The 72,089-nt window shown below is 34.1% G+C and overlaps 1 protein-coding gene across 3 annotated transcripts; it reads right to left on the minus strand.

Moving 5' to 3' along the window:
• Positions 1 to 17,120: 17,120 nt before the first annotated feature.
• Dcn (decorin) lies at positions 17,121 to 52,660 on the minus strand. 3 transcript variants are annotated; one of them, XM_076854933.1, is made up of 8 exons: positions 52,471 to 52,660; positions 48,380 to 48,626; positions 35,857 to 35,969; positions 30,374 to 30,587; positions 29,485 to 29,598; positions 25,036 to 25,129; positions 21,455 to 21,593; positions 17,121 to 17,847 (listed from the first exon to the last, which is right to left on the minus strand). In XM_076854933.1, exons 2-8 carry the CDS (start codon positions 48,591 to 48,593, stop codon positions 17,653 to 17,655), a joined length of 1,083 nt encoding a protein of 360 aa, XP_076711048.1. In that variant the 5' UTR covers positions 48,594 to 48,626; positions 52,471 to 52,660; the 3' UTR covers positions 17,121 to 17,652. The 3 variants fall into 3 exon arrangements, with proteins under 3 accessions (XP_076711048.1, XP_076711050.1, XP_076711049.1); XM_076854935.1 differs by lacking the exon at positions 52,471 to 52,660 and adding an exon at positions 52,390 to 52,447; XM_076854934.1 differs by lacking the exon at positions 52,471 to 52,660 and adding an exon at positions 49,373 to 49,559.
• Between the last annotated feature and the right edge of the window lie 19,429 nt (positions 52,661 to 72,089).

Consider the following 72,089-nt stretch of genomic DNA (forward strand, 5'->3'; position numbering starts at 1 on the left):
CTGGGTCTGGTTCATGTCCTTTCCGGGAAAAGACTTTGGAATAACCTAAGAAGTACACTGGGAAATTTCTTGTGGGTCTGTGGATTGCTCTTCCCAGAAGTGATGCTGCACAGTAGACACAGCATCCAAAGAGGGAGGCAAAAGTGCCCATTAGTCTGGATTTATTTGTGATCGCCTTGATCATGACTCAGGGTGAAATCTTGAAATGAATCATCATCTCATGTTGTCACCTTGGAAAAAAAGAAAAAAGACAAGTATCTAAACATAAAAACACACTGTAGTTGCACTAGAGATGGATCATAGCCATTGAAAACACTTCCTCCAATTCCCAATGTTAGTTTGGCCATGAACATAAAAGGGATCCATGTTAATCTCAATCCTTCTTCCCTTTCTTGTCTTTTTCTCAAACATATTTCTCTTGAGTACAGTGGTCCCCTGCACCAGTGGGGGATGAAGAGGACAAGAAAGTACAAAAGCAGGGCATGTCCTATTTAATTCACTATCTCAACATTATTGGCCTTTACTTATGATTCCTGGTTACATCCACTATGGTCTGAAGAATGCTGCTAGAACATACAATTTTGGAAGTCCTTAGGAAACATTTTTTTAAGGCAATTTAAATATTCCTCACATACAGTTCATATATGGTTTATTTAAAACTCCATTCCTCCCTTCCTTAATTATATTTGTCATTTTCTTCCAGTGAATATTTTTTAAAAAGTGGAAAGGAAAGAGTACACAGGAAAGGAGAGGGGTCACACATTAATGAAATCCCAAGGTCTCATTTTCCTACCAACACATGTATCTTTCTGAACTAGTTGAATAGACAATACCAAGGACATTACTTAGTATTTGTAGACTGTGACACTAAAAGCTCCAGATTTAATCTGGTTTCTCTAACAGACTTCCTCATTTAAGCAGAGCTCCATAAGTAGTTTATTTTAATCCTTTATTCCTTAAAAGCGTGTTTCATGTTAGTGAAAGAGAGCCAGAGAAATTCACCCACTTATCATTTTCACCAAAGATAATAATAATCATTAACATTTTCTCAGTGATTTACAATATAGAGAGCCCTTTCACGTGCATTATTTCACCAGATTCTTATGAAAACCACACAAAATAAAATGGAAAGATATAGCAAATCAAACCTCAGAAACAGGACTTCTGTCTCCAAATTCCATGATTTTTTGGTTCTATCATGCTTAAGTTGATAGTTTTTCCTCTTATGTGTCTCCTTGCCTTTGAGTACTGGTCATCTTGGGTACTTTCTGCACCACACCAAACTCCATTCAGATTCTTCTACCATACAAGCCCTTGGGTGTCTCAGCCTGCTGGCTACCTATCTCAGTTACTCTGCTGTTTCTGACATAGTATCCAATCACTGATTCTCCTATTATTTAGCTTTCTGCCTATTTTTATTGTACATGTATGTGTGCACTTGTGTCTGTTATCAGAATGCACCATACCTACCTGCTTCAATGTAATTGTGTGCAGGGTGAGACTTCCAACATCAGTCATATTATTCTTTCCCAGGGTAGAAGTTCAAATACTCCTTGAGTGAACAAACACATACATGAAGACCATGGATGAATGTAGTCATGGATCAAAATATTCTATGCACCAAAAGGCTCTGAAATTTATTAGGAATCCCTTAAAATCATTTTAAGAATTAAACCATAATGGAGGCATTCAGTAATGATGCAGGGTCTTTGAAGAATTTGGGAGTAAGAATTCCCCCACATTTTTCAAGCTGTATCATATAAGTGTTTATATTGTAGTCTTTTGCATCACAGTATCCTTAAAACTTATACTTCTTCACCAATTTGTATTTAAAAAACAGTCATGTTCTAATTCTCAAAGATTTAAGAGTTTCTCTTTGTCAGTATAACATATATCATTAACAGGAAAGTTACGTGTGAATGGTAAGAAGACAGGACTAGAATACAGGTGGCAATTTTAGTTTTTCACTAATTTTCTGTTTGGTTTTGATTTTTCCAGGGTGGTCATTTAACTTCTTTGATTTTTGTGATCTTTATCATTTTAATGAAGTAAAAAAAAATTTAACCAGGTAAAGCACAATAGCAAAAATAGTTGCACGGGTAGAAAATGCCTGTTGAAATATGATAGTGTTTTGGACCTATGGAAATAACAAAATTGAATATATGTATTTTATTTTATAATGATGTACATTTAAGAAACATTTTTACTACCATTATGTAACAAAATATTAATTTATTTCATCTGATAATTTCAATATCTAGATATCAAAATATTAAACAGCTTATCATTAGGGCCATATTTAATACTGCATAGTAGCAACATTAAACAATTCTAAATGAGTAATAAGAGCCCAGATAAGTGACTAAATATATTATTTACATAATGAAATATGAGTTGTTAAAAATTGTTCCTGTATTATGTAATGAAGTAGAAACATTTCTATTCAAGGAATATAAATCATTAAATATGCAATATAAAATTTTAATAATTTATATTTGCATTTTATAACAACATGAATAGATAGGACTACTCACCTAACAATAGAGCAAAATGAAAGTAACATTTTTGAAGTAAATATTTTCTTGAACTTTAGGTTTAGCATCATAATTTTATACAAACTTGATGCCAGTCTAATAGGTATATCGACAAGATATTTTTAAAGGCAGATGCAGTTTAAACTTCATGACCCCTTTTTGTGATAATGATTTCATTATCTCATCTTATTTCTACATTCCTATGCCAATAAGAAATAAAGTGAAAAATTCACCCATGAAATTAATTGGGACAATCTGGATGAATTTTCAGAAGCCTTATTTAGTTTTCATCCTTTGACAGCTATGATAATTTTATGAAATAAAATAACATGTTCTGATACCAATTTGGGAAAATATAAAGTAAAAAGTATAAATTGTATATTCTATAAATGCCACCACATTTTCTATTGTGTGATAAATATTATGATGTAAGCCATCAATCACTTTTCCCCTTGTTTTTATACCTATGTCTATGTTTTAAAGGAAATAATCAAGTTACTCAGAATTCATTACCTCATCTCGAAAAAATACTATTTTTAAATATACTTATAGTCCAATGACCAAGAAAGCTTTTCAGACGTGAAGTCTAGGGTAAACACAAGCAAACCTCAGACAAGACCTGGTCTAGTTTGCAAAATGGAATCCTTGAGGTGGCTGTTTTTAAACTTCATTAACTCTCATTTTCCATCTGACCAGAAACGCCACCGTTCCTGAGGGCTATTCCCTGTGGTATCTGCGTAAGTCACCAACCCTCACACAACTTGGGAGTTGCCAGAGTGGCTTCCCTTCATGTTGCTGGCTGAAAACAATGTGGTACTTGACCACAAGTGCAGTTTTCTATGGAACCAAACCCGAGAATTTCATTTCATTTTCTAATTTGGTCCATCTGTTGAAATGGAGGGGTCATGGATGGATGGATAGACGGATTCTCTTCCTCTCCCCCTTCCTTCCTTTTCCCAGTCTTTCCTTACCTTTCCTTCCTTCCTCCCTTCCTCCTCCCTCCCTCCCCTCTATTTCCCTCTTTTCTTTAATCTCTCTTTGGACTCTGGTAGCAACATGGAAGTAATCTTGATGAAAGGACGAATTTTCATTACCAAAAGTGCTAAGTGCTAACCGCACACGGACTCCATGGTGCAAGTATGTGTGGATATTTACAGGAAGTCCAGACCATGCTAAATGTGCTGCTACTGTAACCTTGACCTTGCTCCTCCTCAAGTATCCGGGTCCCTCCCTCCATTTCCTCTTTTGGAACCCAAGTGATAAAATGTTCCTTTAACCCCACTTTAGCCCCCATGACTCCAAAATAAGGGAAAGGAACTAAATAAAAGCAAATGGTTTGCACGGTTTTTAATAATTCCAAATCTTCTGAATAATTATGACAGTGAGTATGGTGATTTATCAAATAGTTTCCTTTGTTCAATCATTCATTTACTTTATCATTCATTCATTTAATAAAGTAATAAATTTGGAATGCCCAGTGGTGTGTCTAGAATCACTCTATGTTGTGGGAATGCAACTAACAAGACAGAAAGTGTCTCTGCTTTTAAGGAGCTTATGCATTTGGGAGAAGAAAGTTAATAAATCAGTAAGTAGGCAGTATGATCTCTGAAACTAATAATTGCTATGAGAAATAAAATATAATAGGATAAAACATTGGAAAGTGACAAGTATCTATGTTGTTTTGTAAATGGCTGCCAGGGAAATGACAGGTGTCCCTGAGAGAGAAAGCAGTAAGTACAAATGTCCTGAGGTATGTCAAACTTGGCATGGTAATAGGATGACTTAAGTGCAAACTTTTGGACACAGAAATGATCCCCTACAGCCACAGCATTTACATTGTCTAAATATCATGGGAAGCCCTTGAGTGTTGGTTCATAGCATGGAGTGATATGATCCATTTTTATAAAAGACCTGAGGCTGCTGTGTGGATAAGTGGGGTTGTATGAGGGGTGTGGAAAAGTCACTACTTATTTCAGAGCCCAGGTGAGAGATCATGGTGTTGGATCCGGTGGTAGAGGCAGAGATGTATTATAAAGACACACGATGAGGATATGTTCTGGGTATTATGTCAATACCATTAGCTGAGGGATTATAAAAAATGCTTCCTAGATTTTGGATGAATGAATAAATGGTGTGCATTACATAGGTAAGTGGGAACTTATGCTCATTTCTACAACTCCAAAACAATTAAAATCTTACAATAATCTCTTATGCAAACAAAGCTAAGAATGTTAACAGTGATTAGAAGTAAATAGAGTTTAAAACCAGGTATATTCATTAGTTTTTAAAAATGCATAAGAAAATATAAATTCATTCCTTCTGTTTAACATTCAGGAGGCTTATTAGCAGCATTATTATTCTATTCCTTGGCGATGTCAAAAGATGTGTTCCCCTCATATTGATATTTATTCCTTCTTTCAGTTAATTCACAGGTATTTAATGATTGTCTACTGCAATCCAGGTCCTGGGAAAAATAGCATAAAGAAGCACATAGATATTGTCAAAAGTTTTTTTCTATTAAATATCATGTATTTTTTCATTGTTCTTTTGAGCTTTAGTGCTGTGAAGAAGATGAAACAGTTGTAATCATTTTTCTTTCGTATAAAGTCCCCTAGTGTTATTTTTTCCACATTATACTTGTGTGGAAAAAGTATTATTTTTAAATAATAAATGTTACTTATTATTAATTTAATAATAAAAATTATTAAACAATATTAAATAGTTTAATAAGCACAATTTATTATTTTAATAATTATTATCATTAAAATAATGTTTTTTTAAAAAATTACTTTCATGTTTGACCTTCAAGTACTTTACCAGGTTTTATTATTATTTTTTTTGCTTTTTCTTTGGCTTGTGTTCAGGTTGCAGATTCAAAATTTCAACTCAAAGAATGTTTCCACCATTTTGCCTTTGATTGATGTGTTCTGTACTTTTTGGAATACTTCCTTTCTAAAGAACACCAATTAGCCATAGCATGGATTCCTCTTCACTTTTATTTGTCATCTCATTGAATTAATCATCTCTTTCTTTTTTACTTTTGGTTGCCTTAGTGGTTAACCAAAAACAAACAAACAAACAAACAAAAAAACCCATCAAAAAACAAAAAAACATCGCTGATTTGAATTTCTCTTCTCATATTCATTTTCATTTAAACAACCTTGTTTCCCTCTTTCTCACTATTTCATACACTACATATTCAGTACTAATTTAAAGTAGAAGGTAAGACTTTCAAAATTTATGCACCCTGAAAAATGCTTTTTAACGCAAAGCTTTCTTTTCACAATTTCAGCCTTTATTTTCTGTTACAGAATTTTTTTTTTCTATACAAAGGTTATTGCTGTTTTTGAAATGTTATCTCTATGTGAGTTCTGTCCAGGTTGGAATTTTGCCCATTAACACAATTTTGACATTCTTTTTGGCTTTCTTTCAGCTTTTAAAGAATAATTGTTTTAGATATTAAGGAGGAGAACAAAGTAGTGTGCAATGTTTGGGGGGTTTTTGTAATATTTTCTTGAATATGTATGTGCTGACTAATGAGGAAGTTTTTATTTTGGCCAACACAGTAAAAGGGATGTTTAAGAAATAGCTCCATAATACACAATTTTTGTGTCTTCTAGGAAATATAAAAACAAGAAGTTTATAGAAGTTGTTCTAGGACAAATTACCTTCCTATATCCAATTTGACATCATTGTATATGGAATACTATCTTCTATCCAATTTTATATGTACTTTTGGAAACTCTGATCCTAAAGTTAGTACCAAAAATGTTAACTGGAAACACAGGAGGAAATTTTAAAATTTTGCTATCCCACAAGTTGATTTTAGCTAAATTATTATTTTTAGCCACATTAATTTAATTTAATTAACTTAGTTTTGGTTTCCTCACTCTAACAAAAGAACAATATTTTAGTAGTAAGATAATTTAGTGGAAAGTATGGATGGGAGACTGTTAAATTCTTTCCATGTCTCTTCCCAATTGCAAGAAAATTCTGTTCCATGGCCTCTCCAGTCCTTTTCTGTGTCTGAGATGTTTAGGGGAATATGCTGGGGAAAATGGCAGGGCATTCATCAATAATTAACTTACTATTCTGCTGAAAACATGTCGCTCTGGGAAGGATCCTCCCACAAATTAATACTACCTCTTTCATATTATATATATATATATAGCTGCACTTCATCTAGGAGTTTGCCTTCTCATTATTTCTTTTTGTAGCCTTCCTCTGGCAAAAGTAGATGTCCTGATTAAAACTCATCAATATAATGTGAGGCAAAGTGAGGAATGTCTTTCGGAGGCTTAGGAGTATATGAGATGGGGTCTTATTATTTTATAACTCTCATCTGCCAGCTGAATTCAAAGAAAGTCAAGACTCTCAAGAGAGTAGAGCCAAAAGTTAAAAACTTCTGGGTCCCTGTCTTATTACAAGAAGGAACCTGTGTATCAACCAGGAATATCTATATTGAAATGTTGCATGACCAAGGAATTTGCTTTTATTATGTTCAATTAAAGGAAGAAAACTTCCTTCCCCACCCCCTCTAAAGCAGCCATTATCATCTTAACTAAAACTAGCATATGTTTGGTGTCTCATTTAGAAGGTGGAGAAGGTCAGATCTAATGTTACCAACTTTACAGTGGCTCTCAAAAATACTTCAGAACAGGATGCAATGAGAAGTTCACTGCCCTTCAATTGTCCAACCATTGTGAGTTGCCATTTCTTTAATGAACACACACACACACACACACACACACACACACACACAATGGATTGAATACCTCATCCTACATGACTGCTAGAATTTTATGAAATCCCCTCACTGTGTGTATCTAAGAATCCATATGAAAGGGAATTTTAAGGACTACTTCCATTTGTGTTGTTTCTTTCAACCTGAAATTCTTCACAAGCTCTCTTTGGTCTTTTGGTAAAAATTATTCAATACTAGTTGAAGAATTAAGTCTACCTTATACACGAGATGGATTCTTTTCTTAAGTCTGCAAAGTACAGAGAATGCTTAGATTTGGTACTAACGATATCATAACATGTGTGTTAGAGTCCATTATCATAAGAAATATCTTAGATAAGTCAACATAAGAAGAGGAAAGGTTTACTTTGGCTCACAGATTTGGAGATTTTGGCTAATAGGTTTGGAAGCCCATTGCTTTGGATCTGGATTAGCACAGTAAATTCTGGTTTGATTACACAGTAGCAGAGGAAACTAATTCAACACATGGCTGGGTGTATAAAGGGAATAAAAGGAAGAAGCAGGGTACCATGATCTCCTTCAAGGTCATGCATGCAATGACTGGAAAACCTTCCTGCTACAGTGCAGGCCTTCATGCATGGTTCCCCCGATACACTTAGACCACCATCACATTCTCCCTCAGGTATTAAACATGACCAGCATAAGCCATACTATCTCATGGCACTATTGACATTTCTAGAAAAATCCCTTTAAAATACTTATTTATTGTCTTTTTCTTAGCCTAATTACAATGGTAGTCATGAAGTAGCAATGAGATTCCACACGTGAATACATTAATAAACCATGTAGAATGCAGGGTAGCAATGGTAGTAGTATTGTTATTATTGATGCTGAAAAACCAAAAGAACAGATATTTTCAAAAACCAAAACCAGACCATCTCCATCAATATTGTCTCAAAGGACAGAATTTCATTCTTTTTATGGCTGAATAGTATTCCATTGCATATATGTAAACAAATAGAATTTGAGATCATAAATAGTATAAGCCAGGCATAGAGAGGCAAGTGCCATATGATTTCACTCAAATGTGGGTTACAAAATGGTTACTGACACAGAAATTGGAAGAATGGTAGTTATCAGAGGCTGGGGCTAGCAGATGGAAGAATGATGGCGAGAGGCTGATGGATGCGCATTAAGTTATAGGTAGACCGGAGAAAAAGTTCTGGTGTGCTATCGCACAACAAGTGTCTATAGATAACAATGATGTACTAAATATTTGAAAAAGCTGAAAGAAATAATTTTGAATGTTTTTAACCATAAGGAAGCACTATTTGAGGAAACAAACAGACATGCTTTACCTGATAAACTTTGCAAAATGGATTTATGTACCAAACTGCACATTAATCCATTAATATGTACAGTTTTCATGTTTCTGTGTATTAGCTAAAAATATATATTAAAATGGACCAAATGTTAAGGTATATTTGCAGTCTACAAAAATACTGTTTTCTGCATTTGTACCAGATTTCCAGCCTTTTTTCCAAATAAGGTCTAAGGCACACTTTATGCAAAGGGATTGAGAAGAAGAAACTAGCATCTGGAGAAATGGAGAAACTGTAGATTCTGTGAGGGTGACAATAGATTTTAAGCTTGGATTAAATCAGACAGCCTACTCAAGCAGAGTTTTCTGCATTAACTTTCCTTCCAGAAAGTGATTAACTCTTTTAACATTCTTTTGAAAATATAACTCTTGTGTATTTATTAATGGGAGTCGATGAAGCTAGAAAGGAATGTCTTTAAAAAATCCACCTAGCAATCTGGATAGTGTGAGAAGAGTCTTGGGCAAAATAACAGCATCCAGAAACATCTGGCCCCCTAAGCTTTGTTTATCATTTCCTGGACCTCAGTAAAAGCTTTGTCCTGTGATTTGTAGGTAGCCTGGTGTTTGTTAAAGTGCTCCAGATGTTTTTCCTAAGTCAGGACAGCAGCAGGAAATTTGTTTGGCATTATAATTTTTAATCATGAACCTGTACTTCATACTTTCGTCTTTCATTTCCTCTCAGAGCCTTCTTAGATATTGTCGTTTATTTGTTGTAAAACTTATGAAGTAAAATCTCACTTTCACATTCCAAAGTTATCTACTAGGAGGAACAAAATATACATATTTCACTTTTAGTTTCTCCAGACCTAACATAATTCTTGTCATATTCTAAGTTCTCAACGAATATATGAATGAATAAAATAAATAAGTGGTCAATCAATGAAGATTTTATTTTCTTTCAGGAAAGTGTAACAGCTTAACCCCATCTTCCACAATGCATACATGCCTGGTTTGTGAAAAGAGGAGGAAAAGTAAATAATTTTACTCCCTTTTTTTTTTTTTATATTTTTCTCAAATCAGTGTCAGCTTCAGTGGTCATGTGGGCTCTTCAGGAACTAATGATTAATGGAGGTTATTAAAGAATTCTTTGGAGTTTTTCTGTGTTAGGAATTCATGGAGAAGGGCCTTAGCTGTAGAATTAATATGTGTTTCCAAGGTTCTTTAGTTCAACATGTTGGTACAGTGCCTGAGGTCTACTGGACCTCATGCAGTTTCAGGACTATGCTTTCTTTATTGTTCAGGACTGTTTATTTATAACTGTCAAACCACTACCACGTTATCAACCCACAGTCAAGGCAGGCACCAAGCAAACTTTTATTAATGTGAACTTTTGAGTGAAGTAGAAATTACAGTATTTTTATACAAGTTTAAACTTGTAAGAGAAAACAAAGGAATGTTTGAAAAAGCAATAAAATCCTCTCTCGAGAGGTTTTTCTTTCTTGGTGTCGTCCAAGCGAGATCTGTTTTGGAAATGCTGACAGAATCACAGCAAAGCATCCAGAGGAAAATATACACTGCGTTTATTTATCTTAGAAACCACGAGAACATTGCAAAAGACCAGAATTGGCCCTGTAAAATGTGTTACTAACATGTACAGTATGACTGCTTAGTTTGGATAAAGTTGAGTCAGTTCTTTGCTGATAAAGACGGACCACAATCTCTATTCTGGCATCTTCAGAATTTGTGTCTGTAGCCACGTCCCAAATCTAAGTTGACCCTGAGAGCTCCACAGAGAAATCGCATGTGTATCTCAAAAGAAAACACATTTGGAACCAAATTTTCAATTTTCCGTCTTTTCAACGCAAACTCCTCAGTCTTCCATCTTATTACGGTGACTTCATCCTTCCAGAGGCTCAGGCCAAAACTCTCGGAGTCACCTCTGCCTCTATTCTTTCTCTGTCATACCCATTATGATAACTCAGCCATCCCTCTCCTATCTTTAAAACGGATCTGTGTTCTGATCCCTTCTCAACACTCTCTACTGCTTCTCCAGGTCAAAGCTACCATCATCTCCCTGCTTGTGTATTTCAGTAACAACATGAACATTGTTTTTTGGCCTATTCCTGTCCCGCTGCAGTTTAGCAGGCAGAGCTTCCTTTCAAAGACAATCAATCCAAGTCATTTCCTCTACTGAATCTTCTTCCAAAGCTTGCTCAGTGTGAAAGCCCATCTTTACAACTGGCTGAGAAGTCCTACAGGATTCAATTCCCTTAACTTCTCTCACCTGGGGTCATATCTTTCTTTATTCACTGTACTTTGCTCACATTTTCCTCTCTGTGTTTTTATTAGAACACGACATGCATTGTCTTAACTTAGACTCCCTTTTCTTGACTTGCTTCCATCTGACCATCATATCTCTGCTGAAATGTTATTGTGATTACAAGGCTCTTTTCCGTATATTATATAAAAGTGGCATGTTTCACCCTCTTGCTTTTATGATTCCTCAGTCCTCCTTTACGTATCTACACTTTCGTTGCTATGCCTTACAAGGCCTCCTCCAGCTGTGATGTGCACTGCAAGAAGGTAAGACGTCATCCATTGCTGCGACTCAGGCTAGTGCAGTGTCAGATACACAGTAGATCTTGAATAAATATCATTGAATACATAAAGTAATAAGTGCTGTCAGACATATCAAACCAGGACAAATGAGATGTATTATTTTAATATTCTTATAGTATTTTCAATTGATTTCTGTTATTATGCTTGCACCTGATGATCTGGAAACATTAACTAGGCCTTTGCTATTCCTAGTGGAATAACTGACCTAGAGAGAAAGTCCTCTGACCACCGAAGTCTAACACCTGATTTGAGTGTCATTTACTTAGGAGGCATCTCAACTTGTTTTTTTTCTGTTTGTCTTACCCTGGGGAACACATGGTCTTTCCTCTTTCTCTAGATTACTTAACCCAGTGATGTGATGCACACTTGTAATCACAGGAGCTCAGGAGGCTGAAGCAGGAAGATCACAAATTCAAAGCCAGTGTCAGCAATTTAGCGAGACCCTGTCTCAAAATATTAAAACAGTCTGGTAATGTAGCTCAGGGTTTAAGTATCTCTGAGTTAAATCACCTGTAGCCTGTACTTAATGTGTGTGTGTGTGTGTGTGTGTGTGTGTGTGTGTGTGTGTGTGTGTGTATGTATAATTTAACCTCATCAGAGCTTGTTTTACTTTACAGGATATTTATAGCTGTATGTGATTTTAATGAGTGTTTTCCCTCTCATGATTTCACTTTGTTTTCCATTTGTGGACTGCCATGGACCTGTGACTTGAAGTATTTGTGACAGATGGTGTGATTTAAGACATACACAGAGCCAATAAAATAAATTCTATACAGATAATTAAATTTTAAAAGGGTGGGAATTAAAATGTGGGCAGCAAAGAGAGAAATCACTGTGACATTAACTCAGTGAACTTAATCCCTGTGGTGCAGAGCAGCATCTGAAGGACAAGGAGGTCTTGTAAAGAGCTCTGTGTGTGTGGAAGCAGCAGTCTTGCACCAGACCTGGGTAGAATGGGAAATGGCTGCATAAGACAATCACACTTACTTGAGGGATTAGGTGTTTCTTCTTTGCTTTAAGATAAGATGATGACATCTTACATCTGCCTCAGCAATAAAACCATGGAATAAAGGAGTTCTTTGGCACAATATTATGAAGAAGGGAGAAGGAAAAATTTTGAAAAAAAAGGATAATTGTGATGAGTCAGTAAAACAAAGGGACTAGAAAGAAAGCAGAGACCCAGGAAATGCCTGATTTATGTGATAAAGAATGACAGAGTAACATTCATTGCCAGATCAAGGTCACTGATGAAGAATGCATTAAAAGAACATAAATATGGTGTTCTGGAATATTTGGTTCACTTGAATATTCTAAGATGACAGGACCTAAGAAAGTGGTGAAGTCTGGATGTAGCAAACATGCATCAAGGACCAAAAAGAGTCAAAGGTAAATTCAGTTTCTAACCTTTGATGTAAATCACACATAGTCACATTAAAGATTTAATTCAAATAAAAAAAGAAGTAAATAAAAAATTTATAAAGAATAAAGAAAGTGGGTGTTATTGTTACTTTGTGTCTCTCCCTAAAAGATGTTCAAAGTCTAACCCCCAGCGAATGTGAATTTATTAGAAATTGTGTCTTTGCAGATATAATCAAGGTAGGATGATCTCATACTAAATTAGAGTCCATGTAGTTGCTTAGAAGAGGAGAAGAGACACAAAAACATAAGAAAAGAAAGTCACAGGAAGATAGAGCCAGAGGTTGGAGTTCTTCTGCCATAAGCCCAGGAAACCACCCAGACCTAAAAGAGGCCTCCAGAATGTAAAGAACAGTATTGTGTTACAGCAGCCCTAGGTATCTCATGTAGCAGGGGTTTCTCACAATGGCCAATGAACAGGAGATGAGAAGGACATAGTTCAACAAGAAAAGAGAAGGCTGTGGCCTTGTTCCTCAAGACATGCACCAAGGAGGAACAACATTTCTGAGCTTATTTGAAATGCAGAATCTCAGACCTGAGTCTGCACCTGAGGCATAGAATTGCCCTTGAGATGACTGACCCCCAAACTACTTGCCTGGGCAATACCAACAGCAATAGAAGCAAATGTATTTTAGCCATTTCCATGTGCAGGAGTCTGATCTAAGAGTTGTACATTATGTTAACTCACTTAATTCATGTTTCAACCTATAAGAGGTGCACTGTTATTATTATTACTATTTTATAGACAGGAAAATAAGGCAGAGAAAGGCTAAATATAGAATGAGGTGTGTTTATCTTTATTTCAAAGGAAATTGTGTTGCTATGTAAAAGAGGGTCACTGGAGAATCAGGCCTCTATGTCTTCTTGGTGTGGTATAAAAAGAGAAATAGCTTTACTCATGGAAAAGATGTACTGAATGATCTGCTCTACAGACAGATGACAATCCAACATGATCTTTCCCTTCTTATGTTTCCACCCTTCTTCTATATATTACACACACACACACACACACACACACACATTCATTCCAGTAATGATCGTGGCTCTCGAATGCCTTCTTATGGAGGACACTTTTTTAACTGCAGACATGAATATAGAATATTTCAGGAGAGAGAAGAGAGAACATAAGAGATATTTCCTTCCCCCTCTTCAAATTCAGAGAAAGAAAGAAAATGGTGACTCCCTCTGATGTTCTCTTTAGCTGTGTATTTATCAAATGGAAATGTAAACTACAGTCTGTACTTGAGAAGAAGGTAAAGAAACTGAGAAAATCCTGTGAAGATGTCCAGGCATTCCCCTGCGTCTCTCAATTCTCCCCCTTTCCACCATATCTCCCTGTTGAATTCTCATGGCACCTACATAAACACACCTAAACTGTAGGCTCCTCTCTGAAGTATTCCCTGTCCCTTTCACTCATTCTACCACCCTTCGCAAAACCCATCACCCTCTTCTGAACCCTCTAACTTGAACATATTTCTAAGATATAATTACCCTCCTCTATTTTAATTATCATTTTTTTTTCTGTTAAATAATTATCATCTTAAATCAAGATGGAATCTTATTCATTTTATATCCCCAGGGTCTACCACAGTCCTAATAAATATTTTTGCTTGGACGAAAGTCCATTCTATGCCGTGAAAGTAATATTTAAATTCAATTGATAGTGAATAGAATTGCCCTTTCAATATGACATCAATTAGTTTCATGTGGTTATTAAAATTCAAATTCATTAAAATTAAACTAATTTAAAATAAGTTTCTCCACTTCATTAATTCATTTCTAGTGCTCAACAGTCATGAGTGCTTTAGTTTATACCATACTGGATACTGTTGATAAGGAACTTTTGCAACATCGAATAATATTGTAAAATATTTTAAATTTTTTGTGAGCAAATTCATCATTTTTCAAATGTAACGGTGCTCATTCAGGCTGGTGGGCTACTCATTATTACAAAGAAGATGGAAAATGCTATAGATATTCTGTAATATATAACTGTCAGACAGGAATGCATTTTTTTATCAAGTACCAACACAATGAAATGATGAAAAGTTTGCCTTTCTTGCTTGTATTATGGGCCATAGGCAAATTATTTGAGCTCTCTGAGACCCAATTTTCTCATCTGAAAAAAAGCATATTAAACATCCACATATAGTCCATAGGGTTACTGTAAATACTAATAAAATTTTGTATGTCAACAGTTAATACATAGTATCAACAGTATAAATGTTATTATTTATATGGCACCTGCATTTCAAAACTCTTCTTTAGTCATAGTCATTTTAAAAACAGCCCGATGTTTCATAAAGAAAACCAAGATTCAGCTAAACATTTGACAACTTTTTATCAAATTAAAAAAAAAACTGATTTGTACCTCAGATCACTGCAGAAAAGTCTGTAAGAGCCTATAATGGGAGTTCATTAATAACCCAATGTCCCCTCCCTTCCTCTCCAACCCTCCAAGTAATGATGTAAGTGTAGTCTTATCTGTGGCTTGAAGAACTCATTGGGCCATCTTAGTTACTGGTTCTTCTCCATATGTCTGCCCAGATCCATTTTTCTCCTTTCTCTCTCTCACCTTACCCCCCTGATTTCCTTTTTTTTTAAGAGAGAGAGAGAGAGAGAGAATTTTTTAATATTTATTTGTCAGTTTTCGGTGGACACACATCTTTATTTTATTTTATGTGGTGCTGAAGATAGAACCCAGCGCCCCGCGCATGCCAGGAGAGCGCGTTACCGCTTGAGCCACATCCTCAGCCCTAACCCCCTGATTTCTTGATGTTCATCTCTTTATTGGATTTGATTAGTGGAAGCACCAGCAGGTGATCTGAAGTGAAACAAAGTACTAAGGTACCCTGCCTTAGTATTACACAAGTGGCAGATGTTGCATGCTGTGCAGAATCAAGGCTGTCTGGGCTTAGAGATCTTCCATTTTCACTTGGTTCCAGGTGGTCTCCTTTGATGTCCATTCTGCCATATGGATGGGAACAGCTTCCCATCATAGCCAATCTCTGGATACCTCACCATCCCTTGTTTGTATAGTAAACTCTGTCTACACTCTAGAACAATTCCTTCATTAAATTTTCTTAATTTGTAACCCTCCAAATTTAATTATGTTTTCCAACACATTCCAACTTGTGCAAGATTATAGCACTAGTGCCAGCTCTAAGTATTTGACTGTGGAAAAGTTATTCAGTTTCTCACCTCAGTTTACCTTTTTGCAAAATAGCATTTGTAATATTTGCTCTATGAAGTTGTGGTGATGGTATATAATAATTTTGAAAAAAACTCAGGGATACTCCTATAAATCTTAAGATAGTAGGATTTTCTGTTCAGAGTGGGGAAATAAGAGATGGGGATTCATGTTATAGAACCATGAGGAAAACCAGTCAGACAACGAAAAGAAGGAGAAAGTTTGAAGGAATGGCAGAAAAATTTGGCTAGAGTTCTGATCTATACTATACTTGAAGGCTCATCTGAAGGCACGACTATTTTGCATTCCCATTTATATTTTAAATCAGTTTGGGTTTCTTTATGGGATCTGCAATGACAAAAAAATCCAGCTTTGTATTAGAATCTGTGTTCACAAATTTGCTTGTTAGATGTTGGTAATATAGATGCATTATTTGATAATTACTCCTAGTAAATCAACCCACCCTCTGGGCTTGTTTAATGGGCTGCTTTGATAGATGTTTCCAGATCCTACTGAAAAAAGTTTCTAAATTCAGGGGTTAACTGAAGGCAATGAATATTTCTACCATAACTGAAGGCAATGAACATAACTGTAGAAATGTTCAGGCAAGCAGCATGATTATACACTTGAGAGTTTTAAAGTTGATTTAGTAAATTAATAACTGGAAATATTACTTCTATAGGCTAGTCAGAAAAATTCTGCTCTATATTTTATAGGCTCAATACTGAATATAGATAATGTAAGGTACTGTTATGGTTTAGATGTGAGGTGGCTCCCAAAAACTCTTGTGTGAGACAATGCAAGAAGGTTTGGAGGAGAAATGATTGGGTTATTGGTTAGTCTAATTGGTGAGTTAATCCCTGATGAGATTAAATAAGGTGGTAGGGTGTGGCTGGAGGAGGTGGAAATTGAGGCATGGCTTTGGTGTATTTATTTCTATCTGGTAAATAGAGTCTCTCTCTCTCTCTCTCTCTCTCTCTCTCTCTCTCTCTCTGCATCTGCATCTTGATCACCATGATGTGAACTGCTTCCCACTCCCACACACTCCGCCATGATTTTCAGCCTTAAACTTGAGCCCCAAGAAATGGAGTCAGCCTTCTATGGACTAAGATGTCTGAAATTATGATTCCCTCAAATAAACTCTTCCTCCTCTATATAATTCTGGTTGGGTCCGTTAGTCACAACAGTGAAAAAGCTGACTTGTATACAGGTGCCATACCCAAATATCAAAAATGGATAGAAGAAGTGACCAAGAACTTAAAAATCTGTGCTGTTGTTGATAACTCTATTCAGAAAATTGAGTCTAGGAGAGGTTTGCAATTAAGCTTTTATACAATATCAATTTTTGAATGCATTTTTAATTTATTTTCTTTAAAATAATGACATTAGCAAAATTTTGACACAGCCTGTATTGAATTTCCATATTAAAATTAGGCTTTAGCATTAATAACTCAGATTAATACAGAATTAGCATTTGGCTTTTGACTTTAGGTCAAAAGAGCCAATTGCCCTATGAATTACAGAAGACTGGTACTCTGATTCCTTCTAAAAATTAAAAGAACATATTTTATTAAATTCTTGACATATATAGTTACTCCAAATTTTATACTTGGTGAAATAAAAATACCTATAGTAGCTTAGTTAACATCAACAGAAAACTTCAAAAAATGATTCTGAAAATGTCAGGCAAATTATTTTTATTGTAGGCAATTATTTAAACTGCATATTTGGCTTTATGCATAATAAGTCATGTGGGAAAACATCCACGATACAGTTAAGTTTCCAATATCTAGCTTTCTTTCTTTTTTCTTTTTAGCAATGGCATGAACAGAATCTTGCCAGGTTATGAAAATTAGGGTTTTCTTGGGAGTTACTTGAAATTTCCCAGCTGAATGGCAGAGCGCACATAGACACACCGGAAGGTGGATGGCTGTATCTCCCAGTACTGGACTGGGTTGCTGAAAAGACTCACTCCCGAATAAGAAGCCTTCTTGGTATTGTATCCTGGTGGACAGAAGTCATTTGCTCCAACTGCAGAGATGTTGTTATTATGAAGGTAGACAACCTGCAACATGAAACAGGAGAAAATGATTGTTTTCTTCTAAATATTTCGAGGCCCTTCATGTAAATATTCATTTTTTAATTTGTTCTGATTAGTTATACATGACAATACAAGGCACTTTGATCCATCATACATAGATGGAGTATAATTTCTCATTCTTCTGATTGTACATGATCTGGAGTCCCACCTGTTGTATAATTATACATGTACATAGGGTAATAATGTCTGATTCATTCTACTATCATTCCTACCCCCAAACCTCCTCCCCTCCCTTCAACTTCCCTCTACCTAATGTAACTCTATTTTTCCCTAAGCCCTACCCTGATTTATTGTGAATTAGTATTCACATATCAGAAAAAACATTTGGCCTTTGGTTTTTGGGGATTGGCTTATTTCACTTAGCATGATATTCTGCAGCTCCATCCATTTACTGGCAGTTACCATAACTTCAAGAGAAAGTCTAGAGGAAGGGAGAAATCTTTACCAAATGCACCTTACTTAGAGCATTAAACTCCAGGATATGTGAAGAACTCAAAAACCTTAACACCAAAAGCAAATAACCCAATAAATGAATGGATTAATGAACTGAACAGACACTTCACAGAAGAAGTATATGAAAAAATGTTCAACATCTTTAGCAATCAAAGAAATGTAATGAAAACTTCTCTTTACAATTTCATTCCAGTCGAAATGACAATTATCAAGAATACAAAGAACAACACATGCTGGCAAGAATGTGGGGAAAAAGTTACACTCATACATTGCTGGTGGGACTGCAAATCAGTGCAATCATTATGGAAAACATTACAGAGATTCCTCAAAAAACATGGAATGGAACCACCATTTGACCCAGTTATCCCACTCCTTGGTTTATACCCAAAGGACTTAAAATCAGTTTATTACAGTAATGCAGCCACATCAATGTTTATAGCAGCTCAACTCACAATACTAAACTGTGAAACCAGACTAGGTGCCCTTCAACAAGTGATTGGATAAAGAAAATGTGGTATACATATATATGGAATATTACTCAGCCTTAAAGAAGAATATTCATTTTTAATATTCTCATCCTTCAGTTTGAATAACTTAGCAGTGCACAAATCAAACTTCTCCTTTCTCCCTTCATTTTCAAACTGCCTTTGCCTTCTTCATATTTTGCTTCTCAGTAAATAACATGCCAACCTTCCAGATGCTCAGTTTGTAATCCTGGTCATTATGCGTGAGCCTCCCTTTCTCTTATCCTTTCTACCCTCATGACAATCCTGCTAGCTCAGCCTCCAAAATGTACACACCAGCCAGATCTCCCATGTCTACTCCCACAACATTCTCTGAACTGCCATTGTCTATTTCTGGACTATTAAAGTTGTCCTAGTCATTCTTTCTGCTTTATCCTTTGCCTTCTAAATTTTATGGTTTAATTTACCTCCCAGATAAATTATTTTAAAAACTTTATTACACATTATTATCTTCTTTGCCTCCACACTCCAGTGTGGAAGTGGTTTCCCTTCCCATGTTAAAAAATCCAAAGTTCTCACAATAGCCTACAAATACTACATGATCTGACTTCATCTTCCTTCACTGATCGGCCAATCATAATTGTCAACTTGTTGTTCTACTACCAGGAACTATGGTTCCTCTGCAGGTTATCACACACAGGCTTTCTCCACTTGGAATAAGCTACAAGACATCTGTAGGCACTTAGCTCATGTGATCAGTCTTTTCTTATCAGAGAGAGTTTCATTCTATTCCATTCATGATTTTTCTCTATGATTCACAATAAATAATAAATGCATTATGTTTGGAAGTTTAGCATGTATGCATCTGTGCATATGAAAAAATATGATACAGTGATCAGCTGTTTTCTAGTCTATTGCATTCTTTAAATGTTCCTACTGAACTTAAAACTTATGAAGTTCATGATGTGTCCTGCCTGACACTTGAAAAATAGGAATCAAGAATGTGAAAATGATCATGCAAGGATATAAAAATATAAGCAAGCAAAAACTCAACAGCAAGAAAGAACTAATAGAAACAATATCTAGTCTTATTAAGTCTTTGAAGCATTTTTTTTAACTTAATACTGCCTATTTCTTGTTCCAGCATCACCAAAGACCCTGTTTAAAAAAAAAAAATCAACCATCAAGAAATATTTTAGGTGCTGGTGCTATAGCTCAGTTGGTAGAGTGCTTGCCTAGCATGCACAAGGCCCTGGGTTTGATCCCCAGTACCAAAAAAAAAAAAAAAAAGAGAGAGAGAAATATTTATTTTAAGTCTCATCTTCCTACTTATAAGACATGCTATAGAAATTGAGTCAGTATAAATTGGTCTATGTCAATTTAAGTTGTAGTTTTGTCACAAATCAATAATAAGTGACTTGTAATTTATTTACATTGTTTATATTAGAATAAAAGATTAATGTATCTTGAACCCCAAGCAAAATTTAGATATTAGATTTTGAAAAGGGCAACTGTATAAAATGACTTGACAATAAAAAGAAGTGTCAAGATAGTGTTTCTGATTCACCATGACAGACCTAAGTACCTATGTAAACTTCTGAAAGAAACTCAATTTAAAAAGCTGAAAAATTAGATAAAACAAGGATATATATAAATTTTACAAGCAATATTGAATTTTTAATTGAATGTTTGAATAACTTATTTTTTCAAAGTAATGAAGAAATTTATATATGTATAAAATTATTATCACTACTTAAACTGATAAGCTTTACTTTAATTTGTAGATTTGCAGAATGGAAAATACTATCATTAAAGTGGACCACTGACCCTTATCTTCTTATTCTTATTAAGCACTATAATTTGGTAATTTCTATATAGTTAATTCAGCTATACTACTAGCTAAACATTCTTTGTTGAGCTATATCATATCTGCTGAAGATAAAAGCTAAAACTACTATTTTTAGTTCATGTCAATGTATCAGTGATTATATCATCCTGTGCAACAATGTGTATTTGTTACACTGATCAGTGCCTGGAAATGACACTGCTTCATAATAAGCTGTATTTTCACAGCAAGCATTGTAGTGTGTTCAAAGGAATAGCACTAATATAAAAATAGTAATTTCGATGTTTTTTTTCTTTGACAAAATGAAAATGAATATTTATGTGGAAATATTAAATATGTCTTTCTTAGAAACAGGTTGGATTTTGTATCTCTTCCCAAATTCATATGTTGGAAATCTAATCCTACATGGTGGTATTAGGAGGTAAGGCCTTAGGAAGGTCATTGGGACATGGGGGAGGAGCCTTCATGAATAGTATTAGTGCCCTTATAAGAAGAGGCCATAGAGCTGGCTAGTTGTCTTTCTGTCACTTGAGGACAGAATGTTATGTTGGCATTCTCCAACCTGGAACAGGGCCCTCACTAGAACCTAATATGCAAAGCACCCTGATCTCAGACTTCCAGCCTCTAGAACAGTGAGAAATGAGTGTTTGCTGTTTAAGCCACCCAGTTTATGGTGACTTGGTACAGCAGCTTAGCTGACTGTAACACTGTAGAAACCATGTCTAACCAGATCCTCCTGCCTCCCAGCATCCAGGAGGGAGGGTTTGCTCTCTGCATCCCTCACAGTGAGTATTTGCTTAGGCATCACCTGGATGTACTTGTGCTCCGCAAGCCCACCAGGCACCCTGAGAAGCTTGTTGTTGTTCAGGTGAAGCTCCCTGAGGTGAGGAGTGTTGGCCAGAGAGCCATTTTCCACAGAAGAGATGCTGTTGAAACTCAGTCCCAACCTGCAAAGCAAAGCAGAAATGAACACATGCCCAACACAGGTGTCTTTTGTACAGGCATTGTAGGATTAGGCAAGTAAATAGAAAAGGGAATTTTTTGGTTTTGTTGTTGTATTATTCCCACTGTTTACAATGCTTTATCTGATCTCTCTGAACTTACACAAAGCCCTTTATTCTTAATGGCTCAGTGTTACCTTCTTTGAGACTCCTCTAACAGAACAAGATTAGACAGGCACCTCTCTTAAATGCTCTGTAGCATCCTGTGGTCAACTGCTTGTATTACATAACAGACTGTGTTCTGTGTTCTAAAGGCCTGTGGATGTGTATACCTCTCCTTTGGAATAGTATGGTAGTTAACGTAGTGCTTGTCATGCTCAAAAATAGCTACAAAATGGATTTCCATGTGTAATGAACACATTAAATTCATTTGAGAGAGAACCAACAGAAATGGCACAACCAATTTGTTTTTTTGAAAATGGAGCTACAGTGCATTTATCATATAAATTTATTCACAGATGATAAAAGGTGCAAAATTCTAAAAAGTTGACAACCTACCTTCTAGAAAATTTTAGTTTTCTAGATCAAAAATATTCCTCATTGACCATCTAATAGTTTCAAACTCTGCTTTGCTGCCAGCATTCTTGCTTCTGACCCAAGTCTCTGACTCAGATCTCCCTCTCTTGCCCCTTTTGACATTCCTAATACAAGTTCCTTCAAATTTAATTCACTCAAAGTCTTGGTTCCTAGTTTTAAAAAAAATTAAATGCATAATATGTGGGGGTTCTGCACTGTCCCTTCACGGATTTCAAGGCCAGGAGAGGTTGACTCAGAGACATGAATATTTTGTATAACACTCTGGGAATGAAAAGCAAAGTGATGTTAATCAAAGGGCAGACAGAAGATACCAGGTATGAGACAGCAAAATAAAGAAACACACACACACACACACACACACACACACACACACATGAGAGACACAGAGTGAGAGAGAGACAGACAGACAGACGCTCCAAGGAGGGTGAGGGACAGTATATCAGATTCCCTAAGTGCAAAGAAAGAGATCTGGGCATTGTCCACAGATGGTTTCTCCTAGGCTCCAGCTGGTTCTGATTTGAGCTCCTTCAGAATTCAGATGCTGGTCTAGGTAACAAAATTTCCCAGTTTTAATCATGGATTGATATTTGAAATAAGGGTTAAGGTTAACTGCTTTTAGGCTGTTATTAATAGCAGTACCGTATTGTCTTAGCTATTGATTATTAAGCTGGCATCTTGGCTCAGAAATGTTTGTTTTACACTCAGTCTTGAAACATTCCTGTCTTCTTTTTGACCTTTCCTTTTCTATTCCAGAATTGTGCCTATTGTATCTTACAATACTTCAAGTCCCAATATTAAATTTGAGACTAGAGCATTCCTCATGAAGTTATTCAAGGAAGATTTTCATAACACAAATCATTACTTAACCATTTATTTATCTATTCAATCAACATTTTTTATAGTACTGGGAAACCTCACACATGCTGGATGAATGCTCTACCATTGAGCCACATCCCCAATCTTCAAAAAAGTAGTTTTGAGAACACAGTATATGCATGATTTTACTGTAGAAATGATGAGGTGAAATAATTCAAAAATGATTTTTATCAACAAGGAATAATTCATTTAGTAAAGGTGATGATGGTGTATGCATGCATGCATATAACTTCCTACCTATCTATCTATCTATATAAATAAATAAATAAATAAATAAATAATTTCATGCTTCTGATGAAGGGCATCCACTGATTTCTCCAAATTTATTCTTTACTACAAATGGTAACCTTTATCCTAAAACAATGTTCTGTGGTCAGTGGTTGTTTTGTGTTTTTTTTTTTTTTTCATTTCACCATTTTTATTTTCTACATCAAAATACTTTTCTTGTTCTAACATAAGTAAGCAATAAACAACATAATTATTTCATGGTTTAATCAAAAGATTTTGGATTTGATTCTGAAAAAAATATGTTCAATGAATTTAAGAAATTACAATGTTTGCTTGGCCAATAAGGCAATTTTGAATGGAATTCAAAATTCATTTGAAGAGAAATATAAATTTCTGTTGACATTTTCAATATTTATTAGCTCTTTTGTATTTTGAATTTGATACAAAGCACATGAAATCAGTGTTCAAGTGGAGAATCTTAAAATCTCCTTACCACTTTTAGTAAAAAATAAATTTATTCTTTTTTTTTCTAAAAAAGCACACTTATAATGATTCATTTACTATATATTGAACTTTAAAATATTGTTTTCCCTACCACTATTACTGCTACTACTACCACTACCAACAATAATAATTATAATAATCCAATAATAATGATCTTGATAAATAATGCAGTTTATCTGAATATACATTTCTGTAGTTAGGGGGACCTGATCTACAAATACAGGTAGGTGATGTGTAATATTATGTGAAGAATGTTTTCTACATTAGTGAATAGCATTCAAACAGGTCTAAATGAAGCTTTTCTTATTATTTGAGACATTGGGGTTAATATATGTCAGCTCAATTCACATGCATGTGCTTATCTTCAGCCCACTCCACTGGGTATTATCCACACAAATGGGAAAAGCCACCGTAAACATCTATTTGGACTTAGATATTTATCAAAGATAAAATGATGCATGTTATGTATTTTTATCTCCATGAAATTTATATGTAAAGAGTTGATTTGGCATAAAACCATGGTGGGAATATACTTTTGAAGGACATTCAGCAATGTATGCATATCAAGAACAGAGTATTCCCAGAGTTTGCCAGCACTCTCCTCTTTTTATAATTAGCTAGATTGCAAATGTAGAGACACTGAAGTTAGGAAGCAGACATTAGTGATTGTTTACAAAGAAAGAAACAAAGTTAAGGAAAGCTAAACAATACAACCCCAAAATAATAAAAAATAATTTCTAGTTGGCCTACATTCAATGTGCAGATGCATTTTATTATAAACTTTGGAGAATAGGAGGTTAGAGAATTTCAGTATAAGCACTCTAGCAGTGATATGTGGGATGTTCAACATTTCTAGATTTTGGTAATGTTCATTTTACAGCATTTTTGTATTTGGGACACTTACAATTTTGTTAACTTTCTGCTTGATACCAAGTTAGAATATATTGAATAAACATATTTAAATAAAATCTGTTAATAAAATACCCGGTATGTAATACCTAAAACTATACAGTATTCACAAAATGTAAGGCCAAGGTTGGTGTTTATAGTAGGCATTCTATTTCATTGATTTTTTTTCTAAAGAAATAATCATACAGACCAAAGTTTGAATTTGTTGGAAACAACAATAAAGTGTAGCAAATATTAAATAAAAACCAATCATCGTGTTTCTATCTTCTAGAATGCAGGCACTGATTATGCCTAGTCATTGTTCTGATAGCGAGTAACGAAAGAAGATTATTACTTAGCCAAGTTATTCAGTCCCTTCAGGCTAGCTGCATCCACTTTGGTGATTTTGTTGTTATCAAGATGTAATTCGGTGAGGGAAGGAGGAAGGCCTGGAATATAGAAACGTGAAATGTTAACTTAGCAAATAAACCTAGGTACAGAATGTAGAAAGACTCAATGAGAGTTTATGCCATTAAACAGACAATGAGTCTTGAAGAATTAGTTCTGCTTTTCATATTTTTCCTTCATCTTGTTTATAATGATGCATGCTTTTGAAAGTAGTAGAAAATCTTCCTAATTTTCTCCTAGATGGACTCAACAAAATCATAAAATGTTCTAGTCACGTGATAACTGTACTAGCAATGCAAAAGTGCAATCAAAGGTTGAAACTCACTATTCTTTTCTATCTTTGTTAATGGGCTAACTAACACTGCCACTGATAAAAAAAAATGCATTATAAAATAAAAAGATGAGCATTTGAATATAACCAAGGGATGATGTATTGGTTAAGTATATATGTAAATTTAACTAAGTATTTCATTAATGAGAATCATTAATAACCCACAATGATAAGCTATGGTGATCTTACACTTACCAACTTTTCCAAATCACCAAATGTCCCTAAAATCTGATTGTGTAGAAGGAGCTAAAGCTTACTTGAATGTATTAAATCAAGACCGTTTCTTTATATGAGAAGAAAGCACAGGCCTATAACCAAGTCATCTGCCATATGTAGAGCACCTGGAGAAATAATTTAAGATCCAATATGCCCACTAAGTCTTGGAATAGTACTTCTGGAATGGCTATAATGTCCAAAGACTGAGCAGTATATATATAAAAGTTTAAATATTTTATTTTCATTTCCTCATGCCATCTGAGGATATATTATGTTTTTATACAGCTTTTTAAATAGCACATTGTTCCACTTAAAAGAATAGCAAGAACTTAAAAAAAAATAGCAAATCTGTTACATGAACAAATAAAATCTGACTTGCAAAATGTCTTGCATATTTACCTATAAAGATATCAGTTTGGAAAATCACAGGTTACATTTGATGTGAAACTTTCATTACATCCCACTGAATTATGTCAATATTTTCTATTTAATGCAATAATTTGTTTTCTGTATTTGACCAAAAAAATGAATATATGAATATGCTTCTCTAAGGAAAATTGTTTTTGGAAGATGCTAAGGAAATAAGTGTGTCTGCTATGGCACTTGTCCTAACTCAATTTCATTATTCCCTCACCGTATAAATTATTGATAATTAATCCCTTGTCATAAGTGAGGAAACAGAGATTCAAAATTACAGATTTTGTAGGCCATCTGTATCTTAGGTAAAGAGTAGAATATGATCCCAGATAGCCAAAGGAAGTTAAAATAGCCTGTTGTTAACTAGAGGAAATGAAAACACCACTGCATTTTTCTTATGAATAGAATATAGGGAATTGTAGCCATTTTGACAATAAAGGATTTAAATCACTTAATTCTCCTTAGAATAATGCACTTATATTTTTACATTATTCTCTGAGAAAAGCAATTATATATAATTGTATATATATAATTATATAGCAAATATATATATATACATATATATATATCAAAGCAACTGAATACACCATTTTTTCTTTTTTATCACCAGGGAAAGATTTCTTTAAAATGCACTGCCTCTAGTGCACCATTTATCCCACAGCTATTACTGCCTCTTGGTTTCTTAGTGTCTTCCCTTTTTAGTATTGGTTTCCCCAAAATAAAGTTAGAACCAGGAAGAAGTTTGTCTATGGAAAAATCTTTGCAACAGGACAGAGAAAGGCAAATTTATACACACTCTTCTTACCCTTAGCCACTATGGCATGTGACTGAGAAAACATATTCTCCAGTTACTTTTATTAATTCTTTTCCTTTTCCATGTTTTATGAGATAAAATAAATGAAGATTACTCAGGGTTGGGTACTATATGAATGTAAATATTACTTTAGTAATCCTAGAAGGTAGGTTTTATTAATACCTTCATTTTGTAGTTTGAAAAACTGATGTTTTTAGAGAAATGAATAATTAATGCAAAATTGAAGAATTGCTAAGTGGCTGAGATCTCTCTCACTGTGTTGTTTTCTTTCAATTTAGATTTTATAATTACTATACTATCCCACCTTTACATTTCAATAAGTAGTGGGAGAAACTATAATCAGGACATGGATAATACGCAGGCAGGCATAAGAGGCCCAGTCTAACAGTAGATTCTTATTTTAGATAGACATAAATATGCAGAACATAAATATGGTGAATGGCAAGAGAGTAAAGTAGTTAATCACACGGATTCTAATACAGCCCAGAGAATCTCACTGTGATACTTCCTCCTAACTATGAAATTGTTCACAATTTCTTTCACTTCTTTAAGACTCATTTTGTCCTCATTTACAGAACAAGAATGATACCACCATATAGGAATGTTTTTTGATTCCATGAAAAATGTTTGGCATGATACTAGCAGCAAGTGCTTAATACAATGTAGATACTATAACTTCTATATTATTATAAAATAGTAAATAAGAGCAAGCCAGAAATGATAAGAAAAAGAGTAAAGCAGGAGAGAAAGAAAATTTAAGACAGTAAAAAAAAACATATCATTGATGAAAGGTGTCACTTAGGGATATTTTATAGGAAGTATCAGGAGGGATTGCAAAGTCAAAGAAAATGCTTAATAAAATTTTTATGGCAACATGAAGTGATGGGGAAATTCCAGCTGCTTCACCTCCTATGAGTATGCCTTTAGGTCAGATATATTAATCTGGATCTATCTATTTTTATGTGTGTGTGTGTGTGTGTGTGTGTGTGTGTGTGTATGTGTGTATTTGTTTCTGTCTGGTGTGTGTACACAGTGTCCTTGAGTATCTGTAGGGATTTAGGGGATTTTTTTCTGGACCCTACTATGAACCAAAATTTGCTGGAATTCAAGGCCTTCATATAAAATGATATAGAATTTTTATATATACTACATGAATCCTCTTGTTTTTAAATAATTTCTAGATTATTTATAAAACCAATGTAAATGATGCATAAATAGTGGCTATATTGTGTTGTTTAGGGATTTTAAAATGCACATATTTTAGATGAAAATTTTTTTAAAAAATTGCTTTGATCCATAGATGGTTGAACCTATGGATATGGAGCCACTGGTGATTTTTTTTTTAAAGTCATTTGTTAGATGCAGCAAGTTACTCAGCAAGAACATGGTTTGTAAACTTTAAATTGAAATAGCTATCTGTTCATCCATCTATCCATCCCAGCAGTTACTTTTAAGGGCACCCCAAACATGCTCTGTATGAGATGACTGTAGATAGGACAAGTGGTAGTAATAAAGCTTCTATGGTGTATGTACTCTCGGAAATGGTGTATGTACTCTCAGAAAGTTTCTCTGAAAATGCAATAAAGTAAAATTGGTGTTTTCTGCAGATAAGTACCTATATCTTGTACCTAGATCAAGAAAAAGGCATCTAATTGAGAAAGGCCCAGACCGAAGGGAAAACTTATGGAGGGGCGTTTGTGAGACTGAAACATCTAGAAAGCAGAAAAAAATGTGCAAATTACAGGCACTTATTTTGGAAGTTCTGTTCCTTTCCTGTCACAAAGCCTGGCTTATGTGCTTCTCCTAAGCATCCAGGAGCAGGATGAGCTTACTCTGACTGTGGGGTGATTGCTGTTTATTTTTTGGTTGCTAAATGTAGATAGCATCTCCTATTCACCAGCCTGTCACCAATATTCTGTACATTGTCTAAGCCAAATGAGGACTAAAAACATGTTTTGAATAATAGGAGATAACATTAGTCCCTACTTATCTAAATGCCAGATTTTTTTCTGATTATTTAATTTTAAAACAACCCATTCTGGTATATATTAATATTGTTCTCACTTTATGGATGAAGTAATTAAGGGTCCTTGAGTCAATGGCAACTTGAATTCAAGCAAACAGATTCTGAAATCCACACTTTTTACAACCAATGGTATTAAAATAAGAGTGGTGATTCCCTTCAGATATTAAGGACTGGAAAATCCTACAAGGGAAAGAATTCCCTAAGGAATTGGAGACACAAATTAAACATGGTCTCAGTTCCAGAGGTACTTCTATGTATCATTTTTTTTTAAAAAAACAAAGTACCAAAGGATTCAGTTTATTTTTAAAATAACTCCACTATCTCCTTGTTATATCACAATTACAAATATAAATTCATTGTGTTTTGTTACATTGCAGAAGGGACAATTTTAAGAAATCTCTCCATCCTTACAATGAGCCTGGATAGTCTCAGAGTCCCCCAGGCTCCACAGGACCCGTTCTAGGGATAGAGGATTTACCATAAATAAGGTTGGTCACTCGAGTCACAATTTAAGTGTTCATATCCACTTTTTTTAAAATGTCAAATCCCTTGGACTTAGGTGTTTCGGGACCCGTGGGAGGGTTTCTGTCACCTTGTGGGATGGAGGTTATGTTGGTGTCTGCGATGCGGATGTAGGAGAGCTTCTTCATTCCCTGGAAGGCTCCATTTTCAATTCCTGAGCTCTTCAGCGGGTTGGTGCCCAGTTCTACAAGTGTGAAAAGTGCAGGATTTTAGAGGGAATTTTAGGATAAGTCAGAATAGTATCTCTTTCTGTCAGGCTTCTAGAAAGAAATTTGGGTTAATAACAACGGGAAAACAAAAGGGAAATAAAAGAACATGTTCTTCAGAAGAATAGCAAAGTAGAATAATACATTCCATTACGAAAACAAGCAAAAATCAAACAATAAAAACCAAAGACATATGAAACAAAAAAAAAGAATTGCAACCAAATATCTAATTTTTTTTCTTTTTTTTTTCAGAAAATGCTGACATTAAAAAAGTGTTTATAAATCATACATTATGCTATTACTTTTCTAAGACACTTTAAAGTGTTACTAAAAATATCTGAATCTATTTTTTTGCAAACTGGTTATATAATTATAAATATTTTGACCATCCATCCAGCAAAATGTTATAGCATGATATTTAAAGCAAATGATTTATGAATGTTCAGGACATGGCAAATCCCTACATAAAAATGTTTCTAATTAAGCACTACTTAAGTCCATCCTGCACATTGGGCACACAGCAAGGTAACTTCAGTCTTAGATCTCCTCTACATCCTCAGATCCTCAAAATCAAGAAAGAAAAATGTTGTAAAATACAAATTCAGTCCAATTTCCCCTGGCCCTGCTACTCTACACTATGTGGGTTTCAGACACACAGGCTCCAGCTGGTTCACCTTCCTGCAGCTAAAGAATACTTGATATCTCCAAGGTCCACCTGGTGCCTTGGTCTTCAAATTTCAAGAATATCTGTACCTATGACAATCATCTCGTTCAATCCATTGAACACTGCTTTTCTCACTTTGGTGATCTCATTTTCATGGACACGAAGCTCCTGAAGAGATTTGGGCATTTTTTCTGGCAATTCCTTCAGGTGATTCTTGGACAGATAAAGTCTTTCCAACTTCACCAAAGGTGTAAATGCTCCAGGGCTTATTTTGCTAATTTTATTGTTGACAAGGATCAATGCCTATAGACAGAAAACAGAAACATTTTCTTAAGTTCCAAACTAGTTTATATATAAGGTATACACACACACACACACACACACACACACACACACACATATTTAACAAGTATGTAGTCTCTTCATTCCATTAATGGTACTTGAGGAGAAAATCTGGAAAATTGCAAGAAATCTGAAAAATCAGCAAATATGATCACTTTTTCTGTGTCTCCGTATGTCTATATACATAGATATGTAGGTATATATACAATCTTTAAACAATAAATACTCCCCAAGATTGTACTTCCTAGTAACAGACATTCATGTCCCAGTCACGTCTTCATCCTAAAGGTCCATTGTCATTGACTGTATCACAGAATCTGCTACAGAGGGTGGTGCCATTTTACACTATCATCAACAATTGAAGACACTGAAATTTTATTGTAGCCTCACAAAATTTGATCTCTTTTTAAAAAACTTTTGCCAAATTAACATTAATTATATTGTAGATCACTGCTTTGTTTTGTCTTTTCTTGAAAAATTAAACTTTATTTTGTTTACTTGCCAGATATTATTTTTTTTCCTTAGGGAAGACATTTTCTGATCATAAATGCTTCTTAATTTTTACAAATTGTAATGTATTTTAATAATTGGTTAAGAACATAAATAAGTAGCCAATATAACATGAAGAAGCAATTTTTTTCCTTTTCTCTCTCTCTCTCTCTCTCTCTTTTACAATTAAAAGGCCTTATAAAACAATGTATTTGGTGATTTTTGTATCTGAGTTCTCCTAATGCAAAAAATTATTTTTAATTAATTAGTGCTATATTTACAGTAATTTCTAAACATGGTTGTGGACACTTTATTCTGTCCCAATATTTGCTCTAACAGAGCCACACTGTGTTTATTGCTTTAAGTCACATTATCTGCTCTTATTAAGGAACTTGAGGTAATTTTATGAAGGTCTAGGAAACATGAATTTTCAAATGCAGTACTCATGTTTTTGCATTAATGAGAATTCAGGGGTGGGGGAAAATAATTGAGGTAATAGAATGGTAAAATTTCAATCACAGGGATGGATTGTAGCTCAGAGGTACATCACTTGCATAACACATGTGAAGCACTGGGTTCGATTCTCAGCATCACATAAAAATAAATAAATAAATGAAATGAAGCTATTGTGTCCATCTAAAACTAAAAAGTATATACATAAAAAATTTCAGTCCCAGAAACGCAAGAATCTATTCTGAAAGCAGTGGCTTTCAGAAGTATACCCTCATGTTATTCACATTATTTTATGAATTAAAACTTACTATGAATAACATAGTCTTTTAATTAATCCAAAGATACATTGGTTGATTAATACAAAATTCTAAAAGTTTCCAATGTATGTTACAGAAAGTTAAAAGCATTCATGGGGGTTAAGTAATATAAAATTGAAATTAACAGGCAAATGCTATGGAAATCAGTACAAGTCAAAGCAGAGGAGCCGAGTGAGCAAAACTTATATTTATCAGACACACAGAATGGCAGAAGCTCAATGAGAAATACAAAGCATGAGAAATACAAAGCACATCTTTGATTATCATCCATAGAGAAAAATTCTGAAGTTGATACAATCAAATGCATGCAATATGGTCTTAAAATCTGGTTTCTATTATGTTAAATGTTAAAGTCTGACTTTTAATATCATCCTTGTGCAGGGCTTACACTGTACTAGATATTGTAAGGTTACTATCATATTTATTGGCAGTTTTTAATGAACATGCTCAAGAGAAGAATAATCCTGGTATTCTAAACTCAAGTTCTGTTTCTTAATCGCTAAGAATAGTTATAAGGATTAAATATTTTCATATATCTACGTTACTAAGAAGAGCAGCTAGTATATAGAAACTGCTGACAAATTTTTGTTTGTTGGCAATTTTTGTTGATTTTTAATTTAAAAAACACCTTTTTTACCAGATTATTAAATTTTAATTCAAAATAATTACTTTGTTAGTATTGCCACACTTTATCTCCATTATTTTAAAGAAAGATGATATAATTTTCTACTCTAAGTATAAAACTACTAATATGCAACAAGTATCACTCATATTAAGCCACAGCATTGCAAATGGATATAATTATTGGAGAATAAAGAATTTTTTTCCAGTTGAATCCTTTCTATTTTAAACCTTGCTTATTTTTCATTGCTCTCCTTCCCTCCCATTCAAGTGTACCTTTCCTAGCTGAAATTATGATGTTTGTTTGGATAATAACAAGGATGGTAAAGATCAGGAATGAAAGAGTAAGAGAAAAATAGCTGTTTGACATCCTCTGAAAGGTTAGAAGCTCTAATAAGCTCTCTGTCTCTTCCAATGTGCACTTTGAAGTAGAAAGAAGGGGATTGCCAAGGTAATGGTTGCCTGAAAGCACATTTAGAAGGAGACTCAGGGAAAGAAAGAACACATTGTTACCAATACTGGATTTAAAGAAAAGTCACAGAAATTTAGATGTCTCTTATTGAACAGCTTTAAAAAACTATTTGGCATATATTTAAATATGAAGTTAAGATTAGAGTAAGAGAATTTTTCTTCCTTAAAAAAAGTAGCTTTAGGTTAACATTAGCAAATAAAGCTTTTTACATACTTTAGTTCACTGAAATTAATGATATTCATTCTTTATTATCATCTCTTTAAACATATTCCAAATAGCCACTGACAACCTTGCTGGTTTCGGCGTGCCCTCACTCCCAGTGAAATCTTAAGATGAAGGCAGAGAGCAGGTGAGCAGCTCGGGACCCACCTACTACCTCTGGAAACAGAACCCAGCAGCCCAGCTATGGAATCTCTTGCTCAGGCCTAGTCCTGCACTATCTCAGAGCCCACATCCATACTCTAGTCTGCCTCTATTTTATCATCTACTGCTTTTTGTCTTCTGCCTTTGCTTTTCTCTTATAGAAAAAATGTCCTCTTTTCTCTACCTTTCCAATTTCTGCTCATCTTCTAAATCCCCATTATCCTATATTTTCCTAATACTCTACCTGATATTCTGATAAAATGATGATGACTGATTTTTCTGTTACTTTGTGCTATTAATACTCAATACTTTTAACGGTGTATAGTATTGAACATCAATAAATTGACCATGGATATTTTATTATGTGCTATTTTCAAAAAAAATTACATGTACAATCTTAAAAGTTTTATGGAAAAAAAAAGTGCTTCCTTTAAAAATCTGGTGTATGTTCTCCTGATGGGTAAATGGTACTCTTTTCCCTCCAGGGCTTTTAGTACATCCATAGCTAAATCTTATGTTAATTTCATTAAGTATATAGTTGACATTTTTACTATTTTATATTTCATTATCCCCTGTATCTATATTTCTTATTTCTAACACATAGCAATCAAATGACATATTGTATATTTATATTTTATTATAAGTTGACTATTTTTACTACATAGCCTTTCTATAATGACTAGAAGAAATAGATGTGAAATTAGAGTTCATCAAGCTTAAGAATGTATTTCTATAGCATTAATTATAGAAAAATATGAACTCTTTGTCTCCATATACAGGTATCATATAACAATTTTCAAAAAATTCTAACTATTTTCATTGCATTTCTTTTTTTTTATAATTTTTAAAACAAATTTTGGTACCAGATATTGAACCTAGGGGTGCTTAACCACAGACTCATGTCTTCAGCCCTTTTTTTATTTTTTAATATGAGACAGGATCATACTGAGTTACTTATGAACTTGCGAAGGTACTAAGCCTGGCTTTGAACTTGTGATCCTCCTGCCTCCTCCTCCACAGTCACTAGTATTACAGGCATGTGCTGCCACACATAGCTTCATTGCATTTCTAACACTGAACAAAAATCTGCTTCCCTGGAATTTCCAATCACTAGGACAATTCTGTCATTTTGTAGTATAGCAGCAAGTAAATATAATTCCTCTTCTCCAACAGAGCCTTTCAAAATTCACTGATGGCCCTTTTAAATTCAGTTTAGAGATCCATATCCATCAATCGTGCCCATGTGATGTCCAGTCTCCTCATTCCCATAAGACCTGCCTTCCCTGGATGCTCTTAATTGCCATTCTTTGCCAAGAAAAAAAACACTGCTCCAGGAATGGCCAAACAATGGAACACTGTTTGGAACACAGTGGAACAGTGAGGTTTCCACAGTATATCTCTTGAACATTGATGTTTGGGTTATTTATACTACATGTACACTGAGATGTTGAGCATACTCATTGTATAGGTAGGGAGCTGGACTAGATAACAAATTTCATAGTACTCTCTATAAAGAGACCATGGATTTACTCTTATACAAGGCTGTCTTAGAGGTGTATCCCTATTGTCCATTTACAGCATATTGTCTCCCATCTACAACTATATTCTTTGTTCTTTCCGGCTCTTCTCTGTGTCTTAGGACACTGATCTCACCATAGGAACAATACCAACCTAGTGCTCTCCACATATGGCCTCCAAATAAGTTCAGCCAGTGGAGACATTGGCAGGAAACAAAAGAACAGGACCATAGTTACTCAGCTCTCTCATGGGGAACTAACACAAGTTCCTTGAAGTCTTGTGGAGCTGGGTGCTTCACAATGCCTGGTTGTTTCCCATACCCCTTTGCAAACCATTCTTTCTGTAAAGTCTCCTGCAGGAAGCCCTTTTGAGAATGCTGTTTTTGTTTTGTTTTGTTTTGTTTTTTGTTTTCTGAGGGGATCCTGAGCATTAGACTAGACATCATAATGGAGTATAGATAAGTGAAAATCTTAATCAAAACACAGCTCAGGATGCAGCACACATGATTCTGAATACAGTCCTGTCTATAGGTGAATGTATGTGTATATACACATATGATTATATTTACTAGATAAAATATTAATGATTATTCTTTTTTCTGTTGGTCCAGTCTTTGAGAATTTACAAGGTTATTCCCACTTCTCTTAGAAAAATGAATGAATGAAAGGAAACAAAGAAATAAAATACAAAAATCAATTTATATTGTATTTAGTTCTACTATTTGAGTACAGTCTAATTGAGAAAATACATATATAAAGTGATAGATATAAATTAAATACTAAAAATGTATAAATATACAGAGGAACATTTGATGATTTTTTGTTGATTAATTAACATGTTGATCTGCTTCCCCACCACTGCCAAGAAGAGAATTTAATAAACATGTGGTTGGGTGCTGATTTATTATCATAAATGGTTTTGCCCTTACATAGTTTTTGTTTGGAAAAAATACTTTGAGGCATACCACTTTATCACTAAAAAATCAAATTGCTCTTACATGAAGGTCCTTCAGGTTCTTAAAGTCGTCATTTTTGATTTCCGTTATTTTGTTGTTTTGCAGATCTAGCAGTGTCGTGTCAGGTGGAAGATCACTGGGCACTTTGTCTAGACCTAGCATAGGAATAAAAGGAGTGTGTGGTCAGTAAAAGGGGATACATAACTACAGAATCACAAAAAATAAATAAATTTATACAGAAACCAATGTTGCCATGATAGTTTTACCAGCAAACTATTTTTCTTCTAAGAATTACATCATTTGTAGGTTAAAAGGTTTGTTTTATCCTCTAACCAAGTCAAACAATTTTATTTCCTAGTCATAAGCAGAACATGATACTCTCCCTGCGTATTTACTTTTATGCAAAGGGGAAATTTTGTGTTTCCTTAGGGTGCGGCTCAAATCTTTCAGTGTACACTGTTTTTTACAACATTTGTTTGGTAGAAGTGAAGTGTAAATCTATATATTTCTAAATAAACACCCTGTCAAAAAGAACATACTTTAGTCATATCATCAACTGAAAAGCTTTTATTGATAATTTAACACTGTCATAGAGCTATGCTTTAACTTAAATTATATAAATATGTAATCAATGTGTGTTGACTACATGAAAAATGTTAATCCAACAACTTGAAAACTTTTCCACGCTTTTGGGAGATCAATTCTTTCAGTTTTAACTATAATACCAGAAAAATATCAATTTTAGTTGAGATTTTATGATCAATCAATATTAGGCTAATTAGAATAAAATAAAATAAATTTGATAGTATAACTTCTCTAAAGGTAATGCTATAAAATTTTACTTTTGAACATTACATTTAGGTCTAAATGAGTTATTTTTGTTAGTTTACAAATATAAATATATTGAGTAAGCAATTTGTTCATGGTATTAAAAAATTTCACTAGTCACTAAAACAATTTTATTCAAAATGTATGCCACCTTGAATAAAAGGAATGAATGCTAATGGAGAATATTATTAAATGAGGCCTTTGGTCTTCCTTTGGCTTTTTTCTTATTGATGCGGGATGCTAATATAAATTTGACATTCTAATAACTCAATGTGGTTATTTCTATATTTTAAGTTTGCATAACATAAATCTGGAATACTTTTTAGTCTTTGACAGAAGCAATCTTCCATCATATCTGTAACTTGAAGTGCTGAAGAACATGTCTTCATTCATTCAACAGCATGTGGTTGAGTACCTCCTAGGAACCATCAACTTGCTAGCAGCTGAATATAAAGTAGGAATAAATCAGAAATTATCCATGTTGCATGGAGAACATAATTTAATCCAAACTTTTCAATTAAAAATCTAATTGCAATGAGGCACAATAACTCCTATGTTTGGAAAATTCCTTTCTGATTTTGAGTTTTAATTAGAATACATTCATAAACCATTATGGTAGACATACTTCAACTATCCTCATTGCTTTTCATGGAAATGACTTACAATATATCTAAAGTCACGTATTTATGAGTTTTTTTTCCAAATAATTTTTTGTTCACAATATCATTGTTCTGTTAGTGGAAAAAAATAATCTTGTCCCTAATCCAGTGACCACTCTCTTCATAAATTGCAATATCAAAATTCATGTGATTCTGAACTTACATCAATATGCCATGTAAATATAGAACTCACTACAGAAACAGTTCCCATAGAAATAGCAAGAGTGAAGTGTTTTCCATCATAAACAGTGAACCACCAGAACAGCTATCTCGTAGGAAGATATTTAATGGCATTATGCAGTCATAATCCCTGCCATTTTCAGAATGTCAATTTACTAATTACATGCAATTAGAGGTGGGAGACTTCTGCCAAATCTTTGATAATTAGTTGTTATCCAACCAAGAAAAGATATAATTTCCTTTAATTTCAAATAAAGATATAAAGTTACTGCCCACATATTATTTCTTGGGCATTTTGGGGGAGTAAAAAGTAAGTCTTAATTTCCATTATTTTTACTTTATCCACATCATTGCACTTGAATTCTGGTTATACTTAACATTTGTTCAGATTCAAACTGCAAAGATAGTGTTAGCTGTAGAGGGAGAGATTGATCTATCCGAGTGACTGGCAATTTTTATTATGTTGTTATCTCAGAATGTTTTAATAAAAGAAATTGCTTGAGATGAATTATAATACTTTATTTCTGAAGATTTAGCATTAAAAATGCCTTCTTCAGCCTTGTGATTCTTATTGCTTAGTTCCTATAGAGCTATTTTAATGTATGAATCACTAATAAATTCATATCCTTTTGAGATAATTCATATATGAATGTTTTATTATTAATACTTTATATTTCTGAGGCTTTAGTAATTATTCAAAAAAAAATACAATGTTATTTCATGTTCTTCAAAACAGCCCAATGTGTCAGGTAAGGCAATATGATACTTTCCTTTGTCCAGATGATTTTCAGACAAGGTTTAATGACAAGAGAAAACTCATTTAGCTAAGAGTGAGTGACAAAGTGTGTTTAGAAGATTGTTCTCTTGGATTCCAACATGACATATACTTTCTCCTGTCAAATCTACATCCTCCAAAAGATATCACACCCAATATCATGTTATAGTTTTGAAGACTCTGACAAGTGTTGGGCTATTGCCTGGCATGTTCAAGAACTAAGGGCAGAATACCACGGGCAAAATACTACAGCTGAGTTTCTAGAATGTCACAAAAGGAAAATGTCAGGTAGTCTATGGATCCCAAATGTTCCAGCATGCACAACAAGGTTTCTATTGGCCTATATCAAAATAAGAAAAACAACAAGGGGAATCTGGTTAGTTTTAATATAAAGTACCTCCTGCAATTTATGAGAGCATTTCTTGCTACTATTTCCTTTTTTTTTAAAATACACACCTTCTTTAAAAAAAAAAAAAAAACCAATATGAGAGTAGACATCAGGTTGTTGTTATTTAGTTAGGTTTGGTTTTGACCCTATTAATCAATGGATTTTTCAACATTCACAAATATTTAGTTGTCCCAGAAATCAGAAATTTTTGAGCTAACACATCCTCTTTTTTTTCCCCCCACAGGTAGAGAAAAAGAAACCCAGAAATGCCAGGTGGGTTAGTCAAGGTGCCTCATGGCTAAAGTAGCCCAAGAACCAAGATGGTTTGAGTTCTCACTCATGGAAAACTCCATCCAGGCATTTCTTCCTACTTCCGTCGTCTCACAATGCTTTAAATCTTCCTCTTATTTCCCCACTCTATAAATGCTCATCTCTACCACTTCAAATAACACTGATTCCCTGCTTCTAAAGCTTATGATGTACTGTCCTGTATTTTAGGATCTTTTGCTTGTTGATTGTTTCTGCATGTTTGGGGTTAACTAAGACAAATGATCATTTTTCATCAGATGTCTCTACCTGTGGGGAACAAAGAGGATGAATTACCTCAAAAGTTTCCTGATGTCCTCTGGCTGTTTGTACACAGGTGTCTTTCTGATTAATTTTGAAATACAGTCGTAGGTAGGAAGTTTGTGAACATGTCTTTGAGATCCTTTCCAACATATTTTGTTACTAAGTCTCTCCACATCCTACTTTTATTGTAGTTCTTTTTTTTTTCAGAAGTATTGGGATATAACTGGTTATAATTATCATAATTTTGTTTCTAATTCTCAAGTAAATGATACCATCAAATATATCATTCACATTATATGCACCAAAAAATCCCAATAAGTAATTAGGCCCTCACTAGCTGTTTCTGGTTAATTTAATTCCATATGATGGTGTAAATGCTGTACTTTTCAAATCTAAAAAAATCAGTCTTTATTTATCCATCTGTATTCAAATTATCTGGATTAAAATAACCTCAGCCACTAACTAGTGATGACCAGAACTCTAGTTTGCATCTCTGAACCTGTACATCTTCATCTGAAACCAACTGAGCCTGGGGTCAATTGGATAGAAATGCATTTGAGTTAAGTATTGTTTTTGATGATTAAAAGTTGCTCATTTGAACTAAAACTAATCTTCACCATGCAAAAAAACTATGTGGTATTCTATGGAACCCGTTATTTAATCTTAATTTTTTTTACCACTTAAATAAGCAAAGTTAACAAATACTGTCTTTAATTACATGTAATTATATTAACTTCATATGATTTTCATAAAATAATTCCTACAGATATTGATGGATTTTACAGTAATTCACAAAACAACAGAGAAAATAAGATATTAAGCATTTTAAAAATGATATATCAGTTAGCCAGGTAGAATAAGCTTCAAATAAGATGTTCTATAGTTTTAACAAAGTCCAGATAATATGACTGATTGCTTCTCATACAATCTTAAGTAGATGATTTAAGTATCTATGAAGTTAGCTTAAAATTAATTTAAATATAATTTATTTAAATTCTTAAGCAGTTTGCAATTATAAGTAATGACCTTCATAGAGACAAGTAATATCTATGGATCTTCTCTATTTAGTACTCTGTAGAGTAACTTATGCTTATGCCTCTCTATAGAAACATGAAGATCTAAGCAAATGTGCAAAATAATAGTAGTACTTTTCAAAGATTTCATTAATTATATTTCTTATCCTTCATGTCCTTCTAATATAAAAACTCATCCAAACCCCTTAAGAAGTGAAGTCCAAACCTCTTTCCTTTCCGCTAAGACTAGGATGGACTTATGATGCCTCTGTGAACCTGTGGGATGCTGTAGAATGGTATTATGATATTTGAGACTAGGTCAGAAAAGATGGTAACCAGTTCATAGCTGCTACCTAGTTCACAGCTGCTATATAGTTCCTCTGAGATGCTTGCTCTGGGGGCAGCCAGAAGCCTGAAGAAATATGTTTACTGCTAGACCACCATCTGGACAGATGAGTCACTCGGAAGACAACAGATTGAACAGCCACTTGTGACTAGCGCCAATGCTCATCATAAGTCTAAAGGACACCATCCGGATGGCCAGCCTAAGGCAAGCATTCCCATGATTCTGGTCCTATCTAATGCTTGACTGCAAACAGTGAGAAACCTCAAGTGAGAACACCCTTATTAGCACTTCCCAAATATCTTGTTCCTCAAATTGTAAGCAAAATAAGATGATTTTTTGAAGTTACCATGTTTGGGAATAAAATACTTCTGCAGCAATAGAAACAGGAATAAAGTGATTTCCTAAATTTAGTTTTCAACAAACTTTAATATAATTTTCATTTTTCTATTACAACACAGTTTTTTTTCCCTAAGCTAACCTGAATTATTTCATTTGCTCTCACAAATTGTGTAAAAGGAGTTTTGTCTTCTTTAAAATATGATTATTAAAGTAAATACAAGTATACTAAGTTACCAGAAAATCATTTCTGAATAAAGACTAGTAAGAAATGCACTACCTTTTCTTTTTTTCCTTCTGGTAGTCCCAGTGATGAAGAGCATTGCTCTGCTGGTAAATGTCAGCAATCTGGTAAACATCACGTTGGACAAAGGCCAGGTTACCCTAAAACATCATGCTTTATTTCCTGCCACGTGGCAGGAGTCCAAACTCTAGGATTTATACTTGTTGATTTCCAACAGTTTATTTTTTATAATTCTGTCTTCAATTTAATAATTAGGATAGTGGTGATACACTTGCCTCAGTTTTTGTCAAATCACCAAAATAACATTCAGGTTCTCCAATCCCAACAAAAAAAAATGTTTTTTACTTCAGGCAAACATGTTTCCCTTTTTCCCATATTAAAAAACAAATGGTAATCGGACTGTGATAACAGTTAGCCCAGGCTTCTGAAACAGAAAATTTTCTCTTTTATTTCTATTGCCTTTCCAAACAAACTTAAGGAAGGGTTAAGCTTCCTGGCGTTACAGTCATCCTCAAAAGGAAGAAGCCAGGGTGCACTGTACTTATATGCTCTCTAATACCAATCAGCCATGTTCCCTCTGGTGTCCAGTTTGGTAGCATATGTTTATCAATTAATTGATTAATTACTTATTGATTTTTAAGAGCCCATCAAGTATAAGACATTTTATTGTGTTTAGAATGTTACAAATATAAATTATCACTACACTTCCCTTCTGCTGGAGAAAGCAGATCAATACAGAGGTAAATTAAAATATTGCATAATTCTATGCATGTATATATATAATCAATTGTTACAGGATAATCAAGGAGAATATAGATAGAATGAAAGCACAGAAGTCGACATGCAGGAGAAGTTGTCTCAAAGCAGTCTACAGAATAAATCCAGGGTAAATAAATCGGGAGTATTACAATGCAGTTGCTATGGGGCTTTCTCCTTTTACTGAGACTGGATTGCAAACTGGTTTAAATTCTTTATCCTCATTTTTGAGGAAATATATAATCCTCTTGTAATTATTTTGAAGGGAAAAAGTTAAGATGACAGGGTCTCATGGTTTTCCTCTTTCATCCAGGGAATTGCTGTTCCAGCTAACCTATTTCCATCCTGTCCCCTGGAGCCAGGATGTTCTTCCAAAAGAGAATGCATCCCAGCTGCAGTCTAATGAAATGCCTTGATCCCACACAGCTGCCTTGCTCTCCCTCCTGGGGCCAAGAGGGAAACCAGGGCTGCATCAGTTCTCAGGCAGGTCAAGAAGGCAAACACTTATCCAGTTTTTTTAGATTCCTCTCTTCCTCCTCACCATCTTTAACTCCTGAGTCAGGAGTCTCAGCTCTCTGGGTAAGACCTGAGTGTAAATCTTGCTTCTCCTGAGGATTGTCAAGACTCACCCTCTGCCCAGTGCTAATTTAGCAACCCAGTGGGCATACTCTGCACATCCTTCTTCCTATAGTGTGTTTTGAAGAAGCCCTTTTGATGCATCTGACAATCTGAATAAGGGACTCCCCCCTAACCCCCGCCACCCACATCCCTGCTGCTATAAAGCTAGAAACTAGGAAGGCAACAGGAGCTTCTAGCATCCTGTCTGTACCCTGCAAAATAGCCCTGATTTATTCTTATGGATTGACTTCAGGGGAGAAGTCTAATGGTTTATTGTTTCCTTTATAAGATCTGCTTTGGGCAAACTAGTCTCCCCAGGCCAGCAACTGTGACATAATATATCCCAAGTGGTAACCACGGACAAAGTTTTCACCAGCATGAGCAGAGTCAGTTTTAAAAAGAAACTATGCAATTTTAACAATTCTATGGTTTCCCTGAGTTTTTTTTTTTTTTTTAATGAAAATATCCTTTACATTAAGAGGAACATTTTAGGTACCAGTAGGTAATTGTGTTGCTTTCACGTGACCAAATTTAATGTGTTCTATCTTCTGGTGCCATTTCCAGAAGGTTAAGAATGTGAAGTTTGAATCACTTACTATCATAAAATAAATACATGCTTCATCCTCAAATCCAGCCAAGCAGTTTTTGTTCAAAGGAATATTGGATTAAAGAGCACCAAACCTCTTGATAATTGTACATTTTTAAAAAATTCTCATCTATTTATATTTGGAGATGACACATCCTTCCTTAGGAGACAGGAGAAAGACAGTGCTCTTTATGTCTAGTTTGACAAACCATATATGAGAGACTGTCAATTTCAAATAAAACATAAAGGGTATACCATAAGTAACCTCAGGTTGTTGGTTGACTTAGAAATGATGAACTAAATATAAAAGTTACTATAATAAGCATTTTCACACACATTTTCTAGTCTTACCATGGCAAAGTAGGATAGGAGCTCAGAGGTGTTTAATTGTATGACCCAAGCTATTTCCAATATCAAATGATTTTAAAACCTATTCCAAATCTTTTGAAACTTAATTATAAAAAAATGTTAATCAATGTTATTTTAAGTTTTAAAAATATACAAAAGATGAGATATAAACTTATATTTGACTTTTCAGGCCTAATCTGCCTTTCATCAATGAGATGAAAGTCATTACCAAATTTTGCTAACTAATAATACTTGACAAAAGATGAATGGCGGAACCAAAGAACACACAAGAAATACTATCTTCCTTCATGATAACAAGGACAAGACTGATATTAAGACATTTTAAAAAGATTTGACAAGAAGGAGTTACATTTATCAATTGTTGGACTGTGGGGTTGCCTCCATTTCTTGGTTGTATAAAGAGTGCTGCAATGATCATGGATGCACAGATGTCTTAGATTTGCTGATTTCATTTCCTTAGAATATAAACCCAGCTTGGAATTGTTGGATCATATGTTAGTTCTTTTAATTTGTTGAGGAGCCTCCATAATGTTTTCCATAATGACTGTAATAGTTTACATTACCACCAAGAGTGTGCAAGCATCCTTATTTCTTTACATTCTTGCCAGCACTTGTTATCTTTATTCTTTTCAATAATAGCAATTCATCCTGGGGTGAGGTAATATCTTTTGTTATTGTTTTTGTTTGTTTGCTTGTTTGGTACTGGGGATTGAACTCAGGGGCACTCAACCACTTAGCCACATGCCCAGCCCTATTTTATATTTTATTTAAGGACAGAGTTGCTTAGTGCCTCACTTTTGCTACGGCTGGCTTTGAACTCTCTATCCTTCTGTCTCAGCCTCTGGAGACACTGAGATAACAGGCATGTGCCACCCCACCCAGCCAGATGAGGTAATATTTTGTAGTTTTGATTTGCATTTCCCTGATGATAGTGATGTTCAACATGTTTCCATGTATCTTTGGTCATCTGTCTATCTTCTTTTAAGAAATATGTATTTAGACTTTTCTTCAAACCTCAATTTTTAATGTTTTTTTTATTTTGAGGTTTGAAGTTCCTATTATATTTTGGATATCTACCCTTCCTATTTGTTACAGTTTGCAAATATTTTCTACTATTCTGCAGGATGTCTCTTTACTCTATTGATTGTGTCTTGGCTCAAAAACTTTTTAATTTGATGTAATCCTATTAGAATAGTACCCATTGATGGATGAGTTGGTAAAGAAAATATGGTATGCATGCGCACAATGGAATATTATTCAGCCATAAATATTGGAATCCTGTCCTTTGCAACAACATTAATAAAACTTGAGATCATTGTGCTAAGGGAAATAAGCCAGGCACAGAAAGACAAGCACAGCATGATCTCACTCCTGTGTGGAAACTTCTTAGAATCTGAGAGTAGAATGGTGGTTACTAGGGACTAGAAAGAGTGGGAATGGGAAAAATGTTATCTATGGGTACTAAGTTACAGTTAGCAGCAGAAAGTTTTGGTGTGCTGCTGCCCTAGAGATAACAATAATATTCCACACATTTCAAAAACCTAGAAGAAAGGATTAGGATAGTTTTCACTAAAAAGAAATGATAAACACTGAGGCAACAGATATGTGTAAACTAATTTAAACATGATACAATATACACATGTATCAAAGTATCACATAGTACCCCATTCATAGTAAATTTTTATGTATTTTTATGAAAATGAATGAGTATGTCCATAGGTTTCTGAAGTCACTAGTCCTATATATACCTTTATTGTTTTTTTTTATAAATGCTATGATTAAGAGTGAATTATTTTATGCCTGAAGAGGACAGATAAAGAGAGAAAATAAGGGTCTCATAAAATTCCCATTCAAGTTACACACTAAATTACAACAAACTATGCAAAACAACTTGGCACCCATCTGTAGAAATTCATGTGTACTTTCTCCGTCCCTCATGCTCTACAAAAGTATATTATAATAATATTATGATGAGTTACAACCAGGGACTTGAAATAGCCCATGGACTAATTACTCAACTTAATTTCACAGTTTTCACTTCTTAACTTTGAAAAAATTATCTAAAATTGTTCACTCTTTAACTTTACCAGAAATACTTCTTAGTGGAAAAAATAGTTGAATATTATAACAGAAACATTTGCTTGTATTTTATTTAGATAATAACCAAGGATTATTATCTTTCAACATCATAGCTTTTCTCTTTTCATTCAATGCTAGAGCAAGAATAATCCTTAAGATAATATTAGCTATTGATGAAGAAAATAACCAACATTTTCCATCATAAGCTGCATTGGATTCTTTTCTTTATTGCAATAATTCAAGCTTCATGCTCAGATCAATAGGGAACATGAAACAAAATATACCACACTGTCTTTACTATGAATAAGGTTGCATTTTTTCTTACTTTAAAAAAAAAAAACTCATCTATTATCTTTTACTTGACATGATCATTATATAATCAAGACATGTACTGCATTGCTTCTGTGAGGTGAGTATTTCACTTACATAATGGGATCTCCTAGACTGACTTTTACACATGAAAATGTAAAGGTTCTCAACAGCTTTCCAGGATCATAAAGTAAGCAACAGTTAGATAGTAGTTGAAAATCTGAATAGCGCTAACTGTTCTCTTTAAAGGCAAGGGGATTTCTCTTCTCTTCAAGTCCATTTTCTACTGTAGAAATACATCATTAAACTTTTTACGATATATTTCAATATTCATCTCTGAATAATAAAAGTACCTTGGATGTACCCACTGCTCGCTGAAACTCAGTTTTATTAATTAAATGTAGTTTCTTAAAATAAATCATTGTCAGAATCTCGGCTACTTCCTTAACCTGTAAGACTCAGAAAATCTATGTGTAAGGAAGGAATGTTGTATGCTTTGGGCACTTAGAGGAAAACAAAACAAAACAAAACAAAAAGATAACTTTAGTGTCTAAATACAAAACAAGATAAACAAAACGGTAACAGCAACAACAAAACAACAAATTGCATTATGTGTCTTCCAAGTCAGTGTACTTGATGTTTCCTAAGACAAAAATTTTCTATTTAGTTTTGACCTATTAGTAGGTTTGTGCCTTTTAAAAGTAGAGAATTGGAAAACTGGTGCAATGCTTTTATCAGATTTCAGCTTTAAAAATTATTTCTCATGGAAGCAAAGTGAACCTATATTCAAAAATAATGCTATGGAAAGTGACTGGCTCACTCTCAAAAATACCAACCATTCATTTTTGATAATATATTTAGTGGGAGTAATAATGAGTCCCTTTAACCTTATTCTCAGAGGTAAAGTGAATTTTGACTGCATCACACTTCTTGGGAACTTTGCTATTTTAGTAACTTCAAAAAAGAGTTTACCACTAGTCTATCTATCAAATGGTGTTACTTTGTTCATATTTTTTCAACTCATTAATTTCTTGCCCAAGACAGTAATGCAAGTTATCTCTAGACACTTATAAAACTTTCTGGAGAATTTCATAGTAATCTAATATCCCCTGTAGTGACTATGCAATTCAAAAAGGAAGTTGCCACTGCTAAAAGGTAAGATTCAAAGAACAAGGACCATATATGGCTTCCTCATCTTTTCTTCCCCATAATCTAGAATAGAATTGAAGCATGGTGGGCTCTTAGCATCTTAATTGCAGGAGTGAATGAATGAAGCCAGGGAATTTATCCTTTACCCTTTGGAAAACCATTATGTGCACAAGCATTTGGGTTGTGGACAGCTATATATATATATATATATATATATATATATATATATATATATATATATACTGACATTGAAGAAACTTCTGCAAGTATTTTTTTTCAGCTCTTTCTGTTGAACATATCTTATGTTTGTCTGAGTTCCACTGTGTAGTTTATTTCCACTGTAGAAATTAATGGCAATTTTTTTCCTGCAAAATATTCTTGGCAAGCATGTCTTGAATAAATAAAGAGCTTCTGAAAGAAGTGCCTTATACACTATGGGATTTCTTCCATAAGGAAATATACATGGCAAAATAATAATGTGAGGATTCTTTTTCTCTTTTTTTCCAATAAGAAAATACATCAAAAGAAAGGAAGAATGTGAATTGGCTGCCATGTAAACTAAGTTTATTCTTCTTTGGCCCATCCATTGGGCCTCCAAGCTTTCTGGAGGTTTATCTCTTAAGTATATTACTCTTGGAATTTCCAGACCAAGTGTTTCTGAAAACAAGATAAATCAAACTGTCTGGTGTTAGGCTAAAGATATATACTCCATGATTACATTGGATATTTATACCATACTTTAATCATAAATATTTCCTTTGAAACTTTCTAAAGAATATAAACAGCCAGATTACGAAATACCATAGGTAGAAGCAACACTAAGACCCAGAGATTAAGGGAGCATTTTAGTACTTGGAAGATAAGTTTTTGTTGTAAAATGTACTTTGTCTTGCTTCTGATAACTCCATAGTTTATGATCAAGTCATGGTCCAACTCCGCTATGTGGGCTGAATCCAGTGTAGAGAGATTGTCCAGGTTTTCTTACTGTCTAAATTTTTATGACACCAAATCATAGAATTAAAATGATCCATCCTCTGGAATCATGGAATATAAGTTTTGTTCAAAACTTCATTTTACAAAAAAGGGGGCCATGAAGCTCAGAAAGACTTCTTAAGAAAGTGATTTAGTCAAGATTGCAAAGTGATGGAATCCTGATTTTTAAGAAGGGAGGAAAGACAAAGTGTCCCTAACCTGAAAACTACTTTTCTACCCTATGCTGCTTCCTTTACTCCTCATTAGGTGGCAGTGTCTCTCGTCTTTGGAATTGCAGATACCAACCGAAAATCCTCAACTCTGAGAGAAGCCAGACCCATGAAAGAGAACAAATTAGGTAGGCAAGGAGAGCCTGCACCCCACTCACCCAAATCAGAACACTGCACAACTCGAAGGTGGCACTGACAACGGAAAGGACACACAGGTCCCAGGGGCTCCATTTCTCCAAATTCAGGAACACGATCTTCTGGGCCTATCCCAGAAGCCTCATCTTCTAGCATAAAGTCAAATAAGCCCCTCTGTTGAAAAGGTCCAGCCCAGGAAATTTGTGCAAGCAGGAGGAAGATGAGGGTCGCCTTCATGATTTATCTCAGATATTTTCACAACCTAGGGACCTAGGAAACAAACGAAAGGTATAGGAAGACCAAAGTCCATGAGTTGTTTTTAATATAATGTCCCATACTAAAGTAAAGATGGAGAAAGTATAAAAAATAATATTCATTATGAGGAAGGAGAACATGAAAGATGTATTCAAGAGGTAATAAAGTAATTATAGCTTCACTTGCACAGCGAATTTCTTATGAAGACTTTGAATAGGTTGTGAATCTATTTGAATCTGCTGTCTGAATTAAAATGATATACTATACTTTCATATAATTTGCAAAGTTTTAATGATTATAAGTCATTCTGGTTTTTGATACTCTCAACACAAACCATGACATAGTTAAAATTCTTTCAATACAGAAGAAAGATCACCAATTCCTATCTCAGATGAAGCTCTGGAAACCATCCTCATCTCTCCATACTACTGTATTTATCTTGGTCTAGGCCTTCTCATCATCCCCTGAACTATTGCAAGAGCTTGCTCATTTCTACCCTGAACATTTTCTCTAACCCAGGCCATCTTCCACTCTTCTACCCAAGTCATCCTCTGAAAATCAACCTTATTAATTTCTATTGCAACTCCTTTGTTGGCTTCCGATGGCTTGCCAATTATGTCCTCATTCCCTGTGCCCTATGTGAGACTACTCATAATTTGGTGCCATCTGATATTTCCAGGCATATTTCTCTGTTTTCTCTCTCCTACTAGATCCTCTCTCTACTCTTACACTCAAAGTCACTTGCCATTTACAGTACTTACCTTGCGGAGAGGTGGAAAGGTTAAGTTAAATAATGGCTTTCCTTCTGTGTCCCCTGACTTATACAGGCAGGATGCTCCTCTCTGCCTCTTCTGTGCTCCCAAAGCACATCACTCTTACCTCTTTTAAAGAACTTATCACATTATATTGTAATTTGTTTTGCATGCTTGGTCTGTCCCCCCCTCTAGACCATGTAGTCCTTCAGGGCGTGTCTTATTATCCCTTGTTCTGTACCCAGCCTTGCACAATGTTTTGCACACAAATGACTCAGTTGACCATCAGTTTATTAACAACATAATTTATTCAATATTTTTCCAAGTCACCAATCATTTTGATGTTTTAAGACACAATCTAGTGTTTTCTTCAAATCCAAATTTCTAGAATAAAAAAATGTATACATATATCAAATGGTATAAGAAAAATTCACATTTAAAAAATAAATCTGTTGGTTAAAATCCCAAATTGATTATTTTTAAAAAGTCAATAAATACATGTGGAAAACCTAATTGATTGTTATATAATTTATATATTATCTACTTTTTACTAGTGGTAACTTTTACTAGTAGATAATTTATATATTATCTATTTTTACATTTTACTAACCTTTTGTAAAGTCAAATAAAGAAAAAAGCTCAGTTTTGACAAATGCATATAATATTTACCTATTCATTAAACAAACTCTTATAAATATATACATCCATATTGTTAAATGGGCTGATGTGACCTAAATAACTCAATGATAAATCTGAATAAGTCAGAATAGGAAAAAGCGGTTGATTGCATCGAGAACAAATAATCCATTTTTAAGAAGATGTGTTTTAAAATGCCATTGAAACTCTTCTAAAGTCCCAGAACATATTGCAGATATTATGTTGAGTCTCAACATCATTGCTTTGAATTGTACATGTATAAGAACTAATATTAAGGCTGGACATCCATAATTAGAATTAAAGACTTGTTTTGAGCCACCTTAGCCAATGGAAACATATGAAAATAAAGGGAAAAAATCTTTGTATGTGTCTTCTGGAAGTTTTTCCAGATTCACTAGAGAAGAAACAAAATGTTTTTCAATTTCTTACACCTTTGCTCTTAGTTTATATTCAGTATTGGAATATGTCTAAAGAAATACACACAATATTGGCTTATGGTTTTTCGTTTTAAAAATAAATATTATTATTCACACAGTCAATTAAAATTCAATGTCAGGGGTTCTCCTGAGCCCATTCCCACTCAGTTGTTGAGTTTCTCTTTAAGGGGAGACTGTTGTTTTGGCAGGACATTTTCTTGCATTGATCTGAAGGAGAGGTCCTCTATCTGTTTCACATTAAAATGCAATGTTTACGGTTTACCACAAGTTTGCTAGCCTTGCATATTTAATGTCTTATAATTTTAGAAAAAAAATGAAGCAAAGTAATTGCAGATTTAATAAATAGCAAAGAGAGTTGCAGATGTCATTTTGTAATCCTTTCCTCAGAGTAGAAACTGCCTGGCTGTTTTACTAACGACCCAAAAAAGGAAATGTTGAGCATTAGCTCAGAGCAATAGTATCATCATTTGGAATTGTTTACTCTTTTTAAAAATGGTGCAAATTCTCTGTGCAATTTCTTTTTGATAGAAACTGAGTAAGATAGTTCATAGATTCAATGACTTATTTTGACATCACTTTCATTGGCTTTGTGTATATGAATGCATTTTAACTATAAATATCCTAAGAAAGACTAACATGTCCAGCAACTTTATGTAAATCCTTTCATGAAATAACTTCTTCTACATTAGTGTCATAGGTACCTAAAACACAGCATCTTAAAATGATTAATGTAGGCTCCTGACAGTCTTGATTTCTTCAATTTTTTTCCTTCCTTTCTTAATAAATCACATGCAAAAAAATGGACAGCAAATAGAACTTGCCCATAGAAAGCAAGGAGGCTGTTACTGAGATGACATACTTTTTACATTTCATTGCAACTATATTAAGTATTCTCAAAATGTATGTAGTGTCATTATTCCACTAATGTTAGTTGTCATGGCTTATAAATGCTTTATCAAAAATAATAAAATGACCTCAGCAGATTGAATTCACTGTATCGTTCAGACCAACATTTATGAAATGTCATTTATACCTTTCCTATGACTTTTAAAGTTAAAATATATCCCTCAAATGATAAGGGGAGATATTAAGTGCAAATCAAAATTAAAATCCCCAGTGCTGGGTGACTTCAAAACTTCATTAATAATACAAGTAATTTAAAATAAATAATAGCAGCATTTATACATAAATAGGACTACTATAAAAAGTATTTGGCTTTTTTTTTTTTTTTTTTTTCTGTTAAAAACAGCAGGAGGAAGAAAAAGCCACAGGCATTTACATCACTGAGAGCCCACTTAACCAGTGGTCATCAGGTTACCCTGTTTTAAAGTTAGAAAGAAAATTACCCACACCTTCATTTTACAGTGCATGTACCTTATAATAAAATTCCATTTGCTTTAAAATACTGAAAAGGACACTCCTTTACAGTAAAGGAATTGTGCAATTGCAAAAATATCTTAGGTCTTTAACATAATAAGTATTTGCAATGTTTATTTTTAACCTCTGGTAATAATTTCTATTCATTTCTGGGGGTTATAGAAATATACATTAGCTCTCTACCGCTAATCACTAGAGTTCACTTCTCTGAGGTTTTAAAAGTTTGTAAAATATACAAGAATTCAGGATGGGAATAAATCCTTAAATGTATAATCTAACCACAAATACTATGCTAGTTTAGAATACTTTTCTGTTAACACTTCATAAAGAGCTAAACATTTCATCAGTACAAATACAAAAACATCAATATAGATAGTCGTGGTGTTCGGTTACAGTTTTTTCATAAGCATCTTTGCAAGAACAGAAGAGAAAAAAGTAAAACAATGCATTCAATCATTTTACCAAATATTTAACTTCTGCTTTCAAGCAATACTTGTTTAAAAGGTTGCATAAGATTACTAAAAGTTTAGCATGATTTTTTTCCCTTTTTCTCACCAAATATTTCCTTTTGCTCTCGACTTGACCGAAGTTTTATTAGTCTGTAGCAGAGTTCAGGACAATTATTGAAAACCGTACCTTTTAATCCGGGTACTTGCCACAGGAGCCCTCAAAGCTGAGATGCAATTACACTAAATATTCAGCCCAAGCAAAAGAGTTTGCAGGTGTGGAAAGGAGGAGGGGGTAGGTGCTGCTCAGTGACTGTCACTAGGTTGAAAACCTCCTGCTTCTACTCCATAGCACAGTTAAAAAATAAGGTTTCCCTCAATGAACACAATCCGGCTGACACCCACATTAGATCATATGGTAATGATATGTCTCTTGTATTGTAGCCAGAAACTTTATCGGTCTTTTTTTCTCCGCATTTGCTTTATTCTTTTTGCATCTGCTTAAGATTCTAAACTGTTTTTGTAGTATAGTGGAGTAACTTGACTTGAAATTTATCTTATTGTCGATTCTTTCCCTAAAATATTATAACTAAAGGGTTTGTCTCCCCACCCCCAACACCATCCCCCCTCTGCAAACTTTCTAGCTTTGTTTATCAAGAACATTCTTTATACTCCCAAAATGACAAGTTTTCTTGCTTTTAAGATGCATAAGTCCAGAAAGTGGAATGAAATTAATCCTGGAGTTGTTTTAAATGTGGTCTGCAAAAATGACTGAGTAGCCTTATTCAAAATTCCTCATTCAGGTTTTTACTTACCTTACAAGGTTTGTGTAAATTCAAGTACTAACTAACTATGCTATGGACCTTTCTGTGCATTTTGAATGTACCCTGGAAGAAAGCCAGGGATTTATTAAAAAAGTATGTCATTTATTATTTTCATTACTCACAATTTAAAAATTGCTTTGTTTTCTGCCTGTTGTTGTTGTTGTGCTGTTATAAAATAAAACACCTAGATACTAGAAAGTGGTTACAATATAGTTTAATCCTCATTTTGAAAAATTTGCTTTTCTTAGGCTATATTTTTATGTAATTCAGAACTTTGAAGAGGCAAATAGATTCTTTGGCTCTTTCCAAATTTCAGTAAGTGGAAAAAAAGAAAGTACAAATACGAGGAAAGATATTTATTTAGCCACTGGAAAGAACTTTTTTTTTTTTTTTTTTAATAATTCCCTTGCTGGATGCTGTGAGTTGTTTCTGTGTAAGTCTCTATGTTTTGTTTTGACTTGTATCTTTATGCTCTGGCCCCTAGGCTGTTACCAGGTGGAAACTTAAAGTCAACATCTGTGAAACAGGAGAAGAACCCCCTGGCAACCTCCCCCTCCTTCCCTCCCTCATGTAGTCATCTAAGTATATACTTCTACAGTAAATATTCTTTTGCCCTGATTTACTTGAAGGAATTAAATTCTTTAATGGGTATTCAAAGGAAGGGGGTGGGTGTGACTCCATTATATTTTGGCTTTTTCCCAAGCCTAGCCTCCCACATTTTTACCCCCACTCCCTGTATCCTTAATATCTCATAATCCCATGCCCAGTTATTCTGGTAGTTTAGAAAAAGGCATGTAAAAGTTTTTCTTTGGCTTTCATCTAATCACCCTACTCCCTGTACCTGGACTTAATTAATTTTCCTCTTCTGAGCTCTCCTTGCCTAGAATTTATGTCTTTTTGATGATATACAGTTACTTCTTCCTCCTAGTCTCATTATTTATGGACATGTTCTACTCTTAGGAAGGAAACAGGCCATGTCCATATTTCTAAAGTACTTGCATTCAACAATCATATAACATAGTGAATTATGAAGAAATACTTGATGAATTAGCAAGGATAGTCAAATGTTGACTGTGGACTATACCATGATTATTGTCTGGTTCAACCCCTGATTTGCTCCTTATCTAAACCCAGCCCTACTAACATGTATAATGATGAATTATAACAATATTTGTATCTAATAAAAAAGAGAGAAAAAAAGAAAGTAGAGGTAAAAAAGTAGTAAATAAAAGTGGAAGAAGGAGAGCAGGAGTAGAAGAAGAAAAAGACATAAACCTTGATATACAGATCATTTTGCTTTTATAAAAGCAGGACTATTATGGTAAAGATTCACATTTTGTTTTTATCCTGCGATGGTGTGAACTCGGGAACTTATGTGGCCCTCATTAAGTGAATTGAGTGAATTATGTGGCCCTCATTAAGCCACATATGACTGATGGAGTTTTGTATGTGAAGCAAAAATATACATAGATGACTTTTAATTTCTTTGCCTGCTTTAAAAGTAATATGTGGCTGGGCAGGGAGGCTCATTCCTGTAGTTCTAGAGGCTCAAGAGGCTGAGGTAAGAGGATTTTCAAGTTCAAAGCCAGCCTCAGCAACTTAGTGAGGCTGTAAGCAACTTACCAAAAAAAAAAAAAAAAAAAAAGGCTGGGGATGTAGCTCAGTTTTAAACACCACTGGGTTCAATCCCTGGCAGCAAATAAATAAATAAATGATCAAACGAATAAAATTAAATGAATTAAAAACCAGGTCTCTTGCAATCTAACATAATAAGAACCATTTTGAGGCTAGAATCAGTGTCTATGCAGAGATTGCTTAGTTTCATCCTGGCTTGGAATGTTTGAACACTGGGTTCTCTGAAACTTTGGTATATATATATATATATATATATATATATATATATGCAATAAAGTGCTCTGAATTAAAATACTTCATATGAAGTATTTTAATTCGGAGCAGATACCATACTTCTGTTAAACTATTATAACTGTGATTTCTATTGACAGCCCACTAGCTAACAGGGCAACTGTATTATTCATGCTGTCAAAGTTCATTTCAAGGCTACTCACTTTTTCTCACTGACATCTCAAGCAAGCGACTTCAATTTTACAACACATTAAGGTAGTGAAGAATGCCAGAGCCTAGAAAGGCCTCCTCTAACACCCTTTTATTTCCTAAGAGGTCTGGAAGCAAGTGATTGTCTTCACAAACCTGATGTGACTGGTCTATTCTTAGACTGATACTTCAAAGTTAAGTCAGGGGTTGGAGTGAATTATGTGGCTCTATGTTTTGCTACCCCAGATGGATTTCTCACTCTGCCAAGGAAGATGACTAAGGTGGAATTTAGGGAAGTCTTGAATGCAGCATGGCTTGAAACAAAACCTATTGTAGGACGCTTTTGCCTTGATTTCCTTCCCCTGCATCTGTGTCCCCAACCCATTACCATGGTGTCCTTAGACAAATTACTCTGTTCCACAGGTTTGTTTTTTTTTTTTTTTTTTTGTACCAGAGTTTGAACTCTGAGACACTTTACCACAGAGCCACCTCCCCAGCTCTGATTTACATTTTATTTAAAGACAACTCTCACTGAGTTGCTTAGGGCCTCACTAAGTTGCAGAGGCTGGCTTTGAACCTGAAATTCTCCTGCCTCAGCCTCCGGAGCTTCTGGAATTAAAAGCATGTGCCACTGTGTCTGGCTCCACAGGCTTTTGGCCCATAAATTGTGGATAGCCCTAGTGTTGTTTTCTTCATGGGTTTGGATGAGGTTTAAAGGCTAATATATAGAGCATTTAGAACTGTGCCTGATGCATCTCCAACAACATATACACATTTGTTGTTGTTTCTGCTGTTCTTGCTCTTATGGATGATATTGTTACAAACCTTCCCTTGGACATTCCAGTACAGAACTCAATACTGTACCCCTAGTGGTTGTTCTATCAACAACCTAAGAAAACACCCAAACTGTATTACAGTGAGAAGAATGACCACTGTGCAGTTTGATGAGTCTGGGTTTCAGCTCCCACTTTTTGTCATTAAATAATGGCCAGGCTTTCTTTCTGACAATGTTTTATAGAAGTAGGTGCTGCTGAAATTCACTGATAGACTTTGTAAGGACCCAGAGACTCCAGTTTAAGCATAACTATGGTAAACATTAATAGAGAAATAGGAATAGGGAGTCGGTCAGGATAAATAATGAATTGAGGTAGGGAAAAGGTACAGAGATATAAACCTGTCTTTCTCTGCAAAAAAGGAAATAATCAATTCTGTTATTCTCTCACTCTTTTCTGGAATGCTTAGGAGCATCTTTTTCAGTTACAATCAAGAGACGAATTATTCTTCCTGTAATATTGAACAATCAATTTGTACTTGGTCAACAGGCCGACACTTACTGACTCTCTAGATGAAGGCACATATTCCTTTGTTAAAGACAAGGCAAATTTTCAGTAACCTATCCATCAACCAATCAGAAAATACTGACTGAGGAACCACTATGGGAAAATAGTATTAATATAAAGGCCTATGCAAGATACTAAGAAACACAAAGTTAAGCATGAAGGACATGACTTCAAAGGATTTACACTGCAGGAGAAGATAGAGCATAAACTGTGTATTTATATAATAACATGTTAGTATTAGCATACCAGAGAAGTTATAACGTATGATTCCCATCCAAAGTAAAGTATGATGTAATTAAAAGTAATTGTCTTAGCAAGTGAGAGGAGGAATGAGGGAGAGATCACTTTACACAGGACTGTTATGTAGAGCGGAGTTTAACTTCAGCTGGATCCTGAGGGATAACAAGAATGTGCATGGAATGAAAGGAGAGAAATGGCTTTTTAGAATGGCAAAACTGTACTAACATAATCTTGCAAATGAAAAAGCAAAAGATGAATAAATCAATGTGGTTAAAGTACATGTTTTTCTTTGAAAGGAACCATGAGCTCCTTTATCATTCTTGAATATTCAAACACTCCACTCCCAGGCTGTATGACATATTCAAGTCACACACTAAATGAATGTTCAGTGTTTATAGAAATGAGAAAATAAATGAGTAGAGAGTCTCATTGGGGAAGGACTTGAAAGTCTCCAGTGGGGCACTTATCCATCTATTCATTCGTTTGCTCAGCAAATATTTATTTGGTGATTAAAATATACCAGTTACTGTGCTGGAAGCTGGATTTTATCAAAGGTCCTTGAATGAGGTAATAACATGTTAAAATTATTTATTTTAGCTAATCAATTTCTATACCTATGTTCATAGTAGTGAAACGTGAGTCAAGGAAACTAGTTGAGAGGTTATTGCTTTAGTGTATTAATATCTTTTTTTTTTTTTTTTTTGGTTTTGGTACTGGGGATTGAACTCGGGGGCACTCAACCACTGAGCCACATCCCCAGCCCTATTTTGTATTTTATTTAGAGACAGGGTCTCACTGAGTTGCTTAATGCTTCACTTTTGCTGAGGCTGGCTTTGAAATTGCAATCCCCCTGCTACAGCCTCCAGAATCTCTGGGATTGTAGGCGAGCATCACTGTTCCTGGTTTAATATTTTAATAATAAGATGAGCAAGGAAGAAATAGGGATACCACTCAGACAGCTGATGTGATATATTAAAGATGTGTTTGGAGTACCTATTCTGTGCCAGACACTGAGGTATATTCTTTAAATGCATTATCTCAACTAAGGCTCATGATAAACCTTCTAGTTTGATGGCATCATAAACAATTTTCATAATCAATTTTAAAAGCACAGAGTTAAAGCTGTTCTCTATACCATTCCAACTTCTATCATTTAAGTGTTAGCCAGGAAAGAGTTGACTGCTTTGTCTTCATCTTTATCTCCTCCAAGGAGAACATTACGAGGAAAAGAACCACAAAATAACTGAGTTGACTAAATCTCTTAATGCATGCAATGATTGGAATTTATTGGAATATAAATATATTCTATGAGTTCAACTCTTGAGATACAAAAATAATGTGTAGTGCTGATAGTGACCCTACTATGAGTAATTGGGGAATCATGCAGTCTGAATTGAAGAATGAAAGAAGAAAGGAACAATTAATGTAGACTCCTTCCCTGATTGACAGAATTCTCACATGGGAAATGACAGTGTCTTCAACAAAAATTTATCTCACTAAATGGGAAGAAAGGTGACTTTCACAGATGAGACCAACTTTGGAGCAGTGTAATGCAGGTGAGTGGAAACTACAGAAAAGAAAGACAAAACCCAGACACTACCTGGAGGCCACCTCTTGGGTCCTGCTCCTGCCTCTTTACATCTATCTTAGTTGACTTATGCAGCGGGAAGGAAGGGCTGCTACTATAAACCTGACAAAGTAGGCTTCTATGGCCATGTTATATGTCTTTTGCATGCAAAGAAAAAAATGTGTGAGTACAAAGCTCAAGGCTTAGTACAAGACAAGAAGGAGCAGAATAAGGTGTAATTTATGAATTAGTGAATTAGGGAAAGCAAAGAACACACAGTGTTTTTCATTTCCTTTAATGAAGATGTTTTCTTATTATCAGTTTTAAGGGAGGCAGCAGTGTGATAGTTGAGTACACAGACCCTAGAGCCAGATTGCTTAGGGCTGACTCACAGCTCTGCCACTGATAATCTGTGTAATCTTAAAAGAGTTCCTCCATAATGATAGCAGCTATCTCACATGAGGATAAAATGAGTCTGTGTGGTAAAGGGTCTGGAACAGTACCTGTCATAAAAGAATTCTGTAAGTTTGTGTTAAGTAATTCAAATTTCAGAAAGGATTGAGGATTTTAAGAGATTTTTGTTCTTCTTCTTCTTGCCTTTTATACATACTCTGGCCTGAAAGCTATGTTCTGTTTGGTTTCGAGCATTCAGATGCAGGTCATGTCTGTGCTGTGTGTTTACTGCAGGGTACCTATTTGGTCTGTAAATATTCTCTTTCAATTTGCCCTGTATCCAAGGAAAAGTAAATTCTTCACCACAGAGTACAACCTTCAAGAATTCAAGTAAACCAAACAAATGAAAAGTTTTATTCTAAGGTCAGTACTGTAAAATAATGACTTAGTTTAGAAAACTTTTCTGAGATATTTGTGGCCCCTTGAGATCCATCTTATCTGATTCAAGCTGCCCCTTCCCTGGTCGTAGTTTATCCCTTGTAGTTTGCCTTGTTGAGGTTATTTCTTTATCAATTCATGAGATGAGCTTTTCGATGCAGGTATATATTAACATGACAACAAAGTGAAACATGCTTTCCATTGAAATCATGAGTGTTTTTATTTTTTGGAAACCATCCTGTATCTTGAATGAATCCACTTCAAATACTTGAGGAAATAGTACCTCCTGAAAATAATTTATGTGCCCATTTTGCACAGAATGATGTCTAAGCTTATCATTTAAAAAGGCATTAAATCACCAGCAGACAAGCTTGCTTTATAATTATGAGCCTATGGGGAAAACAAAAGAAAATTGGGGCATGATCACATTTGGTGTTTCAGTTTTAAATCTCTTTAGAGCTTTCTTCATCAAAAGATTGGCTTCTCATGAAACGTCTTCATTCCTGGAGGCCAGTTTCAGGAACTTCCCCCAGCATTACTCATGGTCCAAGACAATACAAAAATCCAACTATAAGCAAAGTGCTTAATTCCTCCCATCAGCCAAGAACCATAGAAGTTCCTGCTATCAAAACATTCTCTAAAAAGGTGATTTGTTTACCCTCTGAATGATAAGAACATTATGTGCTTATCCAAGAGAGTAAAACCACATAGTGAAAGCTGCTCAGGGATTAGAGGAAATACTGTGGAGATTTTTTTGTTGTTTTTGATTTGATGTAGTTAAATTGCAAATCTTAACTGTTGCCAGCTGGCAGTTAAAATGGGATCGCACCAACATTGACAAGTAATACATAGCAATATGTTAACAAGTATTTAATAAATCCATTACAAATCTGGTAGTTTCAAAGTTTTTCTTTGTTTTAAATTTTGTGTAGTTCTAATTGTGGTACTAGTACACATAGCATTAATTTTACCATTTCACAATTTAAGTGCTTGTATTATTGGGATTAAGGACATGTACAGTGTCATACCCCCATCACCAGGATCCATTTCCAGGACTTTTTCATCTTTCCATACAGAAACTCTGTGCCAATTAAACAATTCCATATTTCTTTCTCTCCTCAGGAACTTGTAACCTCTCTTCTATCTGTCTCCATAAATTTGACCATTTCAGGAATCAAAGCAAGTTTTTAATTTAGGGAAACGCTAAGCTTTTCTTTTCCTTTTTTCTTTCTTTCTTTCTTTTTTTGTTTGTTTCCTAGATTTTCATTTTAAAATTACATAGGAGGAGAGGAGAATGGGAAGAAAGTATCAAGGCAAAGAAGGAGGCAGAACTATAAGACTTCTAGAGGAAGGACTTATATGAATACATTTCTGAGTTCAATCAATAAATTTTGATGGGTAGGGCTGAGAGTTGCCATGAATATGTTAAAGGAGTAATCTTGAAATGCTTAACATTCTTTATTAAAATAAGTACAAAAAAGAAATGCAACAATCACAATGTACAGATTTTCTGTGGAAAGCAATTCATTAAGAACACTTGAATGTCACCAAATGTTTGTTTATAACTTATCCACTATGGATAAATCTGAAAACCAGCTGATGTGTTTGGAATTACTGTCTTTAATAGTAGGTACATAATTTAAGCTCTCTATTCAGTACTGAAAATAGAGCGTTGGTAACATACCTGTCTTTTCACAGCAGATCTATGACACAGGAGAAGGACATAGTTTATGATTCTAAAATATTGTTAAACTTACTTGGCAAATAAAAATTACAATTTTGGTCTTAATAGAAATATTTCCTAAACAAACTAGCTATTTTATAAATACTAAAAATTTATTAATATCTTCTTCAAAAAATAGTATTACTAAAGTTTTTCTAACATTTAAAATTTGAATACATTGAAACTAAAAAATCTTGAATGTTTAATTCTAAAAATCAAAACTCTTAAATGTTTAATGCTAAACAACAGAAATAATTTTAACACAAAAATTTTTAGAAAAAAAATCAAAAATCATAATTCAGTTCACCCAAAACTTAACGCAGGCTGAGTCTATTTAGATGTGGCTGATGGAATGCATAGGCCATAAAAGTAGGGATATTGTACCTTTTGTTCACTGTTGTATCTCTCATGTCTAGGACAGGCATTGCCCATGATGAACTTAAGCATTGTTTAAATGTTAGCTCTGGAGGACCTACAATTCAGCAAACCCCAAGGCACACACATTTGATTTTTGCCATGTTTCAGTCCCTTAAACATTAGAAGATTCTGTATTCACTGGCAAAAGTCCCTTTGGATTGCCACAGAATCAAGTTCAAGTCCCATCTTAGCTCAATAACTCTTCATATTTATTTTGGACAGCTCTGTTCTTCCAGCTTACCATGCCCTCTTCCAGTATTGTTCTCCTCAAAGTTCCACAGCTGACCCCCAGAAGGCCATACATTGAGTTGCAAAACTTCATCCATCTACACTTCTTTATTGCCCCCGCCACTTCTTTTTCCACACTTCATGGCTTTTCCAATCAGCCTCTTTTCCCCATACCTCGTTGATTATTAAAATTTAATCAGCTGATTACCAAATTCATAATTTTTTATTACCATGATTATTGTTCTAAGTAAAAAGTCTGCTAAATCATATTACCATAGAATGGTTATATTTTCTATTATACATTAGATAAATAAACAAGACTAAACATCCACATAACACCTACAGTGACACCACATATTAGCAATGGTATTTAACTTAATGTGGGTGATAATTAAATAAAAATAGGTTTCAGGCATTCAGATAAATGAGATTTTTCCATCTGAAGCCCCTTTAGTTTATTGGGATCAGAAACATATCTCCAGTTCTCTACATTTTGAGGTCATTCAAATGTGTGTTAGATACACTAATCTTATGTCTTGTGTGTTGAACCTAGTCTCTATTTTCTATGGTCCCATTGATAGATTGCTCACTTTAATTTTTTCTTGACACTTTGGACTCTTCAGTGTATTTACAATCAGAGATGTCAAGTTCAACAGAAAGCAGACCTTGAGACAAAGCCTTCTTGCCGGAATTTCACTAGAGGAAACTTTATCTTTTCTACTTTCTTTGGTTTTAAGTGAGCTTATGTGATTTCCTTTCATCTTATGTCTTTAGAATATGCATACTTTTAAATGCAGTGGTTTCCCTAGATTATCTAATGTATATTTTACATGACATTGTTGTCATTCCTTTAAATTATTTATATGCTATAATCACACAAAAACTTGTTATTATTAAAAAATTTTATTTTAGACAAAATGAGATTCAGTAAAATAATATATTTTTATTATAACTTCACATACTTTTTTCTTGATGTAAATCCATGTTTTTGTTGTTTTCTTCTTGACCAAAAGTTTTTTTCAATATTGTTTGCATGCAGTTGTAGTGGCAATGAATTCTTTATGTTTTTGTTTGTTTGTTAAAGTATTTTTTATTGACTTTGAAGGATAATTTTGGTGGATATAGAATTCTTGACTTTGTTTAATCTTTTTTCTCTTTTAGGAAAAACACTTTCCTAAAAATGTTATTAATTCCACTTCCTTCTTCCTTGCATGATCTGTGGCAAGAAGTTCATTGTTACTCTCTAAGTAGAGTGCAATTTCGCCTCTGGTTTCTTTTAATTTTTTTTCCTGTCTTTATGTTTATAGGGGGAGAGAAGAATTCTAAAGTTGAATATGATATGTCTAGAAATTGTTTTTGTTTTGGTATTCCTCCTGCCTTACGTTCTCTGAGCTTCCTGCATCTATGGTTTTGTGTCTACCATTATTTTCAGAAGGTTTTCAACCCCTGCTACTTCAAATATTTCTCCTTCTGGTATTCTGAAAGTCATGCCTATTTTGATACCTTTTAACATTGTTCCAAAGTTTTTGAATCTTCTGTTGCGTTTCCCCCTTCCATTCTTTTTTCTCTTTGAATTTCAGTTTGCAGAATTTCTATGGATGTATCTTCAAATTCACGATTCTTTCCTAAAATGTGTCTCATCTTCTCATTAACTTGCCATAGGCATTCTACATTTTTTTATGGCACTTATGATTTCTAGCATATCTGTTGGACTTTATCTCAGAGTTTCCATCTTTGCTTTCATTACCTAAATGTGCTTACGTGTATTCTTTATTTTCCATTATAGCACACAGCATAGTATTATAGCATTTTTTTAAAACTCTAACACCTACGTTTTACATGACTCTGCTTTCTGATGCTTACCTTCTCATTTTAAGCTATTTATCTTTTGCTCTTTGGCATACCTCATCTCTTATTGTTTAAAAAAAACTAGGCATATTTATTAAGAGATGGAAATGAAGCAAATAGAAATTCAGTGTGAGGATTTATGCTAGTTTTGCTTAGGAATTGAACTATATCCATATTTGATTTGGCTTTAGGTGAAAAAAATTCTTCAAATTTCCCTATAGTGCTTGTTTTGTCTCCCTGTTTGGCTCAGGGCATGCTAAGTACCCTTCTCTCTAAAGAAGCTCTTACCCGCTATAATTCCCTGTTATTATACTGGAGCCCTATTATGCGATAAGGAATGGGGAGGGGAAAGCAATCTATAAACTTATGATTAAATCTTACTCCTGGAGTGGGCCCATATATTTGAGCTGTGATTTTCTCAGCTGTGTCTCCCTGGGTATGACTTCCCTCTGCTTTTGTAAAACAGGAAGCTCAGAAGATCTGAAGTAGCAGGAAATCATTTCCCTCAACAGAACACTAGTAAAATCTTTCCCCAGAGAGTAATTTTTATTACAGAGAAGACACTGGATATATTATACAGTTATCCCTTTTCCTCTCCATTCCAGAGCCATGAGGGCAAATTTCTAGTAGTGTCAATGGAATAATTTGGTGTGGTTAAAACCCATGAGTTTCTCATGTTCATTCAGCTCCCAGCAATTAATAAAAATTACTAAGGGTTTCTTCTCTTTTATGGCTACAGTGACATCTGATCCAGTTAAGGGGATTTCGACTAAGACTCTGAAATCACCTTTCTAACCAAATTTTTAAAATTTTGTGGTGTTTTTCCCTGAAACCTGAATTTTCTTATGAGTCAAACAAAAGTCACTGATATTCAGTTTCTTAAACTTTTCCTTGATAAGTGGTTCTGAGTATCTTTCATTTGTCTCTCTTCTTTGGAGAAATATCTACTCAAGTACTTTGTCTATGTTTTTACAGGGTTATTTGTTCTTAACAATTGAGCCGAAAAATATTTATACAATTTGTATTTACTTAATTTTGGTATTAACTTTTTACCATTCATATATATACATATTAATAGCAAATATTTTCTCCCACACTATTGCCCTTTCACTCTTATTTTCTTTGCTATAAGGGCGCTTTTGGTTTTATGTATTTCCATTAATCTATATTTGCTTTGTTCCTGTGCTTTTGATGTCAACTCCAAGAAATCATTGTCAATACCAAGTGTAGCAGCTTTCCCCATATATTTTATTCTAGAAGGTTTAGTTTCAGGTCGACCAGTTAACTTATCTAATTTTGACAAGTTGATTTTCCTGTTTATGAAAGGATTTGATTTTTTTCCATATAAATATCCAATTTTCCTAATGCCATTTGTTAAAGATTATTTTTCCTGATTGTGTTTTCTTGGCATTTTTATCAAAGATAATGTCATCATATATTTTTAGGCTTATTTTCATTCTCACTGTTCTTTTGAATTTGTTATATTCTGCAGTACTGGAATAAAGTACCCTCTTAATGTATTTTGAAATCAGGAAATAATTTCCTAATGTATTTTGAAATTGGAAGTGTGATACCATATTGCTCTTCTTTCTCATACTTTAGCTATTAGGGGGGTCCCTTGTGGATCCACATAGATTTTAGCATATTTTTCTATTTCTGTAAAATATACCATTGGAATTTTGATAGGGAGTATATTGAATTTAACACCATGGATAGTGTGGACATTTTAATAATATTATTTTACAAAGCATTAATGTAGAATCTTTCTACTTTTTGCATGTGTCTTTAAATTCCTTCATTAATATTTTGTAGTTTTCAGAACATAAATATTTTTATTTTCCTCATTTAGTCTCAAGTATTTTATTTTATTTTATTTATTTTTTGTTATTGTAGAAGGGATTATTTTCTTGATTTTCTTTTCAGTTTTCCCTTTATTAGTATATAGAAACATAACTGTATTTTTGTTTTTGTTGATTTTTTTGTCTTCCAGCTTTACTTAATGTGTACTTAATGTTTTTGTTTGATGCATTTTTTAAATTTTCTATGTTAACATTCTTATGGAATTTGGTGATAAAGTAGCAGTTAATGAATTTGTTTAATTTCTTACCCAAATATTTAAGCTTTACTAATATATTCTCTTATGACCCCATGGAACATAATTTCCCAATAATATTAATATCTAAATTGGTTCCTAAATTCATTAATTTGCTCATTTTTGTAACTTCAAGGTCAAAATAGTGCTTGCTTGGTAAATAGTAAGTACCTAGAAAAATTTGCTAAGTCAATAGATGGATGAGTGAATCACCGATTGCATGAATGGTTACCTACTTCATTGTAGGTCCACCAAGAAGTGTCTTCTCTTAAAGTACCTCTCTAAAGGTCTGCTCCAAATGAAAATATTTTTAAAGTTTCATAGATTTATGTTTTGAAACCTCTTCACATTTCTATGGCTTTGTATAAATGTTGAATTATTTTGGGAGAAATATCAGAAAGCCATTTTAAACTAAAGTTTCAGTAGAAATTTGAATTAATTTAAATAAAATTGTCTGTGAATTGTCTAAACTGGCAGAATTCCCAAAACTACCTTGCTGATATTTTCTTCCTTTGGTTAGTCAGTTTGCAATATGGTGACAAAATGACTGAGATAATCAACTTAAAAGGAGAAATGGTTTATTTTGGCTCATGGTTTCATGGTTTCCGTCCATAGTCACTGAAGTCTGCTGCTTTGGGATTGTGCCAGCTCAGTGTAAGATGGCAGGAACACATGGCAGAGGAAACAACTCACCCCATTGTGACAGGGAAACAAAGCACCTCAAGGTCCGCCCTGCCCCCAAGAGCTAACTCCTCCCACTAGGCCCCATTTCCTACAGGTTTCACCACCTCTCAGTATACCACAGCCTGGGAAGCAGGACTTAATCACATGGCCCCTTGGGGAACACGGTATCTAAACATAACACTTGTGATTCCTTGAGAAGAAAAATAGTCTTTACTATTAAGTTCTTTCCCCTTTTACCACAGTATGTCTGAAACACGCTGAATTGTTATTTTCAACGGTCTTTGCACTCAAGTTTGTAATTTCTATTCTATACATTCCAACGCTAATTTAACTTTCTGCAGTGATACACATGGTTGATATCCATACTGTTCTGAATGGTGGACACTAGCATATATGGCTATTAAGCATCTAAAATGTAGCTAAGGTAACTGTGGGATTTACTGTTTGATATTATTTTAAATAATGAAAATTTTAACTTGAGTAACTGCATAAGGCTGGTGCCTATCTTATTAGATAACATTAACACAAATTGCAACACCTGGGATATGAGATTAATGTTACATCCTTGCTTAGGTCTCCTCCTCCTCCTCCTCCTCCTCCTCCTCCTCCTCCTCCTCCTCCTTCTTCTTCTTCTCTCTCTCTCTCTCTCTCTCTCTCTCTCTCTCTCTCTCTCTCTCTCTCAATGCTCTAGGTAAGGATCAGGTACAGTGAACAACCTGAAGGGTCCCAAATGCATCACACAGCTGCGGACATCATGGTTCATGGTTTTATCTTTTTTTTCCATTGACTAGTGAAATTCACTTGTGTCAATATTCACCTAAAATATAACTTCTCATAGAAGTCTTACTTCATATTTTCCATTATCTTGATCCCTAGAAATAGTATATATATATATATATATTTTTTTTTTTCATTCATACTGACATGTACTCAAATCAGCTGTAACATTAAAATGTGTTTATTAGTTTATGTGTTTTTTTTCTACCCTTACAAGACAGTTCATTTAGAAAGTTTTCTCAAGAATGAAGATACTGTACTAATATCTTTATTGCCTACCACAATGGATATTCCATAAGTGCTAAATAAATATATGCTGAATAAAAGAATACATAAATTGATATTTGGGTCTATGACACTAATTATGATAATAACCAATATATAAAAACTGGCTAAATGTTCTTATAAGTATCTGTTCTTTAAAAAACTGCACTAAATAAAAGCCACATTTTCAGGGTGTATAAAAGTTTTACAGAAACGAATGTTGATTTCATTTTATGGGCTAATATTTTTTTTGAAAATAACATATATAAAAATAGGAGTTGAAACTAGTTGTGTCTTTATAGAGTTGTGTTCATGATTTTCTTTAAACTCCATCAGTGTATCTCTGTGATTTAAGTACAACATCATTTGGAAATAATGCTACAAGTTGAAATTTGAGAAACTGTGAATGTCAAATCTAGTGCCAAGTGGTTCTGCTACATGTTTCTCCATGATAGGCCTTAATTGTTAAATATGAAAATACAGAAGGTGGTATGGAATGCACTTCTTCTTGTACACAGGCAATTTCAATTTTTGCAAACTTAGCAAGTTTTCAGTGAAAGTACATAATAATTGATGGTTCAAGAGATTCTTTATATTTTGAATAACCCAATTGCTAAACCAAGATTGCCAAATTCCTTATGGCTTAATTGACGTTTTTTTTTTTAGCTTTTTATAAGTAATTATTGACCAAATCTAGTTATTCTCTAAAATAATTAAATTTTATATTGTGTTTGTATGGATAATAAAGCTATAAATTCTGAAGATGCATAATTTATGCCCTTGGAGTGATACATCACTGCATGTTTTCACTTGTATTAAATTATACCCTGAAGATAACTAAATATTACACAAGCTGTTGCTTCTTTCTTTTTGATTGACATACAAACACAGAATTTCTTGATTTATGGTGTGAATAAAGATTAGAATTCAAAAGTTAATTTTAATTCTTAAAAAAAAGAACATTAGCTTGCAGAAAGTAATTCATTTTATGAGAATTTCTATATATGAACAAAAAGTATTTCAGTAGTCATAAAACAACTCTGTCAGACACTTAATTAAATTTACTGTTTTAGAAATTAATTTCTTGAAGGCCTACTTATTGTTTCATTCATGGGTCTAAAGCAGAATCTGTTGACAGCTATATCTTCTATAAAATATGATTAATATTATAAGTGAGGATATGGTCCTTAAAAATTCATAATTATTTAATTTGACCTCACATCTATTTCCTTACTCTCTCCACCTTCAAAAATATATGTATCTTGACATCACATAGCTTTGGAAGGAAAATTTCTATGATGAAGCGGAAATTTTCTAGTTAAAATTTTCATTGATATAGGTAGTAAGTATGCTGCTGCTATAACAAAAACCTAAAATAGTGGATTTGGGAGTGAATAGCAGAAGAGAAGAAAACTGTTTTTTTAAAAGGTTCAAAATTGAAATGAAAGTAGTAAAAGGCTGGAGAAATGGCAACTCATGTTGCCAAGTTTTGCTTATAACTTAGGAGATAGTAAATACACTCAATGAACATGTAAATTTGAGTATGGCTTCTGGTTGAAATGTTTAAGAAAGAACTAGTTGCTTTCACCTTCATATGACAAATTATCATAAGAAAGATGGTCTTTTGGGTTAATCAGACCTATATATGAATCATGTCTTTATTGCTTCACAGCTTACAGACCGTGTGTATATTTTCTTCCCTGAGATTACATTTGTAAAATTACATTTAAAATAAGAAAAATAACCACCTTATTTCAGAGAGCTTTTGTGGGACTTTCACTTTTAGATAAGAACTGTTGCACCTGAAGCAGAGTAATTAATTAACAGAATCCCAAACACCATAACATGTCAAATGAATGTGTATGTTTCAAAATTATTGCGTATAATATTTATGATGAAATAAGATGGAGGAATACACGGATCCCATCCAAATCTCCATACAACAGAGATCTCCATGAGGGCAGAAATCCTCATCCATTATTCTACACTAAGCTGAAAATAATAAACATAGTAAATAATATACATATGCACAACGTATCAGTGAATCAAAGAAAATGTTAACTTAAGAAGTAGGTATGAGACAGGGACTGGTGGGACTCTCTCCTTGCTTGAAACCTGCTAATATGAATTTATTTATCTATAATAAATTAGAGACTATGTCCACCTAAACAGGATACATCTTTTCTAATAGGTTGGATATTAGCTTCAATAGTCTGGTACCATGTTAGAATGATAATCTTGGAAGTCCAGACATATATAAAATTTATTTATTTTAAATATTTGCCTAAATATTCTGTAGGACTCAAAAGTTTAAACAAACCCAACAATAGGAATATTTACCCCACAATTCATTTGTTTGCAATGTCTGAATGTTACCTTTGAATAGTGCTTTATGCAATAATCATATTAATCCTCAACAGGATTAATCCTCAACAGTATGTAATTGAACATACTCTGCATTTTACAATCTACATTAAGCAAATGAGGAAACAAGTCCTTCCCACAAATGTTATGACAATGCAGTGAAATAAGAGGGAGAGGTTTTTTGCAAAGGTAAAATGCTCTAAAGTAATTGATATTGGTATTATTTTACAGCTGTTATGGTACTCTAAGTGCATCAAGGCTACAAACACTTACCTCTAAATAATTACATTGGTGTTTTAATTTTTTCTTATTTGCATAACAATTTACATTTATTCCACGCCTTTCAATGGCCTACATATTGAGCAGTACATTAACTACTTTTGGGGGGTACTGGGTGTATACTTTTCACAAGGTTCCTGAATGTTTTGGGTCACTGTTTTTAATGTGTTCTTTTCAACCAATGAGTGGTCCTTTCTCTAATTCACCTGCCTCAAATGAACATTTTTTTATTTTCCCACAAAGCTCCCTTTACAAAGCCATGTGCCATTAATGAAAGTGAAATTTTCTGTTGTTCATTAAGGTAATTTCTAGCTTCCCTGAGAAGAAAAGACCTGGGATGTTCAGGTTTGTTCAGATAAAATTGGGGTACTACTTATTAAAACACAATGAAGTATTATTCTGAGACAAATGGCTCTCAGTATTCATTTATTTAAATTCATTTTTTCTAATCTGCAAAAGGCTTCAGAATGGCTCCAGAGAATTGTTTTCTCTGATATTAGAGAATGTAGTGTACGAGAGGATTGTTGCCAATAGATGTCAATTAAGAGAAAAAACCACTTTACTTATATTAATGATATAAGATGTAATCTGTACATTTAGAGTTTTAAAATACGAAATTCATCTTAAAAGACTTTGAAATCCACATGTGCCTGATCTCAGTGAGGCTTTCCTGGAGTCAGGAGACCATATTAAATTTTAGTTTTTCAGAAATACCTGTAATTTTGCAAAACCAACACCTTCTATTTATTAATACCACATTTATTTACAATGCACATTTTTTCTCCTTGGTGATTACTCAAAATTTTGTAAGCAAGTTGGTAAATGAATACATACTAAAATATTTAGCACTGGTCATGTGAGCTCACTTCAGGGACTTTTCAGCCCATTGAAGAGTATGTTTCAGATGTATTTTATAAGCTGCTTCTCCTGCCATCTTTGATAGGGAAAGAAATTCAGATCCTTTATGTTCCATCTCAGAAGTCCAGATAATGACCAGTAATAGGGGTGGGTGGTGGTCTTACGGGGCAGAAGTTCTTTTGACTTCTTTCTGAATCATAGCCTGCAGACATTAAGGAAAGACAATGATGGTCAAGGGTGAGTCCAAAACTAAAATATTTTCTAAGGATCTAAAATTCTGGGTCAAAGTATAGCACATCTCCCACAGAGTTACTTTCAAGAAGCAATGGGAGACATGTAGCATGGATAAACTCTTATACATTGCTATAAATTATCATGAAAAAACAAAATGTGATTAAAATATTATTTATAATTTCCTGATGCTTTCTGAGCTGAATTACACAGCAATTTTTATCATCCTTTGGTTGATGCTAGTTCTCTTCCAAGGTAGGTCATGGTTAGAATGTCTGGTTGATGCGAAATGGAATAGGCATGAGGCAGTTCTATCTCAAAAGGGCAGCTTATGTCCCAAAGGCCATAATTAGCCAAAACTACTAATAGCCATTTTCACTAGTTTCTAAAATAGAACAAGTGAGCCTTAATGTTGGATTTTTTTTTTTCACAAAATGTTTTGGTTTAGTGTTAGATTAAAAGGTAGAGTTAAATGGACATGATACATTGTTTTGGAGTTATTTTGCTTTGGAGTAATCTGTATTTTTGCAACCCATTTTTACTGACGGAGCCACAGAATGACAGTGTGGTTTAAAATTGCCTACGAAGCACAATGTGCTCATGAAAAGCTGTTACAGAAATGCTCTTTTCTTGGTTGTTTTATCCAGTTTCTCCCAAAGTAGGCAGTTCCCCGAGGTAAGAGGGTTTATTCTTTCATACTCTTTTCTCTAAAAACTTTTTTATGGCATTTCTCAAAGTATCTCAGAAGCAAATAAACCTTTTGTTTGCCTTCCACTCAAGTACGACATCAGAAGTTCCTGCCAACTTGCTTTCAAACCCAGTCCTTAAACCTGTCTTTAATTCAATCCTTGTTATTTTTTGTATAGTATGTATTAGTTCTCTATTGCTGCTGAAATTTTTTTATATTCCCTTAAATTTAGTGGGTTGACAATATGTCGAAATGAATTCTACTGTCATGTATAACTAATGAGAATAAATTTAATTTTTTTTTTAAATGCAGTGGGTTAAAACAACAGTCCTAGAAGTCAGAAATCTGACATGACCTCAGTCGTCTCAGATGAAGGTGTCTATTTACTTCTCTCTCCAGGCTGTCCACGTTCTATGGCTCTTAGCCTATGTCCATCTTCCAAGCCAGAGAGAGCTAATCTAGTGTTTCATATAACATATCATTGTGGCATTGACTCTTA

The sequence above is a fragment of the Callospermophilus lateralis genome, chromosome 4, assembly GCF_048772815.1.
Source record: "Callospermophilus lateralis isolate mCalLat2 chromosome 4, mCalLat2.hap1, whole genome shotgun sequence".
Taxonomy (NCBI): Eukaryota; Metazoa; Chordata; class Mammalia; order Rodentia; family Sciuridae; genus Callospermophilus; species Callospermophilus lateralis.

What these genes read in the sequence shown, in the direction of transcription:
- Dcn (XM_076854933.1), bottom strand. Translation starts at nt 48,593, where the DNA reads ATGAAGGCGACCCTCATCTTCCTCCTGCTTGCACAAATTTCCTGGGCT. An exon ending in GAACGAGATGATTGTCATAG is followed by an intron (nt 29,599 to 30,373) that starts GTACAGATATTC and finishes TCACACTTGTAG; the next exon opens with AACTGGGCACCAACCCGCTG. An exon ending in CATAACCTCCATCCCACAAG is followed by an intron (nt 25,130 to 29,484) that starts GTGACAGAAACC and finishes TCTATATTCCAG; the next exon opens with GCCTTCCTCCTTCCCTCACC.